Source organism: Cornus florida, unplaced genomic scaffold, assembly GCF_030987335.1.
Source record: "Cornus florida cultivar Cherokee Brave unplaced genomic scaffold, ASM3098733v1 CherokeeBrave_3.0.0_Hap2_Chr02, whole genome shotgun sequence".
Lineage (NCBI taxonomy): Eukaryota > Viridiplantae > Streptophyta > Magnoliopsida > Cornales > Cornaceae > Cornus > Cornus florida.
Genome location: NW_026775572.1, coordinates 43,187,753 through 43,259,841, shown reverse-complemented (window position 1 = coordinate 43,259,841; position 72,089 = coordinate 43,187,753). Strand labels below are relative to the sequence as shown.

At 36.0% G+C, this 72,089-nt stretch overlaps 1 protein-coding gene across 2 annotated transcripts; it reads left to right on the top strand.

Annotated features, from left to right (window-relative positions):
- The first annotated feature begins 39,345 nt into the window (after positions 1–39,345).
- Positions 39,346–68,168, top strand: LOC132294807 (alpha-1,4 glucan phosphorylase L-2 isozyme, chloroplastic/amyloplastic-like). Of its 2 annotated transcripts, XM_059792807.1 has the most exons (15): positions 39,346–39,777; positions 41,891–42,129; positions 42,237–42,338; positions 42,875–43,051; positions 43,300–43,575; positions 43,881–44,152; positions 44,457–44,574; positions 45,078–45,470; positions 45,611–45,763; positions 47,367–47,495; positions 48,194–48,430; positions 49,185–49,261; positions 49,376–49,562; positions 49,823–50,023; positions 67,849–68,168. In XM_059792807.1, exons 1-15 carry the CDS (start codon positions 39,582–39,584, stop codon positions 67,963–67,965), a joined length of 2,874 nt encoding a protein of 957 aa, XP_059648790.1. In that variant the 5' UTR covers positions 39,346–39,581; the 3' UTR covers positions 67,966–68,168. The 2 variants fall into 2 exon arrangements, with proteins under 2 accessions (XP_059648790.1, XP_059648791.1); XM_059792808.1 differs by lacking the exon at positions 49,823–50,023.
- The last annotated feature ends 3,921 nt before the right edge of the window (positions 68,169–72,089 follow it).

Below are 72,089 nucleotides of genomic sequence, written 5' to 3'. Positions count from 1 at the left end.
AAGAACATGGCATAATATCTATGCTATTAGACAAAGTTGGAACCATTCACATAACACGAAAAGAGTTACACATGACATTAAGGATAATGCATAATATCTACGCAATTAAACAGAGATGGGATATTCCATAAAACACGAAAAGGAAGATACATGGGGTCAGGAGCAAGGCATAATATCTATGTATTTAAACATGGGTAGAATCTACCACATAACACGAAAAGAGTCTTAAATCTTTAATGAATATAACACTTAAAATTTAAGGAATTAAATCATGAATGAAGCATAAAATCTATGCAATGAGACAAGATTGGTACATTTCACATACACGACAAGTTTAAATCTTCAAGGAATAGCAACATGAAATTTAAAGAGTGAAATCAACCAATATGGAAACTTGGATATCGCCCGAATTAAAACCGTACTCTTGAGATCACTTTAGTGCTACAAACCCATCGGTATCTTTCCCCTAGTGCGCACTATAGTGTAGAGGGACATTCCCCCGTACTAGAACCGAGTCCTAACCATGTCAATTCTTGATTGATATCCCAAATTCCAAAATCAACAAGTTGTGCAAGTCAAGATTGTATCAAAATTCAAGAAATGTATTAACCACATATCATGCATAACCAAGATTTTGGAACACACAAGTCATGCCCTAAGTTCTCAACTATGATGGCATGTGAAATGTCAAGAAATCAATGTGTGCATTTATATAGACCACAACCAAGATAAATAACACATGAAATCCATCGAAGCAAATATACCATAAGTATAAGATATATGATTCAATTGTATACTAAACAACACATGTGTGAATAAACCATTTCGTAACAAATAAGCATGTTCATTAAGCACATTAATTAAACCAAGATACAAGAAGTCTAAATACATGATATCAATGCATGATTAACTCGAGGGAGACATAAACAGAAATTTAATCTACTTAAGGGATTAAATTATCAAGGTTACATGGCAAGTCCAAATATTCTACGAATAAATTATGTCAATGATCATATCAAGGCCAAGTTTGGAATCAAGTTACAAGTTCATTTCATACAAGACACAACCATGTGGATTTGGTTCCATACAAAGGAAATAATTAAGTATAAGTTTCAAAACTTATCCGATTATTCTCAAATTGATACACGTGAAGGAACTTGTCAAGAAAATCATGAATACAAGGTTAAAAACTTAATTGAGCTCATGGAAACATTGAATGGATTTTAATTAAATCCAGATTTTGATATTCATCCAAATGATCTTAAATTAATATATTTTATGCAACATGTCAAAACTTGATTTACTAGCACGATACAAGTGATATCCATGCAATGTACGGCCATGAGTATTAAACTTTAATACTAGAAAAATAATAATTGAAAGGTTTCAAAACCTAATCAAATATTCTAGATTTAATATATGTGACACTATATGCCATACACATTAAGAATTTCAAGTCAGAATTTCAATAGAGTGAATAGTACACTCGGAGCAATTTAATTAATCTAATTAATTAAATATTACTAGATTTCAAAACTTCTCCGATTACTCTCAAATTAATCTATGTTGAAGAGCATGCTAAACCCTATTATAATGTGCTATCACATGTTGATTTAAAGCTAGATAAGGCCACATGATTTAATATTTTGTTCAAAATAAATATTAAATAAAATCTTCATAACTTGTCCAAATAATCTAGATTTAACATATGTAAATCTACATATCAAGGGGTAATATTCTATCATGCCACATGATTAAACAAAGGTATGGACAACCAGAAAAATTAAATCCTTCATAAGAAAAATAAATAATAAAATCTCTAGATTTTACATCCAAGCATGTAATCAAGTTGTATAAGCATCACAAGTATATAATATAGCAAGAATTTAAATTATAACACCCCCTACCTCAATTTGAGATGAAAACCTCAAATCCCCACTGAAAAAAAAATGTTCCGAATTGGCCGAAACCGAAGGGTTTTGTCGGGGACAACACGATCTACATGAATCCGAAGGAAGCCCCATGAAAATCACAACTTGACCTCAAACTGAAACTCAAGAAATGGTCAGAAATGAATTCTAATAAGGGGGAATGATAGAACACGTCGAGGGGAACAATAAATGTAAAGGCAGAAGGAATTCTACCAAGGAAATCAAGTGGAGGAGAAGGAGAAAGGGTGGCAGCCAAGAGAGTGGAGAAGATGAGTGAAAATCTGATTTTTCACTTTAGGGCATCCTATTTATAGTAAGTCCCAAAAACTACACCAAAAGGGCCCCGCCAAGTTTGGAAAAGTGAATTTTGAGCAAACGTGCTCAAACGGCAAAACTCCGTGAACGAAAAAGATTCAAAATGAGAAAATATGAATAACGGAAGAAATGGCGTCAAAAATTGAGTTCCGAGCAGAGAGTTATGCCCCGAACAAGTTTGGCTACAACCGGGTCCAGAAATTCTGAAACTGGAGAAAAATGACCAGAACGGAATTCCAAGAGTTCATGACTTGACGAAATGTGAAAATGAATCCCATACGAGGATCCAGGCTCCAGACGAGGTATTTTGCAATAACTTTCGTTAATTGCACAATGACCCCTATATAAAGGGTTAACTGCGAAACTGCCTCAGAATGAAAATATCTTCCAAAAGATATTTTCTTAGATACCCCTGAAATAAAATATCTTCAAAAGATATTTATGAAAAACACCCCAAGAAATGAAAAAGATTCTGAAGAATTGTGCATCCATACCCCTATGGACACAGGGAGTAACTAGAGTATTTTCTTGCAAAAGTAAATATACGTATTTCGAGGAAACCACTGAAGAGGAAGACATGTGAAGTCAAAAACTAACTCCGAGCATGAAAAGTAAGGTTTTGCCAAACAAGTGACAAATGGGGAAAAGACAGAATAGGGAAAAAGACGAAACAGGGAAAAGGACGAAAGGCGCATAGTGTTCGAAAAGTGAAAATGCAGAAATGACTCGGTCCTCAAAGAAAGTTGTCAATCCATGGAAAAGAGTCTTGGAAACCATTTCTGAGCACTCGAGATGACACAAAGCGACAAGAAACAGAGTTCAGAAAAGAAAATTAAACGAAAAAAAATTATCCGTAAAATTTCAGGAAAAAAGGAAAGGAAGGCAAATAACCGGGTCGTTACACCTACTCTCAGAATTCCAATCATAACACAATCACATAACCATAATAAACACAACAATGCGGCACCAATGTCCCAATCACCAACCAACATCAACGTTATCTAATTTTCTCATAATACCTATACCAGGTAAACAACTCCATAACATCATCCAATCCAATTCTGACCTCGTCAAAATATACAATGCAACTATCTCATACCTAAGGTCTAAAACCCAAGATTAATCATTCCTATTATCCCCAATGGAATTCCATAATCATTCTCTAACTACATAACATTCAACAATTCCAACACCTGTCCTTAAGACACTACTAGAATCAATCACTTCTAAAAACATTCGAATACATGAGTCACATCACATCATCCAATTATCCTCAAACTACAATTCACGACACATGTCCTAGCCATCACCTCTAGTACCAATAATGGAAACACAATCCCTAATCGGTAACCCGTGCCTCATATCCTACCAGTCAAAACCATTCTCAAAACAAACACTACAAAGTTAATGGCTATACCTCCCTTCGTAGAAGTAAGTCGACCCCCTTCAATCAGAACCTCAATCATTAAATTCTAACAGCGCAACACCTACTCACAAATTCGTCCGTCCACGGACGTGCACAACTCCTAAGTATAGACAAGATCCGCAACAACGACGTCCTTGCCAAGACTAGAACAAACGGAAGGGTAATAAACCCCGCTCTCACAAGAGACCAACAACTCGTACCTTAATGAACCAAACATCCTATCACACACTACTCACCAGTCGTCCAACCATGAACACCAAATCTCACATGAAATGAACTGAACTCCTTATACCCAAGGAGAAAAACCAACTTGGAACGCATACGGAACCACGAGCACTAATCTAAGCGGCCTCGCCTATTACTGGACCGTCCTACACAATTAACACAAAAACCTCGTACACACTTCTCTGTAACACTATGCTAACCAAAACTAATTAGATAAAAGCACCAACGCCCTTAACATACTAACACTAGGAACCATCACTGTACATTAGACATCGCGTCCGCTCCCATTGGAAAACTGTTACTCCAAATGACAACCTTTAAGTCGAAAAAAATAACACTTTACCACCCATTCCACCTTCGTTCTCCTAGACGTCACTACCTCGAATACCGTACACTCAAGACTCGTAACCTCAATCACAATTGTCCACTGACTCCTCAAAAGAAAAAGATGCATATCCGGCAACACCGCTCTCGTTGGCTCTAAGGACTAAGCCGTCCACAATCACTTCAATTGGCACATACTTCCCATCACTTACCTAACAACATACAACAACACTCACGATCTCTAATCCATCCTCGGATCATACCAGAAACCATCGTTCTCATCAGCACTAAACATCACACCATGACATCATAACACTTCCATTGTCACTCATTCCAATAACTGTTCAAACCTATTATCCCATCAGACCATCAAGTCACTTCTAAATGATCTTTCCTCGAACATCCTTAAGATAATATCATAGTAAACAAAAAACAAGCATAGCTCTCACTGCTCCCCATAACAACCACTATTTACCACTAGAAAAGAACATTCACACGGTAATGCCTTGCCAACAAATCCTCAAACAAAAATGAACATAAGAATCCAAAATGCTCAACACCTAACTGTCTTCTCAAAATTATCAATAATGCGATCAATCACTGCTGTCTTCCTGAATACTGGGATCACCCCTAAACTGACTTATTCTCCAATATAGGAACCTCAAGTATTAACACCCCCATGATCATCCTTCCCAAAACAACTACACCACTCTAATCCCTTGGCATCAACAAGCCTCTACTAACCAACCGCTCACTCAAGAATGATACCAACCCAACATGAAACATACACTACTCGTGATACCCAACAATATAGGCAACAACTCATCACAAGAAAAGAATCATACATGGCACACTACAGAAACAGTCCCTAAGAGGAAAACAAACACTACACTATATGGTCAATCATATAAACTGTAGCAGACAACGACTACAAAACAATGGTCTCTCATTAGTATCTAATTGGACCTTCAAGTCACACCTACAACTAACTTATCCTACCAAACAAAAGGGTATACTACTCTTACACCCCCAACATTATCATTACCCAACCAATCGGTACAATTATTATCCAACACGATGGAATGTCCATATCGATTTTATCTGAGTTGTGTGCCCGTAGCTCACTCAGTGTGGTAGCCCTCTGGTGCCACCTGCACACGCTCACACACACCCGCCCACAAGGCCACAAAACAAATAAATCAAATAGAACAAGCCACCAAGCCCAAGAGGTCACTCATCATCCTGGCTCAACAGAATCTGTGACCAATACTCTATGATCACCAAACAACATCACACTTAGTTTCTGCCTTTGTCACTGGAAATCATAACAAAAGGTGCAACCTACTCATCCCGTTGCCAACTCAAGATCAACCTCAACTTTTATTCCCAAACAGTAATCTAAGGGATAACTCTCAACCTTAACATCAGTGAACTTCTAAATAAAAATCCAAATACAAACCTTACTCAACCCATACAGCATTAGAACCTCACAAGTCATACACTGTATGCCACCTCACGTCCATTGACATCTAATCAACTTTACTTACACGAAATGATTTCATGACTCACACACCATACCCTACTAATCCATCACCCCAAAAGTCCACTCACCACACCGAGGAAACACAACATAAATTCTCGCCCGTGCAAGAAAATAAGGACTTCTGTCCCGGATAACACCTAAGATCAAACCTCTACACCATTACCAGTCTCTAGAAAAAAAAAAAAACTCCTAGTGGAACAACGCATTCAGATCAAACTAGACCCAGAAGATTGTGCTATTCACATCAACCTTGCTCACAATACTGATACCTACCCCAGTCATAAGTGATAACTCACAGAATTAATACAACACAGAAGTGCGCATGCTTAACGATTACATGTTGAACCCATAACACTTACTCATGGATTATTTAAGTCAGTACTTCACACATATAACATACAAACATGTAATCATGTAAGCAAATAAGCAAGTACGCAGGTAAGCATGCTTTTCAAAATCGTATACACGTAAGTAACTAAGCAAGTAAGTGTACTTCTCAAAACAATAAACACTTTAACATGCAACAAATCCAAATCAACTCAAGTCCTACTTAGGTCAACCCTAACCGTCGTCCTTAGGTTTTCGAACCATCGCTCTGATACCATTCTGTAACGACCCTAAACTGATACCATTTAAAAAAAAAAAAAAATTTGGTATGACCTCCCCTAAAAAGGGGACTACAACCACCTGCTCAAATAAATAAAAAAGCGCAATGACCCTTCCTGGCTTTTCAAAACACCTCCAACCTGACCCAACACATAATACAATTAATATACTCCAACATCCCATCCATCCGTTCATTATACCTCAACATGGCTCATCTTATGGTGGAACATCTACATACTGTTTAATCCAAATTATCATAATTACAGTCCCAAAATATAGTTACAATAATAAAAGTTCACAAATCTCTATACCAAATATAACAAACTAAGATTTTACAAAAATATGGGACTTAACACAAAAATAGCAAAAAGAAGTCTTCTAATCCAAATTAGGTCTGTGGTGGAAAGTTATTCGCCACTTCTTTCCCCTTTCCTGAAAAATATTATTAAATAATAAGGTGAGCATAAAGCTCAGTAGGTAGCACTTAAGACACGCTTCTTGTGTCCAAGTGAATCCAAACATAGAATAGAGCAATGAGAATGGGGATCAGGCCATGTAAGGAAACCACAATATAATAATCAATCTCTAAATAAGTAACATAATGCAATGGGAATGCAATGCATGCCAATGTCGCTCCCTATGTTTAAAATCAAAACCATCACTTGTAAACTGTTAATATAACCCGCCCTTTGGTGACCCCGCAGCGACACGAGAGAAGGATTGGCTAGTATCCCTGACCCTTGGTACCCCCGCGGCGTCATTATGGGTCCAGCTAGCTCAACCACGCTAGGACAATCTCCCTAATTCCCTTTAGGCTATATTAACCTTTCGGCCCTTTGGTACCCCCGCGGCGACCGAGTTTTCACAAAACCGATTCATTAAAATACATTCCCAAAATTCTCTTTTTCTTTTCAAAACGATTTCTTCCCTTTCATGCCCAATGCCATTGCATGAATGCATCAATGCTATGTCCATGCTCATAATCCCACGACTAGTTCAAATTTAACTAACAAGGCATGGTTCACAAAAATTCCCAAAGGATTACCACATAACGGCATATAACAAGATTCTAGCATTTTTGGCATATAAAAATCAACACATAAACATGCTCTTTACATAAATCATTTAATCCACATAGTTCCATGGTTATCATATAAGCAAGTTTTTCATACAACATATTTAACACACATTCTCACATGTTCATATATCTCAATCAAGTCAATTTAAACTATAATTAACATAATTAAGCATTCTAAGACACAAATCAAGTAGATCAACTCACTAAAGCACAAGATTTCATGGATTAAGGGCCCCTACCTCAAGATTGGACAAAACCCTTGAAATGGGTTCCAAATTTCGAAATCCAATGAGGGCCCCAAAGCTGAAATTTTTGGTACTAGTGCGTAGAGCTCATCGTGCTCTTCGTTTTACCTCAAACGGCACTTAAATCCGGTAAGAATTGAGAGAGAAATCTTGTCTCAAAGATTGAAACTCAAAAGAAAGAAAAAAGAAAACTCTAGAAGGGGAGAGAGAGGTTCCAGTGGGAGTGAAGAGAGAAGGAAGAAAATGAGCCTTAAAACATGCATGTGGGTCCCACCATTTTTTAAAATTTCTTTTCCCTTTTTCTTTCACTCCAATTTCTACACCACACATATATAATGCAACAAATAAAATACCACTTAATCCACGTAAATTAAAATGCACAAAATGCAATGGACCTAACTAAAAACCCGTACACATGACGTGAAAAGACCAAAATACCCTTGCATTAACGAATTACCGAAAAAATAAAAAATATAGAAAATTGGAAATGTCATAGAAATTGAATACGAAATCAAATAGTGAAAAGATTGGGATATGTTATCGCTAGACCAAGCAAGTATTTTCGGGTAAATACGACCCACAAGGTACCACCTAGTGCGCACTTATGTCTTAGAAGACTCTTATCTCCGTACTAGAGCCAAACCCTAGCCATCACATAAATTATGTCCTCACAAACTTTTCAAAATCAATAAGTTCAAAACTTATACAAAATCAAATGCAAGTTGCCACATTCCATGCACACCTAAGGTTGAATCCACACAAACCATGTCCTAGAATTCAAGTCTAAATAGTATATGACATTTCATGTCCTCAATATGCAATTTATACATAAAACAAGAATATCTTTTAATAACTAAATCAAATTACCCAATATAAGCCACAAGCATTAAATATGCCACAATTGAGTAGCTAGCTCCCATGGTAAACATTAGTGATATTCTAAACAAGCTATATACCTACACAAGATATATTTAAACAAGCTATTAAAGACAATGATATCACATATCATGCTAAGTCAAATTACCATTTTTTAGAGACCACAAGTACTAATTTTACAAGAAGTTAGTAGCATGCTCACAAGGTAATTAAACATACTACATTTTAAGAGATTATCAACCTAACATGAAAAGTCTCTAAATTTCAAATCGATTCCAAATAGTCTCGAATTAATATATGTTAAAGGACATAGCACGGTCTTCACATATATTACACCCAATATCAATTTAAGTGATTACAACACTTAAAATAAAATTAATTAAGCTAATTAATTAATTTTCTCTAGATTTTTAAACAACTCCAAATGTTCTCAAATTAACATAGGTTAAAGAACTCACCCAGGCCTATTTTAATATCACATTACAAGTAGATTTCATGCTTGTTTCAACTATGGGAATTAAATTTTCATAAAGGAAAATTATTAAATAAAATTTATAATTCTTATTCAAATAATCGCCATTTAATATATGTTAATAAACATATCAAGGCCTAATTTAATAGCATTCCACAATTTGATTCTAAGCAACATACATCTATATGAATTAAATCTTATATAAAGAAATAATTAAATTAAATTTCTAGAACTTGAACAAAGGCATACTTACAAGTTGTACATGCTTAGAAAACCATCAATACAACACATATATAATCCTAATATATCCCTTACCTTACTTTGAGATGAAATCTTAAATCCCCACCAAAATGAAACCGCTCCGAATTCGACGATACTTCGAGATTTTATCGGGGACTACAAGGTGAACATTAAACCCCAAGGAGGTCACACCAAAATCCAAACTTGGCTTCAAATCCGAACTCAAAAAATGGCCAAAAAGGGATTTTAATAAGGGGGAAAGAACCGCATCGCTAAGGCCTACGATAAACACTAAGGCATCACCACTTTTTACTAAATGGATGAGGTTCAAAATAGGAGAAGGAAGGTGGCAGCCCCTTGGGCTTCCATGGCTTTCGGCCAAGAGGGGAAAGAGATAAGGAAAATCTGATTTTTCATTTTAGAGACCCCTATTTATAGAAAAACCCTAAAAGTGACCTGAACGGGTCCCACCGAGTCCGGAAAAGTGGAATTTGAGCAGATGCACTCAAACAGAAAAACTCTATGAACAAAAAAGAACCAAAATGAGAAAAAATGAACAACGGAAGAAACGGTGTCAAAAACTGAGTCCCAAGTAGAGAGATATGCTCCAAACAAGTTTGGCGCTAATCGGGACCGAAAACCCGAAAACTGTAGGTTCGACCGCAAGACAGTTCTTAGAGTACACGACTCGACGAAATATGAAAATGAATCCCGTACGAAGATTCAAGCCCCAAGGAGATACTTAGCAATTAACTTTCATTAATTGCACAAAGGCCCCTACACAAAAGGATTACTGCACAAGTGATCCCAAATGAAAATATCTTCCAAACAATATTTTCTTAGAAACCCCTAAACCAAAATATCTTCAAAATATATTTATAAAAAACACCCCAAGAGACAAAAATGTTTCTGAAGAATCCTTTTATCAACGCCCCTGTGGGAAAAGAAAACAACTAGCGAGCTTTTCTCCAAAAGTAAAGCTACGCTTTTCAAGGAAACCAACAAGAATGAAAGTATGTGAAGTCAAAAACTAACTCCGAGCACGAAGAATGAGGTTATTATCACTATTGGAGTTTATTATCACTATTGGCGAATAATCCCTTTTAATTAATGCGGGTACCTCAATTTCGTAGCATAATAAATCACACAATCAATACGTTAATAATTTATCCTGATTGAGGAGTTCATTATTACTATTGTTAAGTTTCATCTGCTATTAGGTGAGCACTTTCATTAAAATAATAATATGTGGGTCCCTTAACCACTTTGCATGAATAATCGGATAACCAATACGCCAATAACTTATTCGGTTGGCGAAGTTCATTATTGTTATTGACGGGCAAATCCCATCATTTTCATATCTCTTAAGACAATGCCTTGTCTATATATATGAAATGATTTCCAATTATATTTAGCCTTTCTAAAATCACCTAGTGTAGACCACTCTGTTGGGAAGCTAACACTATTGATTTTAGATTGAGTGTATAACGTTATTAATGCTCTAATGAAAAATAAAACATTGAATATCTTGTCATTATAATCTAGACTCTTTAAATCATGCGTAGGGCTTTAATTTTAAAGATTTAATTACAATAAACATTTAATATTTTTATTTTCAAGAGACAATCATTCTTATAATATTTAGACCATTCAAATCATGCGTGGGGCCTTATTTTTGAAGATCTAATTACAATGGTTATAATAACAAAGGTCATGAGGTAATGTATAAAAATTCCTGCTCCCACTCAATTTTTAATCATTCATAGTTAAGGTTTTCAATTTATTTATTTACATGATATGATACATGCAAAACGCCTTAATTTTAATCCAATTAAATTTATAAAATATTTGGACTTTAAATGATTCACTAATATTTAATTTGGGCACACTTTTTTTAAAAAAAATAATAATAATTTTTCAAAAATAATTTTTCATTTCCCCTTAAGTGCCCTCTAATTAATTAGTAATCAAATCCAAATAATTTTCATAATTTAATTAATATAAATCAAGTCATTTAAATAAATATCATGAATTCAATGCATGAATAATAATAATTAATAATTATCTATTCCATGCATTTTATACATCACATAAATAAATAAATGACAGGCAAAAACAAATAAATAAAATGGTCAATGAATTTAGCTTTTAACATGTTAAAAATTAAATAATTATTGCACGACGACCTATTATAGACTTGTGCACACCTGCAGGAGGCTGGAACCCGGATCCACGTGCCACCGCACACTTTTATGCACTTGGAGAGGTAAAACAGCGCATGGGACGCGCCCAAAGAGTGAGCAACACGTCTCCACATGTTGGCACGCGCTAAGGAGTGTGCAGGGAAGCCCCACCCGCTGCTACGCATTGGGGAGGTCAGCAGCTAAGCCCCACGTGCTGGGGTTGTCAGCAGGCACATGGCACACATAGGACAAGTCAATTAACGTCACATGTGCCAGTTAGTTGGCTAAGCTTGGAGCGCCCAGTAGGTGCGCCCACACTGAATCTTCTCTTCGTGTGATGAAGATCTGATGGCTTCTGGTGCGGGCGCATGTGGACCACACCGCATTGGATTGACAACCCTTATTCCTGCTCAGCCCTTGCCGCCGGCCACTCTCCGGCGCCGGAAAATTGCAGAAAAATCCAGAATTTTTTTTAAAAAATTCCATAAATTATAATTTGGCCCAAAAAATTGCAGAATTCTAAAAAAATTCAGAAAATTCCTGAAGCCAAATTAAACCCTTTTGGACATTCTTGAAGTTTCATAGCATACTTTGATGAAGATTACATGGCTATAAAAAATATTTACACTTGAAATATAATAGAAAAAAAAATTAAATTACATCATTGAACTTTCAAATGGCTAAATCAAAGCCTTAATTACATTCATTCAAAGATAAAATTACATTCAATTAACCTATAAGTTTCATCCATGGCCTAAACATACATCAACATCGTCCAATCTGTCACGACCCGAAAATTTTAATAAAATTCTCAATTTATTCAAATCCAAATACATCAAAATACGCCAGGATCATAAAAAATAAATAAATAAATAAATGTCCTCTTTTATACAAAGGCAATTTTCTCAAATATACAGAAAAATTCTCCAATAAATAAAATTAATCCTGCAACGCTAACTCTTCAGCTTAAATCCGAATCTAACAATCCCCGTTCATCTTCGATACATGAAACTGGCGGGTGGTGAGACAAAAAGTCCAAGTAGGAAAAATCATAACAAGAATTTCATGGAGGTTTAATAAAACAGCTTCACAAAATATACATATTAATGTGAGTATATAAACAAAATAAATATGCATTTAATAAAAGAAGTTAATCAAAATATTTAATCAAAACCATTGAAGCAAAACCACTCCAAGCCATTCAAGGTATAGAGAACCCTACACTGAAAAAGAATTTTCCTCACTGGATCATCAACTCCTCAAGCTCCTGGACTCCTCTGCGACTCTCGGTTCCTTCTCTGTACTCAACTCTCAACTCTGTATTCACTCTAAATTTTTTTTCCCCAAAATTCTCTTATTTTTCTTTCTGTTTGTTTACAAAACTCATAAGACAATATACCATTATATAGACACTTACACCGACAAAAAAAAATCACATTCAACCAATAAAATCAAAAATGGACCCCGCCACCTACTCTTACTTTCTTTATCATATCCTTATCTCCAGAGATTTTTATCAAATGTATACAAACAATACTCTTTCCAAACCCACACTCTTCCCAAACCCATGTGTGTGACGGCCCAAGTTTTTCAACCCAGTGCGTCAATGATGAACCGAAAGATGATCCGATAACGGATCTGAAATGCGGAAGCAAAAGACAAACAACGGTCTCTATAGATACAATAAGACTCTAAGACACCATTGTGACCCTCAACGACGTCACGGGACCCAAAGGAATCAAATGCGGAAACAACATTTTAAAAACGGACAAGAATGCACCTAGGCATAAAATCGTCATTTTTAGCCTAAAAGTGGGTGCCACCGAGCACACCATTGGAAAGACAACAAAAAATTAATGAACTTAGACTCAAAAATTGCTTGATTCAGAGTCCGAATGAAGAAGATATGGCTTACGGAAGAAGAAGGGGCAAAACGGTCCAAAAGTGCAAACCCTAGATCATCTAATGTAATACCCTTAATTTTTAAAGGATATTCCAGGAATTTATTTTATTATTGGTTGCATTTTATTTAATTATTTGTTTAATTGTGTTAATTAGAATTTGAATTATTTGTTAATTGTTTTGTTTTGTTTATTTTATTTAATGATTTTAATTGTTGTATTTTGATTGGTTGTTTAATTATTTATTATTTGTTTTGTGTCAATTTGGTTGGTTGTTTTAGTTAATTATTTTTGTTTAATTATTTCATTTTCGTGGGTTATTTTAATTGGATTAAGTTTAAGGTTTTATTTATTGCATTAGGTTATAGTGTTAATTGTATAATGGAGTTCGTATGTAGCCGACACTGTTTTACGACGTAGGTTTTGTTATGGGCCAACGAGGATTATAATTAGGGCTCTGTCTCTACACGTACAGGCAATAGGGTTATTTTACATCTCTATATATAAAAAGAACAGTGTATGGATTTAGGGTTCTAGAATACAAAAGCATTGTCACGTACCCAAGACACAGAGGGAGAAATAGTGAGCAGTTGTGAGAGAAACAGAGCAAGGCTTGAGGGGATTTTACAAAGAAGATCAAGGAGGTTGAGTAAGGTTTAGAGACGGAGTTATAGGAGGCTAGACAGTGTTGCAGTAATTGCCAGAAAACTTAAAGACGACGCCGAGATTTTATAACTGAAATCACAGGCAAGTTCTTCTCTTTCTCCTTTTCTTTGGCTCGTGTTCTGTGTACCTAGATAATCTCTAGGGTTTAACCAATCAATAACTGGAAGATATACGTTTAATATAAGTCATGGGAATGATCTGTTATGTTGAAAAATCAATCTGTTACAGTTCATGTATGTCTCGTTTCAGTTTTCTGTTCTATAAGCATGTTGCTCTGTTGTAACTTTAGTCTTTGGAATTGCTTTTAATCTCTGTAAATGAACCATGGGGATGTTATTGGGATTGATATAAGATCTTTAGGTTCAGTGGTAAAGGGGAACAGAGGGTTTGGAGGAGAACTGAAATTTTCTTAAATTAATTTTCAGTGTTGTTCTTCAAGCATACCAATTTAATGGCTTCGGTTAATCTCTGTAATTGGTTTCAAATTATTGTAATAAAATCTTGGGGATGCTATTAGGCTTAAATATGACTCTTAAATTAGTTTTAAAACCCAACAGAAAGATTATAACTGGCCGGAGTTAGAACAGAGGTCAGAACGAAACTAAAACGGTGGGGAAGCTCGCAGGGGGAGAGAGAGCCGGCTCTGGAATACCAAGAGCCGGCTCCCACCTGTTTAGAGCCGGCTCCAAGGTGGTGGTAGAGCCGGCTCTATGCTGATTTAGAGCCTGCTCTATTTTTCTAGAGCAGGCTCTTTTATTTTTTGATGCGTACAGTGTTTTTTGGCTACTGTTTGGGCACTTGTGGTTCTTGAACAGTTTTAAAAATTTAATGGGCTTTTAATAAATAATTTATGATGTAATTAAGGTCTTGAATTGCATCAGATACCCTCTTGGTATTAATGGAATTAACAGTACGCTATTTGACAACTTTGCGTACAGTTAACGGCTGAAAGGAGATTTGTTGATTAATTTTAATCTGATGGTTTAGGGTGCTATAAAATGAGTTTAAATTTATTTTAGATGCACGATGAAGTCTTTTAAAGTAATATATTGGACTTGTGGCATAGTGGGGGCTCTGTGCTAAAGGATATAACAAAATGTAAGTATATGACTTAGTACTCTGTTACCGGATGGAAGGAACTAGATCGCCTAGATTAATTTAGCGATTTATTGGACTATAATGTTATTATAGAACTAATTTTAAAAACATGATAGGGTCATTGTTTTATTAAATTTGAACTATGCATGTGTTGGATGTTAATTGTTAGAATAGTTCATTCTTCGATGCAATTACATGGATTACTACTGGATTTTAATTGCTAGATTGTTAAGATTCCTTCTGCAATTATTTGGATGGTGGTTTTGTTGGGATTTATATGCCCTGGCATAGCAAATTCCTATCTGGATTATAGTGACATATGTTCCTGACATATCTGAAATATTTATGATTTATATAATTGGTGAATTCAATGTATTATGTTTTGATTCACTATGAAATTGATAGTGTCCCTGTGATTACGAGAAATATTTATATATATGTATGTGATGGCAATCAATGCATGATATATAAATAGTAATTATAAATTGTTCATAGTTGGTAATTATGGATGGACTCATAATTAATTAAGACTTGAACTGGATCCGCGTTAGGTTGAGATATAGTGCGAGAGCCGTCGTATGCAATTGCTCCCTATCACCGTCATAGCATTTGACTCTTAAGCATGAGAAAATTATAGACTCTTTTATTAATTAATAATTACTTTGATTTGTTCGGCGGATTCTTCGGGATCCTTAGACCGACACTTTGGGTAGTTATATAATTAATAGTTAGAGTGTTATATTTTCAATATTTGCATCATTGCTACTTGTACTTATTTTGTATTGATTATGGTTGATCACAAAGTAAATTCGAAGGCCTTCGTATGTTTTTAGACAAAATGATTTATTATATTTTTATTTATTTAAATTATTATTTTTTGTCAAACAAATGTTTTATTGTGATCAAGTCAGAAATAATCAAAGGTACCAAAATAAATATATTAATTAAGTAGTCGGATTGATGGCATTATTTATCCGATAACTAATTATGCATAGAGGGGTCAAAGTGCAACATTGACTTAGAGGTTATTTATTATTTAATTGGAGTTCAATTAATTTCTTTTAGTGGAGTAGAAATTAATTTATGAATTAATTTAATTGGGTCCATGGATCGGGCCAATTATTAATTCATTGTAGCCAATAAAAATAATAAGCCCAAAGGATTTTCACTCATAGCCTAACTTGATATTGGAATCATATTAGATTTGAGATATATGAATTAGAGATTGAGAAGGATTTATAGTTTCCTTTTCCTTATCTTTATGTTGCCTATATATATACATGGTCTATGTATATTTTGGGGTGTGATTTTTGGAAGAAGGAAAAAGGAATAAATTTTCTCTCTCTAAAAATTAGGGTCAGCGTTCTCATCTAATGGAGGCTCCCACAAGCCTAGTTTTCCAAGGTCATTCATGGAGGCTTATGAGTGATTCCTAAAGGCAAGACCATTACCAAGAAGATGGAGATTCATGGAAAAGGTGTCTAGCAAAAGGGATCTACAATAAGTGAGAATATTCACTTTAGAGGAGAGATCTAAGGTTTACTCAAACCTTAATGTAAGTATTCAATCTTTTAATTGAATGATACATCATGTTTTATTTTTGCATAAAACTTGTCTCTATGTAATGAATCAAGATCTATGAATTAAAATCCCTCGAAAAGTTTTTAAAACTAGCACGTTTCCCAACAGTGGTATCAGAACATGCTTTGATTCATTACTAGAGATCACGTTTTTATCAAAATTCATCATTCATAGATCCAATTTTGATATGCATATATATATATTTATTAATGTATGTTGATGTATGAATTAATATATTGATATATAATGATGTATGTATAATTGTGAATGGATGATGATATGTGTTTGGGCCATGGATGAAGCTTATAGGATAATTGAATGTAATTTTATCTTTAGATGAATGTAATTAAGGTTTTGATTTAGCCGTTTGAAAGTTCAATGATGTAATTTATTTTTTCCATTGTATTTCAAGTTGTAAATATTTTTAAAGCCATGTAATATTCATCAAAGGATGCTATGAAGCTTCAAGAAGGTCCAAAAAGGGTTAAATTATGCTTCAGTAATTTTCTAGAATTTTTCTGAATTTTTTGGAATTTTTCTGGAATTTTTTGAGGCTTAATTTAATTTTCTGGGAATTTTTCTGATTTTTCTGGGATTTTTCGGCATTTTTCCGGTGGCCGGAGCATCGCCGGTGGCGAGAAGAGGCGTCGAAGGAGGCTGGAATCAGATGTGGTGCATAGAGGGTGAGCCTGGCGTGTGAGGAACACGCGCCAGGAGGTGGCATTTGCATCACATGCTGGCGCGTGCATTGCACGCGCCAGCCAAAGTTGTAATACCTCCACGCGCGTGGAGGCGCGTCCAACGCGCCCCTGGCGCGTGCCTGCGCGTGGGGGCGCATCCCACGTGCCCCTGGCGCGTGCCAGCGCATGGGGGCGCGTGCCTTCACCTGCTGCATGTCCCAGGCGCGTGTAGGCCCTTCCGGGCGAGTTCCAAACGCTGTTTTGCTTCTCCAGACGCGTTCAAGCTCCCTACAGGTGTATACAAGCCGTTGGTAGTTGCCAGAACAACTAGAATAGTATTTAAATATTAAAAGCTGATTCCATTGGCCATTTAAATTGCTTCTGTCTGTTATTTATTTATTTAACTGATGCATGAAATAATTAATTGTTTATTATTACTATTCATGCATTGGATCCATGATATTTAATTAAATGACTTGATTTATATTAATTAAATTATGAAAATTAATTGGATTTGATTACTAATTAATTTGAGAGCACTTATTGGGAAACGAAAAATTATTTTTGTAAATTATTTTTAAAGTGTGCCTCAAATTAAATATTAGTGAATCGTTTAAAGTCCAAATATTTTCAAAATTTAATTGGATTAAAATCAAGACATTTTGCATGCATTATATCATGTAAATAGATAAATTCAAAACCCTAATTATGAATGACTAAAAATTGAGTGGGAGCGGGGATTGTTATACATTACCCCATGGCCTTCATTATTAAAACCATTGTAATTAGATCTTCAAAAATAAGGCCCCACGCATGATTTGAAGAGTCTTAATATTACAAGAATGGTTGTCTCATGAAAATAATAATATTAAATGTTCATTATAATTAGATTTTTAAAAATAAGGCCATACGCATGATTTAAAGAGTCTAGATTATAATGACAAGATATTTAATATTTTATTTTTCATTAGAGTATTAATAACGTTATACACTCAATCTAAAATCAATAGTGTTAGCTCCCCAACGGAGTGGTCTACACTAGGTGATTTTAGAAAGGTTAAACATAATCGGGAATCATTTCATATAGATAGACAAGGCATTGTCTTAAGAGATATGGAGATGATGGGATTTGCCCGCCAATAGCAATAATGAACTTCGCCAACCGAATAAGTTATTGGCATATTGGTTATCCGATTTTTCATGCAGTGGTTAAGGGACCCACATACTATTTTAATGGAAGTGCTCACCTAATAGTAAATGAATCTCAACAATAGTAATAATGAACTCCTCCAATAGGATAAGTTATTGACATATTGATTGGTTGATTTATTATGCTACAGAGTTGAGGGACCCGCATTAATTAAAAGGGATTGTTCACCAATAATGATAATGATCTCTTGTTCGATTGAAATTTATTATATTATGTGGTTAATAAACTCATTTTAATTTTAAATATGCATAACAGTATTAATAATTCACTTTGCATGTTGTATGAATGCATTTATATTCAGATTAATTATGTCTAATTCAGTTTATTTGCTTGCTTACATATTCAATGTAACTGGACCTCATTAATATTGACTGGGAAAGGAACTTGGATATTTTATTCACAACGTAAGGGTACAAATGTATTTACTACTCCTAAACCTAATCCTTTTACTTTAAGATACCCAAGAGAACATTAATGCTTTGAATAAGTGAAATAAGGCAAATGAGATGACTTGGTGCAATATTCTAGAGTTTACCTCGAATACGCTCCAAAGCTAACATTTACATTATTTTATTTTCTTCAAGCATCATGTTAAATGTCAATAAGATATTTTGGTGAGATTAGATAGAGAGTATGCCAAAGTACTATGTCAGACTTGAATAGCATCAAGATAGCTTAAGGAACTCCAGTATGAAATCGAATTTTGGAAAATGATTGTTTATTATTTAAAATTAGCTGGAGATCAATAGGGCTGACTTGGGTGGTAATTTTCAAGTTGATATGATTATTGCCTTGTTACCAAACTCGTTCGACTCTGTTAGAGTGAACTAAATAAGGAATCAGTTTGAGTTCACACTTGCTGATATTCTTATAGAATTGGTAACAGATGAAGAGATAATCAAGAGTATGGACGTTCCTATCAATCTAACCTAGTCTATACCATCTTCTTCTAGGCCTAAGTGGACGGGCAAAGCAAAGAAGAAGGATGATAATAGGACTAGGCTAGCACAAAACATGGGTATTCAAAAAGGTTAAAGGGAATAAGGCAGTGTATGTTGAGGGAGAAGAAAACTGTTTCTTTTGTCGCTAAATAAAACACTAAAGGACGAACTGTTTAAGCAATGACGTGGCATAGGAAAATATATATTTAATCATTGAGCCATGTTATGTGGTTGTGTCTATTAATTCCTGATGGATAGATTCTGGAGCCACTAAACATGTTTGCAATTTATTGTAAGGATTTCAGGAATCCAGAAGCCTTGATGATATGGATATATATTTATCTTTTGACCTGATGCCAAGGTTGTAGTTAAGTCAGTGGGAGTATTACATCTGAAATTAGAGAGTATGAGGATATTAGTATTAGAGAACTATCTTTATGCACAGAAGTGAGACGCAATCTCATTCTTATTTCACTTTTGGTTTATAACAACTGTGTTGTTATTTTGTAAAACTGGTTTTATAAAATTGAATAGATATGCGATTGCTTCTGGTGCATTGAAAGATGGTTAATATACTATAATCACAAACTCTTAAGATTTGCAAGATGTAGAAACTAATGTTGCATCTTCTAGATTGAATGTTAAGAGAAAATTTGTTATTCCTGACTCATTGTATTTTTAATATCTATTTTTGGGTTGTTATCAATCAAAATAAGATTCAAAGATTGGTCAAAGAAGGTTTATTACCTAGTGAGGCAAAGGAGCCTAAATCAAACTTGTGAATCCTGTTTTGAATGATAGATAACTCTAAGGGCTTAATCAGCCAAATGAAATAGACATAAAGAACAATTGGAGTCGGTACACATGGACACGTGTGGTCTTGTGAACATCCAAGCAAGATTACTCACGTTTTGGATAAATTTACCTGTTGCGACACAAGTCTTATACTTTTGGTATATTCCGAGAAGATCAAGACTGATGTGGAGCACAGATTAGGTAAACTTATCAAGATACTTCGATCTGATCGAGGAAATGAGGATTTCTTGGGATAGTGCAAAGACTATATGGTCAATGAGGGTGTTGTGTACCAGTTTTCCGCAATTGACGCTAAATGCATTTAGGTGTCAAATAGGAATAACAGAATTCCACTTAACATGGTTAGATCTATGATCAGTTATGCCACATTATCTCTTTCATTTAAGAGTTTAGCGTTAATGACATCGATGCACATTATGAACTGCATTCCATCTTAGTCTATCTCAAGGATACTGTTGAGCTGTGTTTTTGACTAAATCTTAGTTTGAATCACATGCGCATATGGGGTAGTCTTACACAGGTGCGCTTGATATGGACAAGTAAGTTGGAAACAGATCATACGCATGATAGATTTGATAGCTACTCTAAAAGTCACTAGGACGGATTATTTTATGATCTCAATGATAAAAGTTGATTGTTTACACTCACTGTTTATCCATAGGAGAATCATATTATGAATCACATACCTAGTAACATAGTGTTAGAGAATATGGTATGAGTACCAGATGTACCACATATGAACACACTTAGTATAGAGATTTAGAATTATAGATGAATTCCCTATTGATGCGTCAGCATCATCTAGTACACAGATTCCTGCATCGGTACATTAATGTAGTGGGAGGATTATCATCCAATCCGACAGAATCATGTTTTTAGGTGAGACCATTATGGACATCCCTGTTAAACATGAGTTGGACCCAGTAAGCTATACGGAAGCGTGAACCGATATGGATACAAATCGTTTTGGCGAGTTACTATGAAATCAGAGTTAGAATCTATGTATTCTAATAAATTCTGGGATCTTGTAGAACTTTCTAGTAGGGTGATTCCTATGGAAGGCAAGTTAATTTACAAAAAGATATCAGAAGATTTCTTAGTGAATAAATCATGAGTGTTCAAGGGAATGTCATTATATTTCTGATTCTATATATATTGATGACATCCTACTCATTTAGAATGATGTGGAAGTTTTGTCATCGATAAAGAGGTAGTTGTTCAATTATTTTTAAATGAAGGATTTTCAAGATGTAAACTATGTTCCTAGGATCAAGCTTTTGCAAGATCAGGCTAAAAGGAAAATAGGCTTATCTTAATAATCATACATTAATAAAGTTTTGACCAGGTTTGGTATGCATAACTCAAAGAATGAGTTCTTGCTTTATTAATATGGATTGCTCTCTCTAGTAAGTAATTTTTCAAGACTATCAAAGGAGATTGAGCAAATGAGACTGGAACAATATGCTTCGGCATATGAGAGTCTCATATATGCCATGGTCTATACTAAACAGGACATCCGCTACATAGTAGGGATAGTCAGTAAAGATCAGTCCAATACTGGACTTGACAACTGGTATGTTGTGAAAAATATCATTAAGTACCTAAGAAGAATTAATGATATCATACTCATTTATGGATGTGATGATATGGTCCTAGTCAGGTATGCTAGTTCTGATTTTCAATCAGAAGTAGATACTATGAAGTTCATGACTTAGTGTATGTTCACTTAATGGAAGGGAAATTAGTTAGTAGATTGTTAAGCAAATTTCAACTGCTGACTCAAACCTGCAGGTGGAATATATTGCAGCCTTAAAGGTGGCAAAATAAGCCTATTGGTTTGATCTCACTGATTTAGAGGTTGTGGAGCATACTAGCCTGCCTATCGAGCTATATTGCGACAATAGTGTAGAAGTAGGCCAAACCAATGACCCAAGGTTCCATAGATGAACAAAATACACTGATAGGAAGTATCATGTTCTACATGATATTGTCCGGCAGGAAAATGTACTTGTGGCTAGAACATTGCATTGGAACACAACTTTGTTGATCCATTAACAAAGGTGTCGTCGATCAATAGTTTTGATCATCATCTGGATAACATTAGTGTTAGGTGCAATTTGAATTGGCTATGAGGGCAAGTGGGAGCTGTTGGGATTTATATGCCCTGGCATAGCAAATTCCTATCTGGATTATAGTGACATATGTTCCTGACATATCTGAAATATTTATGATTTATATAATTGGTGAATTCAATGTATTATGTTTCGATTCACTATGAAATTGATAGTGTCCCTGTGATTACGAGAAATATTTATATATATGTATGTGATGGCAATCAATGCATGATATATAAATAGTAATTATAAATTGTTCATAGTCGGTAATTATGGATGGACTCATAATTAATTAAGACTTGAACTGGATCCGCGTTAGGTTGAGATATATTGCGAGAGCCGTCGTATGCAATTGCTCCCTATCACCGTCATAGCATTTGACTCTTAAGCATGAGAAAATTATAGACTCTTTTATTAATTAATAATTACTTTGATTTGTTCGGCGGATTCTTCGGGATCCTTAGACCGACACTTTGGGTAGTTATGTAATTAATAGTTAGAGGGTTATATTTTCAATATTTGCATCATTGCTACTTGTATTTATTTTGTATTGATTATGGTTGATCACAAAGTAAATTCGAAGGCCTTCGTATGTTTTTAGACAAAATGATTTATTATATATTTATTTATTTAAATTATTATTTTTTGTCAAACAAATGTTTTATTGTGATCAAGTCAAAAATAATTAAAGGTACCAAAATAAATATATTAATTAAGTAGTCGGATTGATGGCATTATTTATCCGATAACTAATTATGCATAGAGGGGTCAAAGTGCAACATTGACTTAGAGGTTACTTATTATTTAATTAGAGTTCAATTAATTTCTTTTAGTGGAGTAGAAATTAATTTATAAATTAATTTAATTGGGTCCATGGATCGGGCCAATTATTGATTCATTGTAGCCAATAAAAATAATAAGCCCAAAGGATTCTCACTCATAGCCCAACTTGATATTGGAATCATATTAGATTTGAGATATGTGAATTAGAGATTGAGAAGGATTTATAGTTTCCTTTTCCTTATCTTTATATTGCCTATATATATACATGGTCTATGTATATTTTGGGGTGTAATTTTTGGAAGAAGGAAAAAGGAATAAATTTTCTCTCTCTAAAAATTAGGGTTAGTGTTCTCATCTAATGGAGGCTCCCACAAGCCTAGTTTTCCAAGGTCATTCATGGAGGTTTATGAGTGATTCCTAAAGGCAAGACCATTACCAAGAAGATGGAGATTCATGGAAAAGGTGTCTAGGAAAAGGGATCTACAATAAGTGAGAACATTCACTTTAGATGAGAGATCTAAGGTTTACTCAAACCTTAATGTAAGTATTCAATCTTTTAATTGAATGATACATCATGTTTTATTTTTACATAAAACTTGTCTCTATGTAATGAATCAAGATCTATGAATTAAAATCCCTTGAAAAGTTTTTAAAACTAGCACGTTTCCCAACAGGTTTTTGGTCTGTAAATTATTAAACTGTTATATATGTTGTAATTTACATGGATATGGAGGATTGTATGTACCGGTATGGGATGGTGACATACTAGGGACGGTTTAGCTCAAAATGCATAAACCTAACCTAATGGATTAATGGAATGGATTGAAAGATATCGAATCCTAATTGTGGCTAAGTCAGATCAGCTGTAACCAAGTTGGATGACTTCTTGGATTAACGGATGGTAGTTAAGTCATATCAACTGAATAAGTTAAGTGACTAACTAGTTGGTTTATTGTATGTCAGTTTAATAAATAGTTGAATTGCATACCCCGGATTTGGACGGACTTTATATATATGTTTATGGTACCACAAGTTGAGCTTGACTCTCAGACTCGTTGGTTAGGGTGCGTATATGCAGTGGATGCGTAGCTGGTTATAATAGGTTGAGGTGTACCCTGTTAGGTCTAGGTACTCATGCCCACCTTTGGGTGCGTATTCGCATGTTGCCTTCTATTCAGGTTAAGACCCCTATTATAGACTAGTGAATGTCCCTTAGTGTGGATATATTTATACGTATGAACTAGATAGATATTGTGAGGTGTCTATGGTGTATCTGCATATCGGGTCACTGTATGGATTGCAGTTAGATTAGAACTTGCTCGTGGGTCTGACCCACTCCTTCATTATTCTTTTCAGGTACAGGACGGTTCCAGCCTTAGAGCTTGATCGTGCTTGTCGAGGACAGTCTCACATTCATCTGATTACGTAGGACTTCTCTCGATGTTTCTAGCATTATCTATTTTCAGTTTTCAGTTTCAGTTGAACTTTTGGTTAGGGGTCCACCAGTGGATTCCTAAGTTGTAACCTTGAAGTTTTGGAGGATTGGAGTCTTATTTTTCAGTTATACATGGAGGGTTTTATTATTATTATTTCTTTCAGCTTTATTCTATCTTTATTGTTTCTTTTTGTCATCTGTGTTCGTTTTAAAATACTTTAATTATTTGATATTCTCTCGGATTTGGGCCTGGGCCTGATCAATCCGTGTCTCGGATCCGAAGGGTATCACATCTAACCAGTTAGGAGACCTTCCTAACCGGTTAGGAAGCCAAAAATCTCGCCAAAAACACTGCCCATGCACATGTAACCGGTTACGAAACCCCTTGTAACCGTTTACATGTGAAGGAGGTAGAATGGGCAGCCCAAAAACATGGCCACAGGGGTTTTTCCGGGAAAAATGGAATTTTATAGCCAAGATGACATTTTCTGGAAAAACTCAAAGAAGAAAACCCCCTCAAAATCGAGTTTTCTACTTGACTCAAGAGGAAAATCGAAAAATACGCAATGTGAAATGCCAAAAATGCCCTCCCAAGAAAACTGGTCCAGATGGTCCAAAAAGCTGCTAAATTTAAAAACTGAGAGCTGAACTTCGGATACGATTTTCGATGCCAAGATGGCATTTTCTGAAAAAACACAAAAAATAAACCGCCACTAAAATCATATTCTCTAATCAACTATGTGAAGAACAGAATTTATTTCCCAAAGAAAATTCCCAAAATACCCTTAGGTCAGAAAATGCAACAAAAGTGTAAAATGAGTCCGTAAGAGACTCATTTCACCAAAGAAGAAGCTTTGCCCGAAAACGACCATGCACGCAAACGTAACTTACCTAGTAAGATGTGCTACAATGGTCCATGGCCCAAATATATGGCCGATGCAAAATATAACCCCCCAACGGCCAAAATGCCAAAAACGAAGTTTGAAACGAAAACTTGGAATTTAAAATCATGAGATGGTTTCAAAATGCCGTTTGACCCTTGGCCACACTTCATACATGGTGAATGAATGCTAATGGAAGAATCAAAATGGAATTCCCACACCCAATGTAAACATGGTGAAGCAAAAACTCAATATTTTTCAATACATTCATAATATTCCATGAAGTCAAAAATTACATAGGATACAAATTACACGTCATTGGCCTCCGGCCTCATCTCATACATGTCAAATATATCGTAAAGAGTGTACTCATGTACACATTACATATATGGAATCAAATGTACACATGTTGACATATAAGACTACAATTGGCATTCCAAGCCAACCTTCACAAAAATGGAAGTCTCCAAGTCCACAAACCATCCAAGCATAATGAAGACCTCAACTTTGATTCTTGTGCCTAAAATATGCCCCAGTATCGTAGGGGTGAGTAACATAAAGCTACTCGTAGGAAATAAGCATGCATCGACCTACGTTTTACAAGTTTGCATGATTTAATCATTGTGATTCATTCCACCTAACGTCTATGTCAAATGTGAGACTCAAGGAGCATCCTAACTACCTAAGATCATTTCTAGCATCAATCATCTTATTCATGCAATTTTTAGCAACATAGGTTCATGCTTACACAAAGCAACAACATGGGAGCATGCTTACACAAAGCAACAATATAGGAGCATGCTTACACAAAGCAACAACATATAGATTCCCAAGGTTATCAATTTGAAGTCTGAAATGCAACATCAACTAAATATAATAATTTAGCATAATTAGAATATCTAATACCACACATCAAGACATAGATTCTCTAGGTTATCAATTAGAAATCTAAAAGTGTGAAATCAACTAAATATATCAATTTAGTATGGATGTACTTAACAACATCAAAATCGCCAATAGCCAAAACCACAAGTTAACAAGGTAAACATGTTGTCAACTTGGAATTGAATGCGAAAACAAATAGTGGGAGACTTGGATATCACAGCTCGGATTTCCGCCGAGACAAGGCAAATTTGGAGCTACTAACCCCCAAACAGCCTACCCAACGCGCGAACTTTATAGGGCTAATTTGGAGCTACTAACCCCCAGGCAGCCTACCCAATGCGCGTACTTTTGACTTAGAGGACTCTTATCCCCGTACTAGAGCCAAACCCTAGCCATCACAACTTAACAATGTCCCAAACAACTCCAAAATAAATAAGTTAACAACTTATACACATTACTATTACATAGTAACAAGTTAGCAATATAACTCTCAATTGTGCATAATAAGCATTTCATATCCATAATGCTACGGAATCACAAGCCAACAATATATTCATATAGAAACATACTCTAGTGAATATAAATTTAACAACAATGCTCTTAAATGCATTTAACACAATCTAGTGAATACATCACAAGTCTAAATCCATATTCTTAAAATAGAAACAACTTCCAAAACATGATTAGATCCATGGATACACAAGATAGAATTTAATTACATCAAAATAATTAAACTCTCTAGATTTCAAATCATTTCCAATTGGCCCCAATTTAATATATGTTAATAGACATATCACGGTCATTACATATATTCACACACAAGCTTAATTAGGCCCATGAAACCACCAAAATAGATTTTAATTAATTCCCTTAATTAAAGTCTCTAGTTTTCCAAACTCAACCAAATGCTCTCAAATTAAAGTATGTTAATGAACATGCCAAAACTCAATTTAGAAGCATAATACAACTCAATTCCATGCAAGGTATGGTCATGAACTTAAATCTTTCACAAAAGATAAATATTAATTAAAAGGAGCAATTCTTATTTAATTAATTCCAATTTAATATATGTTAACCAACATATTAAAACAAGAGTTTCTACCATGCCACAATTCAAAACCAAGTTTCTCATCATCATGAAAATTAAATCTTATACAAAGAATTAAATATTTCAAATTTCCTAGATTTGATACAAGGCATGCATATAGGTTGTAAAAACATGGAAGACACACAATACAACACATATAAAATCCTAAAACATTCCCTACTTCCATTTGAGATGAAATCTCAAATCCCCACCAAAATAAATCGGCTCCGAATCCGACGAAACTCCTAGGTTTTGTCGGGGACAGCACCACAAACATGAATCCCAAGGAAGCCCCATTAAAAACACAACTTGACTTCAAACCTGAACTCAAGAAATGGCCAAAACGAGATTCCAATCGGTTGGAATCGAAGGTCTCGCCGAGGGGAACAATAAACACAAAGGCATCACCACTTTTTAATGAAGGGAAGAAGTCCAAAAGAGGAGAGAGAAGATGGCAGCCATGGATGGAGCTTGAACCGGCCATGAGAGAGGAGAGAGAGAGAGAGAGAAAAATCTGATTTTTCTTTTTAAGACCTCCTATTTATAGAAAAACTCAAAAAGTGCCCCGACGGGCCTCGCCGGATCTGGAAAAGTGGAATTCACGCAAACGCGCTCAAATGGCAAAACTCTATGAACGAAAAAGATTTCAAATGAGAAAATATGAACAACGAAAGAAACAGCATCGAAAACTGAGTCCCGAGCAAAAAGTTATGCCCAAAACAAGTTTGGCACAAATAGGGGCCAGAAACCTTGAAACTGGAAAACATCGTTTAGGAGGAAATTCTAAGAGTTCACGACTTGACGAAATGTGAAAATGAATCCCATACGAGGATCCAGGCTAAAAACAAGGTATTGAGCAATAATTTTCATTAATTGCACAATGGCCCCACAAGAAAGTGAAAACTACGAAACTGCCCCAGAATGAAAATATCTTCCAAAAGATATTTTCTTAGATACCCCTGAAATAAAATATCTTCAAAAGTTATTTATGAAAAATACCCTAAGAAAAGAAAAAGTTTCCAAAGAACTTTACACTTATGCCCCTATGGGCACCGGGAGCAACCAGAGTACTTTCTCACGAAAGTAAAGATACGTATCTCATATAAATCATTGGGAATGAAGATACGTGAAGTCAGAAACCAACTCCGAACACAAGAAGTGTGGTTATGCAAACAAAGTGACAAACGGGGAAAAGACGAAATAGGGAAGAAGACGAAATAGCGCATAGTGTCGAAAAACGAAAAATGTGGAAACGACTCGGTTCTCAAAGGAAGTTGTCAATCCACAGAAAAGAGTCTTGGAAATCACTCCAGAGCACTCGAGACGACACTAAGCGACGTGAAACTGAACTCAGAAAGGAAAAGATCCACGGAAAAAATTTATCCGAAAAATCCGGGTCATTACAATGTGAACAACCAAACCAATGAATTTTTTACCACAAACCTCGTGGGCCACGCACAAAATCTTTTCCATTTCCTTTTCTTTTCCCCCACCTGCTGTCGACCTGCTCCTCCATCAGACAACACAATATCTATGTATATATTATATATGTTATATATAAAGGCAAATCAATTCAAGCCAATGGGACCCGCCACTAATACATCATCATATTTCCAATTTTCCTTCTCTTATTTCGGTTGGCTGCACTTGCTCTCCTTTGATGCAATATATATTTATATTTATATATATAATATATATAAACAATGCAACACAACCAATTCAACCCATTAATCATTTCTAATGGGACCAGCAAACCATATCACGTTACCAATCTTTTTCTTCTCTGCAATCCCACGGCTGCTCCCATTATCCACTTCACAGATGCAACAAATATATATTTATATATAATATGCAACATAAATACCAATTCAAATAAAATGAAACACTAATCTTCAATTCCAGTCTCCAATTAAAATAAAAAAAAAATCAATCTTGACAACTATAAATCATAAAATAAATTAAATTAAAATCCTAAAAATTTGAGTCATCACAATCTCCACCACTTAAAAAGAATTTCGTCCCTGAAATTCAAATTCAACAGCCTTCGTAAACCCAAAAACACCAATAACCACAAAACCAAATCCATAAATCCTTACCCCAGGTGATGTGAGATACAGTGATATATAGGACATTGTGGTAGCTGCCAGTGCTAGTCGCCCACCCACGCACTCTGTAACCGTTGTGGTAGCAAGTCGATGCGTCACCCGCCCACTAAAAAAAACAAACAATAACAAATCTGTGCTACCTGGCCAACCACACTAACCAACCATCCCAGTAGCTGTCGGTGAACGCCATCCGCCCACACACACTCGGCTACGAGTGGTAGCTAACCAGTACTACACACTCTCCCACTCACACCTGTTTACATCATCACTACACTCACACTTCCGGCTGGGTACATGCTCTGATACCATTTTGTCACGACCCGAAAATTCTAATAAAATCCTCAATTTATTCAAATCTAAATACATCAAAATACACCAATATCATATAAAAAAAATGCTCTCTTTTATACAAAATCAATTTCCTCAAATATACAGAAAAATTCTCCAAATAAATAAAATTAATCCTGCAACGCCAACTCTTCAGCCTAAGCCCGAATCTAGCAATCCCCGTTCATCTTCAATACCTGAAACTGGAGGGTGGTGAGACAAAAAGTCCCAGTAGGAAAAACCATAACAAGAATTTCATGGAGGTTTAACAAAACAGCTTCACAAAATATAAATATTCGTGTGAGTATATAAACAAAATAAATATGCATTTAATAAAAACAGTTAATCAAAATCATTGAAGCAAAACCACTTCAAGCCATTTAAGGTATAGAGAACCCTACACTAAAAAAGAATTTTCCTCACTGGATCATCAACTCCTCAAGCTCCTGGACTCCTCTGCAACTCTCGGCTCCTTCTCTGTACTCAACTTTCAACTCTCTGTATTCACTCTAATTTTTTTTCTCAAAACTCTCTTATTTTTCTTTCTGTTTGCTTACAAAACTCACAAGACAATATACCATTATATAGACACTTACACCGATAAAAAAAATCACACTCAACCAACAAAATCAAAAGTGGACCCCGCCACCTACTCTTACTTACTTTATCATATCCTTATCTCCAGAGATTTCTATCAGATGTATACAAACAATACTCTTTCCAAACCCACACTTTTTCCAAACCTATGTGAACAGCCAACCCAATGAATTTTTGACCACAAACCTCGTTGGCCCCGCACAAAATCTTTTCTATTTCCTTTTTTTTTCCCCCACTTGCTGCCGACTTGCTCCTCCATCAGACAACACAATATCTATGTATATATCATATATGTTATATATAAAGGCAAATCAATTCAAGCCAATGGGACCCGCCACTAATACATCATCACCATTTCCAATTTTCCTTCTCTTATTTCGGCTGGCTGCACTTGCTCTCCTTTGATGCAATATATATTTATATTTATATATATATAAACAATGCAACACAACCAATTCAACCCATTAATCATTTCCAATGGGACCCGCAAACCATATCAACATTACCAATCTTTTTCTTCTCTGTAATCCCACAGCTGCTCCCATTATCCACTTCACAGATGCCACAAATATATATTTATATATAATATGGAACATAAATACCAATTCAAATAAAATGAAACATTAATCTTCAATTCCAGTCTCCAATTAAAATTAAAAAAATCAATCTTGACAACTATAAATCATAAAATAAATTAAAGTAAAATCCTAAAAATTCGGGTCATCACACAATCACAAATATACATACATTATGATCATATAATAATATATACATATGCATATATGTTAGACCAAGAGGGGGGTGAATTGGTCTAATTAAACTTTTTCAACTTAATCAACAAAACCAATTAAACACAATTCAACCATATGACACAAGATATGTAAGAAAACCCTTTCAATAGGGAAAAACCTTGGTTCTTGGCCTCAGCCAATAAATCATCCACTAGTTGTATGTACCTTGTTACACACTCAACTGTCTCACTCTTTGCACACACCCTGTACAAGAATATACACTAATTTTCACAACCAGTCCTAAGCAACCATGTTAGGACACCAAAACTCTTAATAGCTTAATCAACAATGGGGTGAGGTATCAAAGCCTCACTGCCATTTACCATAGGTGTCAATACACCAAATACAATATACTCTAGCTGCTACACAAGATAAGAATAAACTCACAGCCTTAAGCGACACAACACAAGAAACCCTAGCTTCACACTTCACTACAACAATAGAAATAGATCTGTCAAATCACAATGCGGCTTCACTAGATAAACAAACTAGGTTCCCAAAGTCTTGAAACAGCCAAATACACTTGCTTGTATGTAGAACACAATTAGAAAAGCAAGGTATAACAATGATAGCTTCCAAAAGGCTAAAAGCCTAAATTCAAGGGTAATCTTGTAACTTCACAATGTGGCTTCAGTTCAGGGTTGTAAATGTCTTCCACAATCTTGTATCATTAAAACATACTTTTTTAAACAATAAACACAATTCAGATAACAAGATTCAACAATAAATACTCACAACCAGCCTTTAGTTCATCAAACCCTAGCTTTCAAGCTCATAGGGGCAAAACTGTAAACCAGCTCCAGAACAAGCTCAAACATTACTCCCCCAGTCTTCATTAGGCTAAATACTCTTGCTCACAACTCAATCATATTAAACAAAACAAGGTATAACAATGTGTATGTTCACAACAGCCACTTCAGAGATAAAACCTAATTTTCAGTTTAGGCCATCCACCTCATTGAGTCAAATAGAAAACACTTCAATCAAAACTCACATAGCTTGAAATTGATGTAATACACTTAGTCTTCAACTGGGACAAGATGTTCACACAGGAGCAAAACACTACAGCTCAAATATCAGTGAAATCACAGCTTGCAGCAGACTTGTTTTATGCACTGTGATTTTCTGGTCTTATGGGCAATTCTGTCAATCCGTGAGTGAACCACCTTGTTTTCAGTATTCATAACTTTCATTCAACATTTAAGATATGTTTCAATTAACACTTCACAGTTTAAAGCAAGTAAATACCAAATCACAGTTCAAACTAAGCTTCACAAGAAGGTTTCTGCTGCAGCACTGTTATGAGGGCAAACCAGGTATTTTACCATTACAAAATTCTAGATTTTGAATCTCTCAAACATATATTGACTGTATAAACATACTCAGATATATAACTCCTCAGTCACAGCAATATATAGCAATTTCAATACCCAAAGCAAACTTGAAAACAGGTTTAAACACAAGCTGATGAGGTTCATAATATCAAATACTGACAACACCCTTTCTCTGGCTAAATCTCAACTTGGACAGTTTCAAATCAACAATCTAAACATGCTCAGTTGGTATATAGCATGATTTCAATAAGGTAAGTTCAGTCTTAAAGCTTAAACCAGAAAATAAAACTTAATAAGGGTTTTGAGGTATGAAAGATTATACCAGCTGTAGAATGAAGTCCAAGGCACCTTTAGCAGTTGTAGTTCACCAAAAAAATGTTTGCTCAAGCCTTGTCCCAGCTCCTGAAGCAACCACATTAACTTTGACCCTTTTTAACCTCCCTTTAAACTAAAAAAACAGCAGCAGACAGCTCTCCTTGTCATTTTCAGCTTGTATACATTGATTAGTACTGTTTTCAGGTTGATTTCAGCACACCAAACTAAGTAACACTTTCTGTAAATGATCTTCAAAGTTTCTCTCGAGAGTTCATTCCTTTTCAGCTCACTTTGCAGCCCCTTTAGATATTATATAGATGAGGCACACTTATAATGAGGCTATAACAGCCTCTTTATAGCTTTCAATTAAAACCCTAGTGTGGATAAGAATGATTCAATATTGGCCAACGAATTCAGTACATATTCTTCTCTCTACAGGACCATAATGCCATGTGGCAGTGGTGAATTCTCAGCACATTCACAGCACACTTTGTACACAAACCTTTCAGAAATACCCTAGTGTGGATAAGAATGATTCAATATTGGCCAACGAATTCAGTACATATTCTTCTCTCTACAGGATCACAATGCCATGTGGCAGTGGTGAATTCTCAGCACATTCACAGCACACTTTGTACACAAACCTTTCAGAAATACCCTTTGTTGAATGTAATAAATTGATAACTTTTCGTATGAATACAAGAGCTATTTTTGTAATGCACCTTCACCACATACTTCCAAGTTGTCTCAATAATAAAGAGTGACCAAGATACCCTCGAGACAGTGAACAATTACTGAATTGCCCTTCAGCCAATATAAGTCACACACACTAAATTGTAGCCACAGTTTTGTCCTTAGAATTGTATATAATAGCTCTAATACACAATGCACTATCTTTGGCAAATATAGACTGACCATATACAAGTGTAGAATGACATAAATGCCCCTTGTATCCTTGTGGTTACCAAACAGCCCTTAGTGGAACAACTTGTTCTTTTGACATTGAAAAAGCAAAACCAATAGAACAACATATATAAATTTGGATCCATGAATTATGATTTTTTTCAATAAAAAATATAAACTCTATACATGAATCAAATCTAGCTTTGGTACCACTGTTGGGGAAACAAAAGTTTTTAAAACCTTATGAGGGATTTTCAAATAAAGATCTTGATTAATGTGTAGAGGTAAGTTTTATGCATGAAGAATACGACGATCCATTCAATTTAAGGATAGAAAACTTACATCAAGGTTTGAGTAAACCTTAAATCTCTCCTCTAAAGTGAATGTTCTCACTTATTGTAAATCCCTTTGCTAAATGCCTTTGCCTTGGATCTCCAGCTTCTTGGTAATGGTCTTACCTTTAAGAATCACCCATAAGCCTCCATGAATGACCTTGGAAAGTTAGGCTTGTGGGAGCCTCCATTAGATGAGAATACTAACCTTAAAATTCTAGAGAGAGAAAATATTTTCTTGTCTACTAAAATTATTTTACAAAGCGTAACCTAAAATATACATAGACTCCATGTATATATGGGCAATATAAAAAATAATAATTAAAGACATTATATTTTTCTCAATCTCTAAAACTAACGTGATATCTCAAATTTAATAGGTCTCCAATATCAAGTTGGGCTATGAGTGAGAATCCTTTGGACTTATTATTTTCTTGGCTACAATGAATTAATAATTGGCCCGATCCATGGACCCAATTAAATTAATTCATTAATTAATTTCTACTCCACTATAAGAAATTAATTAAACTCCAATTAAATAATAAATAACCTCTAAGTCAATGTTGCACTTTGACCCCTCTATGCATAATTAGTTATCAGATAAATAAATCCATCAATCTGACTACTTAATTAATATATTTGTTTTGGTACCTTTGATTATTTTCGGCTTGATCACAATAAAACATTTGTTCGACAAAAATAATAATTTAAATAAATAAATATATAATAAATCATTTTGTCTAAAAACACACGAAGGCCTTCGAATTTACTGTGTGATCAATCATAATCAATACAAAATAAATACAAGTAGCAATGACACAAATATTGAAAATATAACCATCTAACTATTAATTACATAATTACCCAAAGTGCCAGTCTATGGATTTCGAAGATTCCGCCGAACAAATCAAAGTAATTACTAATTAATAAAATAGTCTATACTTCTCTTATGCTTAAGAGTTAAATGCCATGATAGTGATAAGGAGCAACTGCATACGACGACTCTCGCAATATATCTCAACCTAACGCGGATCCAGTTCAAGTCTTAGTTAATAAGTTTATCCATAATTACCGACTATGAACAATTTATGATTACCATTTATATTCATGTATTGATCACCATCACATACATATATAAATATCTCTTGTAATCAATTAAGTAGACACTATCAATTCCATAATGAATGGCAACATAATATATTGAATTCACCAATTATATAAATCATAAATATTTCAGATATGTCAGTAACGTATGTCATTATAATCCAAATAGGAATTTGCTATACCAAGACATATAAATCCAAACATCCTTAAGACTAGATTAACTTACTCAATGACTTTTATAGGCAAAATGAATGCTTGAGACCAATATGTTTGAATGGATTGGAGTATGGATTTGATCAGGACAGCCCTACTTGCACATGAGAGGAATCTTGATGTCCAAGAGGAAATTTTGGATGTGATCTTTTGGACAAGGGATTGCCAGTCAGTGGCACTGATTGCAGACGAGGTCAAAGGTAGGTGATTAGAAGAACACCAGCATAAAAAAAATAAAAATAAAAAAATAAAAAGAAAAAAGAAAAAAAGAAAGAAAAGAAATTTAGTAGGGCTGGATTGATAAGTTTTTTTTACCACAAACCCATTGAAAATTGATAGCATTAGATTTTTATATGATCTTATATACATTAATAATAATAAAAAATATATTTCTCACCTGTAAGCAAGAAAAACTTCGTGATCAAGAGAGAGTTGCAGAACTTCGTGATCAACAATATAAATGATGGAATTATAGAGCAATGTCTATGGAGAGAGTTTTAGAATTTCGATCATATGATAAAAATAAAAATAAAAAATTGAGAATTATTTGCTCGATCGATGAAAATATTTGGTTCTTCTTCATGGTATTTCAATAAATAGTATTTTGACAACAGTTTTCCTAAATAAAATAAAAATAAAAAAATAAAAAAAAAAACATTTTCTTTCCTTTCAATTTGAATTGGTGATTATTAATATATTTTTAAAAGGAAAATTTTTATTTGGTAACAAATACCAATTTTTTCATTTCTTCTATTGATATTGACACCGATAGACTAGAACATTAAGAATACACAAAAAGAGAAACCCAAACCCTTGAACATGAATGACCCAAGACATCAATCTCCCTTCTTCTTATTCCTCTCGTTTAATTATTATTATTATTTTTACTATACATATATCTGTAATTAGAATAATTTTAAGTGACTCACCCTCTACGTCTATCAAATATATGTTAAGAAAGGTAAATTAGGAAACGGGATCTTCCAACTTGTAGATAAAAGTCATCCATCTTTCAAACTTAAATATAACAAATGACATGATTATCCTTAAAAAATAGGGTTAATGACTTTTTTATGTAATTTTCTTAATACCCTTTGCTTTATGAGCAAGTAATTGTAAAAAATATTAAACCCCTGCCACTTGAGCACCATTTCTTTTTTTAATTTATTAATTACTTCTTTAATTTGAATAATTTTATAAGTAAAAGAATAATTGTAAGTGGCTTACTCTCTAAGTCGGTCAACCTAATTGCGTATTTTATAAGCTAAAACGACCTGCCAAGTAGGTCAAGAAATAGTTTTTGAAATATTAATGACTTTTTAAAAACCAAGATTTGATTTTTATTGCCATAAATAAATAAAGAAAGTGATTTAGTAAGGGTTAATTAATTTCTAAGTATCTTCCAGATAAACATTTTAGAATTTGATATGTAGTATTTACCAAGGAAAATATATATACAGCGTATTTTCTAAGCAACAAAAAGTATAAAACCACTTCGATCATCATCATTAATTTGTTGCTTCTAGGGTGTCTTTTCTTCTCGATCACGTTCTCTTACGATTTTCTCATTCTCTTGATCGACGATGGAAGTGACGCTCAAATCATACCATATGGATCCATCGGCGACGAAAAACAATCCCGAGAAGATGAGCTGATAGCCTTTTGTACAGGGATGAATATTCACACTTCATATATTCTAGGGTTGGGTTTTTTTAATTATTTTTTTTAATCCATTCTCTGGTTGTGTTGTTTCTTCAATATTTTTTTGGTATGAACAGCCGTGAATATGTGGACGTACCCACTGTCCCTGTACGAAAGCCTATCAGCTCATCCACTCTGGGCTAGTTTAACCCTAGCCCCTAGCCGAGTTTCGAGCCTTGTGTGTCAGATTATTGCATTCTATCATATGGGGTTTTTAATTATTACCAGTATTTATTTATTTATTTATTTTTCAGATTTTGTTGTTCTTGTTCTGTTCATGTGTGCCAGATTATTGCATTCTATCATATGGTTTTTTTTTTTTTTTTTTTTTCAGATTTTGTTGTTGTTGTTCTGTTCTTGTGTGTCAGATTCAGATTTTTGAATTCTATTGTTGTATATTCTATGAAGTTTTATGAATTAAATGGGGAGGTTTTAATATTTTCTGTTTGACTTTTTAATATGTAATTGAAAATGTGGGAAATTTAGTATGGCTGCATTGCTAAGTTTTTGGTCATAAACCATTGAAAATTGTTAACATTAATTAGAATAATTCTTTTGTTTAATGTCAGATTATTGCATTCGTGTTTGTGTTACTTACCGTCCATTATATTGTTCTAGTATGGAGTAAAAGTAAAGTATATAGATGATAAGGTGATTGATTTACATAGCAGGCGGCTGAGGTGGAGGCGGATGCGGATGCGGATGCGGATGCGGTAAGTGGAAGGCGGCGGTACTGGGTGGTTAGTTGTTCATGGTTAGTCACATGAAAGAGAATTGACTTTATGCTTTTAAGGAAATATATTCATTACAGCCATTTCACAATTAAAAAAAGAATGGTAGATATTGAAATATAACATATAGGTATAATAGTAGAATGCTCAAACCCGTATTCTTTGATATGGAAGGTTTTAAAATTTCGATTAGGAAAAATTTTATTTGGCAATATTTCGTTAAATGTGGTGATACATCAAAACTCAAAAAATTAATAATATATTAAATTTTATACAAAAATAATTTGTTTAGTTTACTATAACATTATGAATATAAATATAATCACCTATATCTTCAAAAATAAAAAGGCAATGAGATGAAACACAAAAAGAAAAACCCTAAACCTAGAACATGAATAATTTTAAACTTAAATATAACGAATGACATAATTATCCTTAATAAAAAATTTGGGGTTAATGCAGGCTGGCCCTGAAAGTCCCAACATTGTAGACATTTTGGAAGGCCCTACTAAGTTTGAGAGGAGATTCCCTAGGACTAGTACCTTTTTTTTTTTTTTTTTCTTGGGCTGGTTAGTCTTTTTCTAAGACTGGACTGGGCTAGTGGCTCATATAAAAAAGGATTTTATATTTTTCAAATTACACTTAACTTTTGGGGGAAAAAAATCAATGACAACAGAATTTTTAAACTTCAAAGGAGTATTTACTGAATTTCCAACACAAACAAGTATTTTTTTAGAGTTAGAATTCCCATGGTAGTATAGTTAGGTTAGGGTCGATTCGAGATCATGATGAACTCAAAATTGGCCAAGGTTGGCTGAATTTAGGCTCGTTTTCAAACTTGTTAGCATTGTTTAGTAAGTCATTGCATTTTAACTTTATTTTATATATTTTCAAAGATTAAAGAATTTTAATAAATAAATATAAACAAAGCCCACGATTTAAAAATAGCCTATAGCCTCCATGAGACGAGACAAGTTTGAACTTGAGTTGTTTACTTAAGGAACAATTTTAGCAAATGAATTTACTAAATAAGCAAACCTAAACTATTCACGAAGAGGGTGGAGTGAGATTGAATTGGACCGGACACTTATTAAGAAAATTGTGTGACTTAGGGAGCAACCCTTCACTTTATGGTGGATTTTTGGTTTCAATGTAAGAACTTATTTGTGAATTTTTGGTTTCAATGTAAGAACTTATTTGTGGATTTTTGGTTTCAATGTAGGAAAAAGGCAGATATTCTAATATATAACTTTTTGTCGCATTATACAAATATCTAAGGGGCAATTTAGTAATGCAACACTTGAACATAGAATATGCAAAACAACCAATTATATAGTACCAAAAAAAATTTCTTTTCAGAAAAGGTTACAACTAATCAAATTTTCGCTCGTTTACAACATGAACTGATAATAGAGTAGTATCTGCAAAAAAGAAGATAAGAAGACACAACTCTCTCTCTCATTATCTCTCTCACACACGCATTCATTCACATTCTCTGCTTATTCGTTGCCCTAACTAGCCTGTATCTGTATCAGTAGTGTAAAAATCAGTATGTATATGTAGAGAGGATTTTAGAGAGAGAAACAATGGCGGCTTCACCATTTCCAGCAACAAACTCACTCTCGCATTCAAATTCCGTCCCAAGCTTCGTCGATTTCAATTTCAGAAGCAGACACTCGAATCTGTTCCTGATCAGAACGCTTCATCCGAGAAGAAGCGTATCTGTTAAGAACGTCGCTAGCAATCAGAAGCAGAAGCTGAAAGATCCAACCACTGAAGAAGGTACTGTTAACAATAATCCGTTTCTTCTTCGCCTTTTGTTTTGAATTTTGACTTTGAATACATAGATTAAGCAATTAATTTTCTCAATTTCTGGTTAGCATTTTTAAATTATTCTAATGCTGTGTTTGGTTGCTTAGAATCGTGTCTTGAAATTGAAATTGGTGGAAATTTTGTTTAAATGTTAAACTAGAATGTCAATTCCGAATTGCACCAGTTTTGTCTCACTAACACACTTGCGGTGACTAACAACAACAATAGCATTTGTGGATCATACCATATTTTGTCACCTGGGGTCAGTTTGGTTGGAGGGAAATGGAAGGAGAAGAAAAGAAGGGAAATTAAGGGAAAACGTTTAGTGTTTGGTAAAAAAAAATTGTGGAGGGAAATGGAAGGATTTGGAGGGAGTAGGAGGGTTTACTAAATGCTTGTAAATGAGTTTATTGTCATTTCAAAAGTGAACTGAGGACATGAGGAATTCATAAGTGAGTTAATAAATTACATTCCAGTTTTTATATCACGTGAATTTCAATTTTACCTTGTCACAAAATAAAACAATCATTTTATTTTTTTTCTTTCCACCATCTTGACACATTTTTTAAGGTCAATACTATTTCTTCTTTTTTTTTTTTGTCTAATTGGTACTCACACACACTTGCCTCCACCGAGGCTCGAACACCTAACCTCCTTTAGGAGGTTAGGAGCCTGGTACCGCTAGGCCACTGGTATGTTGGTATTTCTTTTTGGTTTTCCTTTATTAATTTGAGGAGTTTAACACTAATCTCTCTTTTTCTCATAACTAATGAATGTTACATCATTTCTTTTCTTTCTTATTATACCAAACAATCAAATATAGCTCTAAAGAATGCTTGATCCGATTCCTCATGCTTATTTTTCATCAAACAACTCTACATTATTTTGAGAAAACCAGGACAAGTATAATTTCATGGAGAAAAGGTAGTCTAACGTGCAGAAGAGAGTGCATTCTACAAAAGAAATTGTGTAGATTTAAAACAATGATTTGAACCCATAAATTTGTAGTGCTTGACACTTCAAACAGACTATTGAATTTTGAAAGTAATCATAACCAAAAAAGCTACCTGATCCCATAAATTGTGTAGATTTAAAACAATATCTCTCTTTATTCACAATTGACATTGTGTGTAGATAAGCATTCCCGTGACCAGCTCTTCTTTTCTTTCTTTTTTTTCCTGTTTTTTTTTGGACAAGTAAAATGAAATTGCAAGTTTCCTTCCACCAACTAGGCAACTAGTTATTTTCTTTTTCAATATTTTTTATATGGTCTGGGATCATTCACATTGGACAGGACTAACCCTACAGGTTTTAGGTTATGGAGGGCACAAAATGTGCTTCCAAAAACTTTAATTAAACAGCACAAAGGTACTTAATATTTTTAGATTTCAGCATTGAGTTTGGTTTCTGAGTGAACATTTAAAAACAAAATCAGCTCAATTATGCAGTCCCAAAGATAAAAACAGAAAATGGAAAAAAAGGGTTGCAAATATTAATGTTAAGTTTATTTGAGTGTAGGTTAGCTTATAGAGTCTCAAATGACAAAAAAGTGCAAATATTAATCTATGTTCTTTACATACATCTTGTCAGCATTTAGACGAGCATGGGTTTCATTTTGTTTCATATAAATATTAAGAATGGGTTGGTAGCCCCAATTCTGATTTTACTTTCAATATACTTTTCGTTCATGGTCATTGTTTGCTGCAATGGCAGAAGGTCAGACTATTAAGCATGAAAATAAAAGTTGAGTGCGAGGATACATTGTTCTAGTTATACTTGAGGTTTAATCTATACCCGGTCCACCCTTCCCAACATCCCAGATTGATGGGACTATTTACAACAAGCTATTTGAGGTTGAACTTAAATACCAGACCTCAAATCCAAAGACAAAAAAATCATAGTAAAGGAGTTCCTTTTTTTTTTAGGCCTGGTGATGCCCATTGCATCTTCTATATAAAGTTTCTTAATTATTAAAAAAAAAAAAAATGTATTTTGTTTACCATCAAGTTGTAATCGAACCAAAATTTAATCAGTCCAATCATACACCAGGCTTAGAGTTTTCAAATTTTGGTTTGTGATTCAGGAGTTGCAAGCACTCTGGGTTCCTTTGTTCCAGATTCGGCTTCAGTTGCATCGAGTATAAAGTTCCATGCAGAGTTCACACCATCATTCTCTCCAGAGCCATTTGAGCTTCCCAAGGCATTCTATGCAACTGCAGAAAGTGTTCGTGATATGCTTATTATAAATTGGAATGCGACATATGATTACTATGAAAAGATGAATGTTAAGCAGGCATACTATTTGTCTATGGAATTTCTTCAGGTTTGTTTTTATGTTTCACTTTCCAGTGGGTTACTGCAATTTGAATTTATCTTTAGAATGCTCTTACTTTCTGAGGAGTGGTGATTTATATATCTTAATTGTTACAGGGTAGAGCCTTGTTAAATGCAATTGGTAATCTAGAACTCTCAGGGGCTTATGCAGAAGCTTTAAGGAAGCTTGGTCACAATCTAGAGGATGTAGCTAGGCAGGTGAGATGAATTTCTCTTGAGGTAAATCTTACCTAATGGCTAATGAGTTTGATTGATAAAACCCGTATTTTGTTCCATTTAGTCAATGCAGTCATTGGCTATTGCCGATTAGTGATCCTGAACTGCATACTGAAATACACAGGTTGAACCATATGAAGTAGCATAAAACAGTATGCATGAAATGTTGACAGTTTCAGATAATGTATGTAAAAGAAGTCCATATATGGTTAGAACTGTTTCATCATTGTTATATTGATACTGGAGTATTCAGCATTGCCTCATCAATCAAAGTCTCCATTTGTGACACTTTTTTCAATCAGATGGCTAATCTAGGACTACAACATATGGTTCATCCTATTTCCTGTTCAGTGTTATTCACTTTGAAATTCTCACCAAGCTTTAAAAATTAATATGTTTCAAGATTTGGCAAGTGTTGGATAAAACTAAATTCTGGAAAAAAGAGAGTATTTGATTACACTTTACTAGTGTGCAGAGTTAATTGGATTCTCTCAACCTTTTCAGTTGATTATTGACAGGAACCAGATGCTGCACTTGGAAATGGGGGATTAGGGCGGCTTGCCTCTTGCTTTTTGGATTCTTTGGCAACATTGAATTACCCTGCATGGGGTTATGGCCTTAGATACAAATATGGCCTGTTCAAACAGCACATTACAAAAGATGGTCAGGAGGAAGTTGCAGAAAATTGGCTTGAGGTATGATTTGTTCATTTTCTTTATTCCAGTGGTATATTTTGCATGTGCAAACATATTTCAAAGGGAAAATATATACTCCGTAATTTATTTCTAGTTATGGTAGATTTACTCTATTCCTTGATGCGAAGGAGAATTGTGTTTATATATTTATATACACATGCGCGTGCGCACACACACATATATGTTCTTAGTTCTATAGGTTTCTCTTATTGGCTGATAAGTTGATTGATTAAAGTGTCTCCTTACAGATGGGCAATCCCTGGGAAATTGTGAGAAATGATGTCTCCTATCCTGTAAAATTCTATGGCGAAATCGTTCAAGGCCCAGACGGAAAGAAAGAATGGATTGGAGGAGAAGACATAATGGCCGTTGCATATGATGTCCCCATACCAGGATATAAAACTAAAACGACTATTAACCTTCGACTATGGTCCACAAAAGTTGCACCAGAAGGATTTGATTTACACGCTTTTAATGCTGGGGAGCATGCTGAAGCATACGAGTCACTGAAAAAGGCTGAAAAGGTATGCATAACTTAATCATTTGGAATTCAGTTATCATAATTCAATTTTATATCTATTAAATTGCTTCTTTTTTTCATTTCTAATTGTTACTGGGCATTCATGAAAGCCCGAGTACTTGTGTTCTGCAGTGCACATATTACCCTACTTACCCTTCCACAGTTTTGTGGGCACCTAACCACCCTATTCTGCTAATTTGTAGAATTTTTTTATATATATATTTTTTCATTTATTTATTCAGTAACTGCCATGTTCTGCCTTTTAACAATGTATCAATGATGGTCACTGCAACATTGTTTTTTTATCAGATTTGCTATATTTTATACCCTGGCGATGAATCAATTGAGGGAAAGACTCTTAGATTGAAACAGCAATATACCTTATGCTCTGCATCTCTCCAAGATATTATTGCACGGTTTGAGAGGAGATCAGGGGAATTGGTGAACTGGGATAAATTTCCGGAAAAGGTGGCGGTACAGATGAATGATACTCATCCAACACTCTGCATACCAGAGCTGATAAGAATATTGATGGATGTGAAAGGTTTGAGCTGGACGGAAGCATGGAAGATTACTCAAAGGTATCTTCTTTCATTGCTTTAACGTATTGATGTGGTTACTGGTCATGTAACAGTACACATGTGATTATTATTTCTTAGCTTTTCTTGTTCAATTATAAATGCTTAAGAGAGTTTTCTTAAATTTGAAGCCCTGCTTTAGGGTCTTTTTGCTTGTCTGTGCACATATGCATGCGCAGAGAGGGTGGTTAATCAGTTCAGATAATTCTCAACTCCACCAAAACAAAATATTTATATTTGTGCAATTATCCATCTGGTTATATGAGGTTTTCTTACAAAATGGGCACCTATACTAACCTTCTGTCAGAACTGTGGCCTATACTAACCACACTGTTCTACCTGAGGCATTGGAGAAATGGAGTTTGAAGCTTCTACAGGAGTTGCTTCCTCGGCATGTTGAGATCATAAAAATGATTGACGAGGAGGTAATATTAGAAACAATATTTTGACTTTTGGATTACATCCATAGTTCTTGTGAATTATCCTGCCTACTTCCACGCTACACACAGCTTCTTTCTGAGTGTTTGAATATATATATATATATAGAGAGAGGCTCAGAAAATCCCTTTCTATTGATGGAGAATTTTCTTCCTTACACCAAAAAGATCCCCCTTTCTTTTCTTCCTTTTTTCTTTCTTACACCAAAAAGATCCCCCTTTCTTTTCTTCCTTTCCCTATTTATCATACACTGCTTAATACCCTAATTCCCCTTTGGATTCCAAATCCAGCGTAAACGGGCCCGGTCTTCGCCTCGGGTCCGTTTATTTTAAAGGTCGGGCCCGATGTATACGTGGATGGACTCAGGGGTTGGACTGGGCCAATCCCAAACGGGTGGGCTGGGTCGCCCTCGGCCCAGTGAGATTTTCTGCCCCTTCAATATATATATATATATATTTTTTCAATCCTCATTTGTTTGCTATTTATCCAGCTAATTCATACCATAATCTCTGAGTATGGTACCGACGACCTTGACTTGTTGCAACAAAAACTGAAACAAATGAGAATTCTGGATAATGTTGAGTTACCTGCCTCTGCCGCAGAATTGCTTGTTAAGTCAGAGGAAAACCCTGTTGTTGATTCTGTTGAAGAAGATGAAAGTTCTGATGAAGCACTGGAACCTACTGATGAAGAAGATCAATCTGAAGGGCAGGAATCCAAGGGCGGTGAGAATAAAATGAAGGTGACTTTTGAATCAGATCCAAAACTGCCAAAGATGGTCCGAATGGCTAATCTTTGTGTTGTTGGTGGGCATGCAATAAATGGTGTTGCTGAAATTCACAGTGAAATAGTTCAAAGGGAAGTTTTTAATGAATTTTATAAGGTAACAAGCTAGGTGGGACATTTTTTCCTCCTCTTATCTTAAAATCATAGAACTGAACTACATCACTTGAAGTTCTCAAGATGGTGAAATGCACTTCCCACTGCCTCAATGATGATATGCACACATAATGCTCTTTGCAGTTGTGGCCTGAGAAATTTCAAAATAAAACGAATGGGGTGACACCAAGAAGATGGATTCGCTTTTGCAATCCAAATCTAAGTACAATTATATCCAAGTGGATTGGACCAGAAGACTGGGTGATAAACACTGAGAAATTGGTAGAACTTCGAAAGGTAGATTGTCTATCCAAAATTATTATTTGTCCAATTGTTTCAATTTGCTAAACATTCATTTCAAGAAGTTGATTGAATACTCAATAGAAAAAGAATATCCCTATTCTATAAGTGAAATCTTTTGGTCATTGTCTAATATTTGATATACATGATCCATCTCAAAGAGGGTCACCCCTGCAGGATCAGATAATGGCAAGGCATATTATATACGATCGTGCTACATAGTTTTTCATAGAGTGCAAGCTACCTTTATTAGTCAATATGTGCTGGGTTATTTATATGTGTCTCTACATACATACATTAGATAATTTGAAATAAGTTGAAGTGCATAAGAAGTCATGCATACCCTTTATTTCTAGTTCTCAACTTCTGATAATGTAACAAAAAAACATATGCTTTTAGTCATAAATATATTGGGAAATGATTAATAAAATGGATACTACTTGTATATTCAGGAGAGTGGATGCTTATTATTTATTCAGGAGTACTGTTTTTCCCTCTTCTCTCTATCTCTCTCTTTATTTTTATTTTTATTTTTATTTTTTTGAGTTAGGGGTGTGGTGCTAGCACTATGGTTTTTCAAATATAGTTGATATGCATAGAAATGAAAGAACGGTTTCTTAACAAGATTTTCCCCGATCTGTTCAAGTATTGCAAGCAATTGTAAGGTGCACATATTGAAAATTTAATTTAAAAAATTTACTGCAATAGAATATATATTTTAGTCTATAGATATTATAGTTATATAAATTATTTGTGAAAAAATTGATTATTTGTTGAACTTGAAAGATATTGATAAGTCAATTTTACTTTCCTTTTCTTTTTTTTCTTTTTTTCCTTTCCAATAATTGTTAGTAATTTCTCCAGAGGTTGAAAGGCCTTTGTTTTTATAGGCTAATGTTGCTTATTGATGGATATGTATTCGGATGGACAATGTTGTGTTCTCAGATTTAATATTTTCAAAATTGTAAATTACATGGGGGGGATTAGATAAAAAGTTGAAATTTTTTAATTGATCACCATGCATTCAACAGTTAAGTAAAGCCTAATCACATTTACATCGGCCTTAGCTTTTCGATTTGGCTAAAGATGTGAATTTCTGAAACTTAAAATCGTGATATTTGGAGTTCCAATTGTAGATTTCTGTGGCTACTTCATGCTGCTTCCATTTAGTGTGTCATGTTTAAATTATACTTTTAAAAAAAGTCATAGATCTTGTACTGAAAATCATAAGTTTTTCTTTCATTTAAGAGACAAAAATAGATTAAATTTGTATCTTAACCGTTGTGATACAAGTATTTTGCTGGACACCTCCCGTTCAAAGTTAGTGCAAGATAGATCTATGTGGCAACACACTTCTTCTGTTTCAGGGACAGTGAGTAGGGAGTTCTGCTCCAGGATATTCCAACATAAGCCTTTTTTTTTTTTTTTTTTTTTTATAAGTATATTCCAACATAAACCATCGTGGCACATTCTGTGCAATGTGCATATACTTGGTCTTTTTGGTTCTACATCTACTCTTTATATACACTAATACACATTTACATTGAAGAAATGAAGTAGAATATCATATTATAACATGACAAGTCAGAGTTGTTTACAGTTTGCTGATAATGAGGAACTCCAATCTGAATGGAGGGAAGCAAAAAAGAGAAACAAGATCAAGGTGGCGTCCTTCCTTAAAGAAAAAACTGGGTATATCGTCAGCCCCGAAGCAATGTTTGATGTACAGGTCATTCCCTAATGATTAAATCTTTTTTTATTTGTTCTTATAGGTTCATTTTCTCTCTTGGATAATTTGACGACATGAGTGTTGTTGATAAAGGAATGAAGCACTGTGACTATTATGTCATCATGCTGCTTTTGTTCCTCTTCCATCAGACTCCTGGAGAGGAGGTGGTAATTCCTCCTTAGGAGCTGGATGGAGTGAACTGTATGTGTTGTTGGCAGTGACAGAGATAAAACTTAATTAAACAGCCTCTAAGATGTTGAAAGAATTACTTTCCAAAATGCAATGAGCTAGACATTTAATACCAATGTTACTCCTAGAACTGATAGGTTCCTTTCAATAGAACAGGTAGGTGCTCTTTCTCATTCTCTAGAATAATGAATGTGCATCCAGAAAAAAAAACAAAAAAAAAGGTGATAAGTAATTGTGCATCCAGAAATTACTGGCTTTCATGTGCTGCAAATGGATGGTAGTGAGGCAGAGAAAAAAAAATAGTTTCCTTTATTATATTTTTTGTGGCTGACATCAAAGTTCAATTGTTGGTGAAATTGATGCACAACGTCACTGTGCATTAGAATCGATTTAGCATTGCCTTTGTTCACACAAATCATATTTATGACCGCAATTATCTAAATTGCATCTTCAGCCTCTTCTCCTCCTTTGTCCTCCTCTTAAAAGGTAAAAATGGTATGCATTTTCAGGTGAAGCGAATCCATGAATACAAGCGACAATTATTAAATATCATGGGTATTGTTTATCGCTATAAAAAGATGAAAGAAATGATTCCCGAGGAGAGAGAAGCAAACTTTGTTCCTCGAGTTTGTGTATTTGGCGGAAAAGCATTTGCTACATATGTCCAAGCCAAGAGGATTGTGAAATTCATCACTGATGTGGGGACTACTGTAAACCATGATCCTGAGATAGGTGATCTTTTGAAGGTACTCTTCGGCCAATAAGTATAGATAATGACGACTTAAATATCCCATGCTCTTTACTGTTCTGTTATCTATAATTTTATTTATACTTCATGGAGTTTTGACTTGAGAATTTAAATGATATTGTGCAACACTAAAACTGGAGAGCCTGCCTATTGAATTATTTTGCTGGTAGCTACACAGTGGTTACAATATTTACTCCCCACTTTCCCCATGAAAAGATGAAAGATAGCTTATAAATCCTCCTGGTCAACTTCTGTCCATATCATATTTCTAGCACATTATAAATGAATACAACTTTGACTATCATAAAAACCGATTTATTGTGCAATACACATCTTAGAACTAGAGATGCTATTTGTGCTATTTATATAGCAAACAGATGGCATATCATCATCCTTGATTATTCACTCTGTCTCATTTCTTTGATGGGGCTGAAATTGCACAGTTATGCCATCATGGTTATCAAAATCAACTTAAAATTTTCTGTCGATTGGTGGCATTATTTTGGAAAATAGACCGTCTTGGGCGTTAGTCGCATTACTATTGTATCTGTCGCAAGTCATTCTGGTACTGAGCAGAGGTTTCTAGGAGTTGGATTGTTTTCTTAGCAAAATGAAGACCATCATACAGTACCCAAAAGAGAGAGAGAGAGAAAAAAAAAAAGGATTGAATGCTGAAGATAAGACTAAAAATGTAATGTGCATTTATAGCATGCGCTAGATGTTGATACTCACTTATAATTATTTTATTTTAGGTTGTCTTTGTCCCAGATTACAATGTCAGTGTTGCAGAAATACTTATTCCAGGCAGTGAGCTCTCCCAACATATCAGGTACTTCAACTTTTTATTATTTCCTTGGCTTTTCCTTTTTCTGGTCATTGAGTTTCACATAGTATACCTTAACAACACATTCACAAAAATATCTGTGTTTCCAAAATTATTCAGCACTGCTGGAATGGAAGCCAGTGGCACCAGCAATATGAAGTTTGCAATGAACGGCTGCATCCTAATTGGAACCTTAGATGGGGCCAATGTTGAAATAAGGCAAGAGGTTGGAGAAAACAACTTCTTTCTTTTTGGTGCTCATGCTCATGAAATTGCCGGTTTACGGAAAGAAAGAGCCAAGGGAAAGGTGAGCTTAGTAAGGCAGAGTTCAATTTTTCTTTCTGACCTTCTCTTTGATAACCTTTGAATGAATACAAAAGCAACCACTACTTCATTGTGGTGCTGTGAAATTTCAATAAAATGGATTCCAGGATTGTGACAGAACAATGCAAATTTTGTTAAAAGAGAACCCAAGACAGGATTATAATTTTCATGCAAAGGGGAGGAAAAGAAAGGAACTATAATCATAATTTCTGTATATTTGATCTATGATGATCTCAAATGTAGTTTGTACCCGACCCTCGATTTGAAGAAGTCAAGGAATATGTCAGAAGTGGTATTTTTGGTCCCTACAACTACGACGAGCTGATGGGATCCTTGGAAGGGAATGAAGGTTATGGCCGTGCTGATTATTTTCTCGTTGGCAAGGACTTCCCCAGTTACATAGAGTGCCAACAAAAGGTTGATGAGGCATATAGAGACCAGAAAGTAAGTATTCTTTGCTTAAAATAAATAAATAAATAATAATAATAATAAGGAAATATGTTTACTCCATTATTTTTGCCCAATGGAAAGATGACAAATGTTTTAACAAGCTTGCCACATTGGATTAATACTCTAATATCCAAAAGAGGAAGGTGTGACATGGAATTATTGATATGGTCTACCAATAGAGAAGAGGTACATGGCGAGTTCCAATGGAACTTGTCACGCCGGATCAGATGTCCGACAAAATTTCCTTTGGAATATTAAAACTATGTGGTTTCATTGGAAGCAAAGAATGATTGGTCAAGATAATTTCCACCACATGGAATTATTAATTAAAAGAAAGTGGCGAGTCCTGTTAGGATTTACCAACTTTGAATATAATGTCCTAAAAATACATAAAGGTGGCATAGAGTCACTATCATGAGTGCAACCTCATATAAATATTCAAGTCAAGGCCAACCAGCCAATGGTTTATTAACACGTGCAAGTTCTACTGAACTTGCCACGGTAGATCAATTCTTTTAAGAAATTGATTTTATTAAAGATTCATTGAAAATCCTATTTAATTGCGAAATCAAGGTTGACTAAGCAAGACGTGGGGCTGGATTTTCTCCTAAAATCTAGGAGGTTTTCAATAATTACTTTTGACTAAATCAAGCAACGAGGAAGTGGGGTGATTGTTTCCAGAAATATAAGATATATTTCTAAATATATATATATATATTTATACAGCCCGCGATGGATAAAGGAGTTATTGAAATTCTGAAGGAAGCCACGACGCCTTAAACTCTGAACTTGGAAGGAAAGTCTCAAGAAGGGAAGTTACAGGAATTGAGGACGCCAATCCACGATGAGAAGGACGCTGAAATTTAGGAGTTCATGGCGTCATGGAGGCTAAGAATCAAGAAGGGAAGTTACCAAAGTCAAGGAAGTGTGGGGCGCAAAGGAAAAGGAACATGGGCAATGACTTATATCGTGGATGTATATACATCCATGATGAGAAGAAGCTGCTATAATTTTGGAGGACATGACGCCATGAAAGGAATAAAATCCAACTGGAAGAGGTTACCTAAAGCCAAGGGAACGTGGATGTATGTATAATTTCTATATGCATCATACATGTATGTAGAAATTATACAAAAGAAAGGACTCTGCAGAAGGAAAGACCACAAAGGAACATGGGATACTTGACTCATTACGAATGCATCAGTTGAAAGTGGCGGTGTTTCATGCAACTACTACCACTAACTGAGAACGGTTGTCGTAGATTATGGATGATGGGGTTAAGATGATTAAATCGTGTCTAAATTGGAGAAGGAATTCGCGGGAGACGGAAGAGGAACATAAACACGTAGGACGTGTGCCAATTTGTGAAGAAGACAAGTGGAAAAATTCATTCCAAAAACCACCCACGATACAAGTTCATGGAAGACTGTGGAGAACATGGCTGGAGATTGTGCATCAGAGGAAATAAAGATCAAGAAGAAGATAGAAGAGAAGAAGTTACAACTGCCAAGAGAACATGGGGCACTTGGCAGTCCGAAATTTGGCCACGTGGAAGTCACTGGAGTTGCCACATCAAGCTGCTGCATGCATGAAAAGGCCTATAAATAGAGCATTTAAGGCTAGTTTGCAAACCCTGCCTGCTCAGCCCAAACAACACATCAACACAAGCATCTTTGCTTTCATGTATCTCTCATTTTAACAATGAGTTTGCACTATGTCTAAACCTAGCACTTTGCCAGTGCATGTATTTCCATTCCTGCAATGAATGTACATCATTTTAAGTTGAGTCCAGCACTTTGCTATCTTGTATAGCATTCATTCCATGCGATGAATTCTCGTAACGCTATTAAGTCCAGCACTTCTTTTGCTATTTCCAGCCGAGCACTGCATTTCCATGTTTCTACATGTCCAGTCATGCACTTTAAATTACTTTAATTTCCAGCCTTGCACCTTCAATATAGTGTTTATTTCCATTAGCCATAGAATAGTTTGAAGTCCTTGTTCAAAGGCAAAAAAGACCCTTCGAAGGTGGTCATTCCCATCGCCTGATCCCTACAAATTTCCAACTGGATTACTGTTCGGATTTCTACTTTGGAACTGCTGCAGTTCCTGACACACTCGCACACCCACACTATTTTATTCCACCATCCACCATTCCACGTAACTCGGAGAGCGGAACCGGCGTTTTCTTGCGAGCCGGACATATTAGCATGCCCGGCAGGACATCTAGACAAATTGTTCAATGGCCAGTGGAAAAAGGCAAGGCAAGTCTGTCCAAGACCCTGTCGAGATTGAAGAGTTGCAAGTCAGTGAACTTCCAGTTGAAGGTTCACGATTTGCACTTGATGAAAGTGACATGGTGGAAAAGTTTGCCCAAACAATGGCAAATGGACCCATTATGGATAATATCTGCATGATGGCCATGCAACAAGATAGGTTTGCGCAAGACCAAGCAAGAGTCGTCCAAGACTTAGCCAGAGTTGCGCAAGACCAATCTAAGGCTAGTTAGGATCATGCAAAAGCCGCTCTTACTAACGACCGGAAGTTAGAAGAAATGGTATACCGAATCTCTCAAAGGTTCGAGTCTATGTTGGAACGGACTCTTGGAAGCTCGTACCAAGGTATGGCCCCTCGACTAAACAATTTTAAAGGGTCTCAACAGTCGGCCTTCCAAGCTAGCAGGCCAACCACATTTGTTGAAGGTAGTTCCTCTCAACAACATGCAGGTTAATTCCTTCCAACTCGACAACAGATGCAGTCCCTTCCAATTTCACAGACGTACATTCCAGCTGCACCTGTGACCTCTCCTGTGGCACAGATGACCGTTCCACAATCAGTGCCCATGCCAGCCACTTAGCAAGTTTAAAACTTCCCATTTATGGCATTCCCACAGTAGACATGGCATGATCAGTCTAGCCAACCATGGCCATACAATATTCCTCAAGGACAGCAGAATATTCCACCTATGAACATTCAGCCCGCAGTTACCACACTTTCAAAGCCACACATGGCCATTCCTATGGCGGTTGGGGGGCAACATTTTCCAAGGGAGCCATTTCCGGACCAAGGACGAAGAAACCATTGGAGGTTTAACCCTTCTAACGCCAACCCACTGCCAATGGCAGGTGGGGGGCATCAAGGATTCAATCAACCTCAAGGGAGGCAAGATAACAACCTTCCATAGCCCATGGCACTTGATAGAGGCTAATTTGCAGAATTCGTCCTACAGGAATTTGGCTTAACTCGAAGGGGTGGGAAACTAGCATACAGAAAGCCTTATCCGGAGTTCATTGACGAAATTGATTATCCAAGGAATTTCAGAATTCTAGAATTCACAACATTCAATGGAGAGGGCGAACAATCCACATTGGAACATATGAGCCGTTTCACTGTCCAATGTGGAGAAGCAGCAGCCAATCTATGGCTGAAGGTATGCTTGTTTCCAAATACATTGACTGGATATGCTTTTAGGTGGTATTCCAACTTGCCAGCCAACTCCATCAAAAGTTGGCAGCAATTTGAAGACTTGTTCCATACTCAGTTCTATAGTATCGAGCCTGAGGTGTCCATGGCAAACCTTTCCAGACTTCATCAGTTACCTGGAGAATCAGTGATCAGCTTCCTTTCCAGATTCAGAAGGGCCAAATACAAACGCAATTTGTCCTTGCCACCAGAAGAGTGTGAAAATGGCTGTCAATGGCTTGGAATTTGAACTTCGTAAGAAGTTTGAAGGAGTGCAATTTCATGATTTGTTTGACTTGGCCAGCAGAGTGGCCAAGTATGAAGACCTCATTCATGAAGAGCAAGACCGTAAGTCTTCTTCCAAAGGCACTTACTATCGCGATCCTAACTATGAGGTGTTTGCCACTGAAATAGAGGGAGATTTGGAAGTTAATATAGCCGTGCTCAACATAAAGAAGGCCTATACTTGTGAGGCTTTGGCAAAACCAAAATCAGCAACGGTAACTTGCAGGCTGCTTCTGGTTCCAAGTGGAAAGGCATTGATTCCTCCAGGAACTATTCCTTTGATATTTCCAAAGCCGAGCAAATTTTTGATTTGCTTGTGGCTGACAAACAGTTAATTTTCACAACTGGCAACAAGCTACCATCAACTTCTGAAATAGCTGAGAAAGAGTATTGCAAGTTTCATAATTCGTGGAGCCATTTCACTAACAATTGTGTAGTCTTTTGCAATTAGGGGTGTTCAAAAAATCCGATAAACCGAAAAACCGGACCGGACCGTATTAAATTGGGTTTGGGCTAGTTGTATAGCGGTTTGGTCTGGTCCTGGGCCCAAAATTATGGAACCATAATTTTTCGGTCCGGTCTTGGTTTAGGGTCGTGCTAGACCGGACTAACCTGGACCGAACCGTTACTATGTTATATGATATATATATATATATATATATAATATCCTAAACCTAAATCAAGTAAAGTTCTCACGTGTCCCCTTTCTTTCTTTTGTTCTTTAAATTTCTTAAATTTCTTTTAAAAAAAGTCAAATTTCCCTTTTCAAATATATCTCAATTTTCTTTCGTTTCCTTTCAAATATATCTCAATTTTCTTTCCTTTTTTTCGTCTTAAAATTCTTTTTTTTTTTTTTTTGAACTTTGCCCCCTCTAAATTAAAATAAAATAAAAAGGAAATTAACTGAAATCGACAAACCGAACCGAACCAAACTGGTTTTTCGAGGTTTGGTTTGGTTTGGTTCCATGGACATTATGGTTCGATCTGGTTTCAAAAATAGTGAAACCGTTACAAATGGTTTGGTCCCAAAATACTCCCAATCCGGTCCAAACCGGACCGTGTGCAGCCCTATTCGCAATATTGTGCAGAAAGCAATTGAAGATGACAGGCTGAAGTTTCCAGAAAAGTCAGAAGTAATGGGTGTGGATGGAAATCCTTTCCCCAAGGTCATAGCAACAAACGTCGTTTCTCTGGTCCCAGAGCATCCCAAAAAGAAGGTGGACTCGGCAGATCCAGCAGCCAGTGGAAAGCTGGAAATTCTTAAGGCGGCAGCATCTATGGAGAAGACAGTGGCTGAGTTGGAAAGGCAACTCCGAGAGGCTTAGATTGCCTTAATCCAACAAGGTTGTTGCCCCAAGTGTAAAATTCAAAATGAAGATTGCCATAAAGACTTTCCAAAAGAGAAGCAGGATGAGAAGCTCTCCAATAGTGACCGAGGTCAGAAAAGGAAGGTCCATGACCAGCTGACTTTCCAAAAGGTGGAAAACACAGTTACTGTAACCATTCCAGAGAAGGAAAGCCGAGTCCATACAGAAAGAAGGTCATCAGCAAGGAAACCAGAATTCTTTCCAAGGAGTTTGGAAAATAGTAGGGTTCCTTATGAGGCAAGACCTCTTCCTAGCAGAAGGTATGAAAGCAACAAGTGGCATGGCAGAACCTCTGAAGGTGACGGGTATTCTAGGCTAAAATTGGCTTCGGAAGTATAGATCAGAAAGGGAAATGAGCATCTTCGTCCAAGAATGGTTAAGCCTCCTACCTCGCAAAATGAAAGGTGGAAAAGGGCCAAGAGGCTTGATTATCCCAAATTTCCTGTTCATGATGATTCCTATTTGACTCGCACACAAAAGCGAATGTAGCAAAGGAAGAGGGTTGACAAAAGAAAATTATGGGAGAATGACCATGGTTGGTCCAACTGGCTAAAGAAGGTTACCAAGCCATCAGATTTATTAGAACTTCCAGCTAAAGGAAAGGAAAGAGATCCTGATGATTTGCTAGATCTTGATTCAGAAGTGGGAAATTCCTTGATGACAGACAACCCTCCTATAAAAGAGAAAACAGATATGGAAATCACAAACAGTTCCAGCAAAAAGATTTGTTTTGGCAGCCTTCTGGGTGAGTTTACTTGTAATATGGTAGTGGTTCTTCCTTTATTTTTTGAGCCACAGCCAAATCAGCCAACTTCAATGGAAAAAGATGTAGTAGATACAAGTCCTCCCATGGAAAGCCTTGGACAGTCTAGTTTTGAGCCATTTATAATGGAACCGAATAATGGTATCCATATAGAAGAGGTTTTTGAAGAAGAAGTTGAGCATCTCCAGAAATTAAAAGGGGTTGTAATTGAAGAAAATAGCCCCACAAAACCAAAGAAAATTGTGTTGGAAAAGCCACCATATGGCATGCCTCAGCAGCTCAAACCTTTATATATCAAGGTACTGGTGGAAGGGAGGCCTTTAGCAAGAGTTCTGGTAGATAATGGTTCAGTACTGAACGATGTTCTAGTCAATGTCATGCGTATGCTTGGAAATTCACCTGAAGACATCATTCCAACTGATGTATCCATTAGTGGATTCATGGGAGGAATAGTGAAGACACAAGGTATTCTATCGTTGGAATTAACGGTGAGAGATAAAACTTCAATCACAGCCTTCTTTGTCATTGAGTCTACAGCGGTCTATAACTTGCTTTTAGGCCGTGAATGGATTCACCCGAACTTTTGCATTCCATCTTCACTCCATCAAATGTTGATATTTTGGGATGGAGATGAGGTAAAAGTAGTGGAGACTGATAACCGGCCATTTGTGGCAAGGGTCTACCATGCAGATGCCGATCTATACAGTGAAGAATTCGTTCCAATCAGATTTATTGGAAATGATAGCAAGGGCCGTCCAAGGAAGGCCACCACGAGGAGAACTCTCACAGAAGAGGATGTAAGGGAGCTTTTTCAAAGAACACCAAGGCCAACAATTCTACCCAAGGCCGGTGTTCGGTACTATATTTCAAACAAAAGTTTTTATAGAAGAGAAGCCTAAAGAAGATAGAATACTTGGCCAGGCGGTTAATTGTTGCCTTGCCAAGTTGAAAGCATATCTAGCCGAACGACGGTTGGAAAGGACTGCAGCTGCCAATACTTCATTTTCAACCAATTTGTTGGAGATTATGGAAGATACTGAAGACAAGTTGGATGCTATCCAACTGACAGACTTGAAGGCAGTGCCAATGAAGTTAGATGATCTCAAGGCCGAAGTGCAAGATCCCTTGTTGGAAGTCAATCTTGGAACGGAGCAAAATCCTCGGCCTACCTACATCAGTAAGCTTCTGGAACCAACTTTTAGCGAAAAGTTGATTTCTTTACTTCAAGAATACAAAGATTGTTTTGCATGGACGTATGAGGAAATGCTAGGACTTTCCAGAGAACTGGTAGAACATAAGCTGCCAATCAAGGAAGGTTTCACGCCTTTCAAGCAGCCTCCAAGAAGGATGTCCCAAGAAGTTGTTCTAAAGGTCAAAGAAGAGACAGAAAGGTTGCACAAGGCTGGTTTTATAAGAATCGCCAGGTATGTTGACTGGATTTCCAACATAGTTCCAGTTATTAAGAAGAATGGCAAATTAAGGGTATGTGTGGATTTCCGGAATATAAATCTTGCAACTCCAAAAGATAGTACCCCATGCTTGTTGCTGATCAGTTGGTGGATTCTGCTACCAAGAATGAAATCCTTTCATTCATGGATGGACATTCCGGGTATAACTTGATTTATATTGCAAAGGAAGATATTGCTAATACAGCCTTCAGATGTCCAGGATCCATTGGAACCTTTGAATGGGTTGTCATGCCATTTTGGTTGAAGAATGCCGGAGCAACATATCAAAGGGCCATGAATGCCGTTTTCTATGACATGATTGACCATTTCTTGGAAGTCTACATTGATGATGTAGTCATCAAATCCTCGGCCAAGGTTCAACATCTCCATAATCTGAAGATAGCTTTTGAAAGAATGAGGCAGCATAAATTGAAGATGAACCCCTTGAAGTGCGCTTTTGGGGTTTCAGCTGGAAACTTCCTGGGTTTCTTGGTCCATCAAAGAGGTATTGAGATAGATCAAAATAAAGCAAAGACAATTATTGAAGCAAAGCCACCGGCCACAAAGAAGGAACTACAAAGATTTCTTGGCCAGGTTGGATATTTAAGGAGGTTCATTGCCAACCATGCTGGAAAGACTCATGCTTTCTCCCCATTGCTGAAATTGAAAGGTGCTGAGGAATTAAAGTGGACAGAACAACACCAGCAAGCTTTTGAAGGTTCGAAAAGTTACCTGGCCAACCCTCCAGTGATGATGCCTCCAATCAAGAAGCGGCCTTTAAGATTATACTTATCTGTTGCCGATGAATCAATTGGAACCCTTCTAGCCCAGAACAATGAATGGGGAAAGGAGCAAGCCATTTATTATCTAAGTAGGGTGCTCACTCCAGTTGAATGTAGGTACACTTCCATTGAAAAGTTGTGTTTTTCCTTATATTATGCGGCTATGAAGTTGAGAATCTACATGTTGCCAGTGGCCGTGTATATAATTTCTCAAACAGATTTGATTAAGTATATGCTTTCGAGGCCTTTGATCACTGGACGTATTGGAAAGTGGTCATTGGCCTTAATGAAGTTTTCTTTCAAATATATTCCACAAAAGGCGGTCAAAGGAAGGGCGGTGGCAGAATTTTTAGCAAATCATCCTTCTACCAAGATAGATTCAGAAGTATGTGACGAGGTGGATAATCTCTACTTTGACTATACACCTTGGACTCTCATGTTTGATGGATCAAGCACTCATGATGGAGGAGGAGCTGGAATAGTCATCGTTTCACCAAAGGGAAGAAAAACCACATTTTTCTTCTTCTTGGATTTCAAGTGTACAAACAACGAAGCTGAGTATGAGGCACTAATTATTGGACTGAAAATCCTGCTAGAGCTAAAGGTGGATAAAGTCGAGATTATTGGAGATTCCAACTTGATACTTAGCCAACTTTCTGAAGAATATAGATGTCTCAATTGGCATTTGAGGCCTTTCCACTCTTTGGCCTTGGAATTACTTTGTTAGTTTGATGATTTCCAATTCAAATATTGGCCATGACATTTGAACACGAAGGCTGATGATCTAGCACAATTAGCTTCTCGAGTAAAAGTCCCACGGGGTGTAGAAGAGACCTTGGTTACAATCAAAAGAAGGACTCTCCCTTTTGTAGAGTCACGGTATGAGATGGCAGGTCATTTCCAGTCTGACGAGCCAGAAAGAATCAAACCTGCCAAGAGGACATAGTAGATTTTCAATTTTGATATAGATAGATTAGACTTGAATGATTCGAGAACACCAATTATTCATTTCTTGCAAGATCCTAGTGCCAATGTGGACAAGAAAGTTCAGCTTTTGGCACCATATTATATTTTAATTGATGGAGATCTCTACAAAAAGAATAAAGAAGATGGACTCTTTCTAAGATGTCTTGGCAGGAACGAGTCCATGAGAGTGATGGCAGAATCACACCTTGGAATATGCGGAGCTTATCAAGCTGGAATGAAGATGAGGTGGCTTCTTAGAAAGTACGGTTATTATTGGAAAGGCATATTGAAAGATTGCATAGAGTTTGCAAAAACTTGTATTGTATGTCAAGAACATGGCCCGGTCCAAAGAGTTCCAGCTATAAACATGCAGTCAATAGTGAAAATATGGCCATTCGGAGGGTGGGCTTTGGACTTCATTGGAAAGTTAAGACCACCATCTGCAGATGGTCATACTTACATGGTAGTTGCAACGAATTATTTCACAAAGTGGGTGGAAGCCATTCCATTAAAGACCTGTGAACAGTCAACAGTGATTAATTTTATCAAGAAGCACATTATACACAGGTTTGGAATTCCAAAGACTCTCACAACAGATAGAAGCCTTTCCTTTGTTGGAAGCGAAGTTATTAACTATTGTGCTGAATGTGGCGTTCAAGTAATCAGTTCTACTCCATATTTTGCCTAAGCAAATGAACAGGTAGAAGCTTCCAACAAAGTAATTCTCAACATCCTTAAGATGATTAAGAATCATCCAAAGGAGTGGCATCACCTACTTTCTGAGGCCCTTTGGGCTTACAGGAATTCAAAAAGATCAAGTACGGGCGTCACACCATATATGCTTACATATAGACATGATGCCGTTCTCCCAATGGAAATGACCATTAGGTCTGCAAGGGTGGCTTTCCAAAATAAGCTTACTCCAGCAGACTACAACCATGCCATGTTAGTAGAATTAGAAGACCTTGATGAACTCTGTCTCAATGCTTTAGAGCATATTATTGCTTAAAAGAAGAAAGTTATGTGGGCATACAACAAGAAGGTTAAGGCAAAGACATTTGTTGAAGGAGATTTGGTATGGCATGTTAAATTTCCACCTGGAGTTAAAACCTTGGAATATGGGAAATGGACACCTAATTGGGATGGTCCTTACTTGGTGGAAAGAGTCCTTGGAAAAGGGGCTACAGATTGATGAACATGGATGGAGGGTCCCACAAGCATCCTGTAAATGGTATATATCTGAAAGAGTACCACCTTTCCATCTATGAAGATTGGCAAGCTACAGTATTACAACCGGCCACATAATGTGGCTGGTACCGTCCTTTCCAAGTAAACTAGAAAGTTGGAAAGGAAGCACTTTGGCCATTATGATAGCTAAATCAGAATGGAGGAAGAATTCATTTTAAGAAGAAAAGGCTAAGTACTTGAAAAAGTACATTGGCTAAGGACATGAAGCAGATTTAGTTGGATTTCCAAGATCAGCTAATTTCCTAAGTAGTGGAACATTTCATGGAACAGAGGCTACTCCACATGGTCCAGGTTTTATTCGTCTTGGAAATTACTCATCTTGCTTGTATATACATGCATTTCCATGTTAAGCATTTTTTTTTTTTTTCTTCTTTTTTTTTTTTTTTTTTTTTTTTTTCTGAGTTCCTTTGTTATGGAAAGTCATTTGATGACTAGGCCTTATTGTTAATATATGAAGGAATTTTCCAGTTTCAATGACTTAGAAATTTTTTCGTATAATTATACAAAAGACACATGCAAAAGAATTGAGAAACGGACATCACTTCCATTAGATACTTGATTTCATTACATATTCCAAAACTGGCCGCTAATCCTAAAAGCTGGCTATACAAAAGATTTCAAAAGCAATCTACTTATTTCCTAGTAGCAACCATAAGTTTTCCTAGGAACAACCACAGAAATAACATAAAAGAACCACATCAAATGGAAGCAAGAACACCTCCATGTTCCATCCAAATTTTCCTTGCTTCTTCAAGAGTAGCCAATGCTCTAACCTTAGCATCCTTAAATTGGGGAAACTCATCAACCCGCTTTTCCCATTCCTTCCTTAAAGGCTTAGATGCATTGACAAGGGTACTAGCTGTTTGATCTAATTCGAATTCTTCATGTCCAACTTGTTCCAATTCTTTTTGAATCCTCGCAAGTTCTTCATTCAACTCTTCCTTCTTGGCCATGAGTTTTTCAGCTTGCTATTTGATTTCTGGTTAACGCGCTAATGAAAGTTGGAAATCTTCAAGAGCTTTCTCTTTGAGCTTAGCCTCTTTCTCATACTTAGCAATTGTGGAAGAACTGGAGCTCACATAAGCAACAATGAATTGGAGTTGATGTTGCAGTTTGGTTAAGGAAGGTTGGACAAATTCAGGAAATCCAGAATGTTTTTTAAGGGTGATTATGGTGCTAGCTAGACTTTGATGGAAAGATACAACATCCTCTACATCATGAGCAAGATAAGACAATAGTTTTTCTTTGGCTACCATGATAGCATCATCTGAAGGTCCTGGAAGCGTGAGGACACTGGTACTTGAGGTAGAAGTACTGGAAGACTTGGTGGCCTTGATCACTTTGTAAAGATCGTCCAATGCTGGAAAGGCTCTTCTCTGCACCAGGAAAGATGTTGATGTTGACAAAGAAGGGGTAGCCTGAAGTAAAGACAAGTTTTTATTAGATAGAAAGAAAGAAAGGAGGCAAAGTTTAAAAGTATAAAGACTTGCCTCTGGAATGGAAGGGGCAAGGCTTGTAGAAGTTCCACCAGTACCGAAAGGAATGGATGTTCCAATAGTAGGATTTGGAATGGGCAGACTTTTCTCACTTTTAGTGGTTAAACTCTCCATAATTGAAGCTTGAAGGTCTAAATCCTTTCCTCGTGCAATTTGTTGGTCTAGGTGGATATTCATAAAGTTGTGTCCCATGGAAGAGCCCTGTTAGTTAAGTCTGAAGGGAGTTATAAACATTTCTAAGTGATGAAACCGGAAGGAACCAAGACAGAGACTTACCAAAACAATTTCCTTGGATGTTTTAATTTTTTTTAGTTTTGGAGAGTCTCTAGGCTGTTTGAATTCTTCTGCTTTTTCCAGATCATATATGATTTTCCTTTTTACTTTTCCCACAATTTTTCTAGAAGGGCTACGCATTTTGAGAGCCTTGCTAGAATGCTGAGTAATGGGTTTCCCTTTGGAAATACCAACTTCACCATCAGAGGAATTTTCATCAGAAGAGGAGAATTGGGGGTGAAATTCCTTTTTGACAATAGCCAGTCCCTGCAAAAGGAAAGACTTTCAATACTTACATCACCACTTTCGGCTACACCCTCAATTTTGCTAGTTACTACAGTGGTTTTCTCTCCACCTTCATCTTCCTCACTCTCCTCGAGTATTTCTTCTTCTCCATCTAAAATTTACCAAATCTCAGTATATAGAAGATTGACAGATTTCAAAAAGGAAATATGGAAAAGGGAACTTACAATAAATACATTTATACTTGGAGACAAGGGCTTGAAAGACGCCAATATAGAATCACAAACAGCCTTATGATTTTTTGTTCGGGTGGAAGAAATATAAGTTGACCACCATACATCGAATTCATTGGTTGATCGAGGCTTGCTAGTATGGCCTTGAAAATTAAAAGTTGCCCTTTCCGCTGCATAAGCTTTATCAATTGCTGCAAATTGCTCAGCATCTGTGAGCCGTACAAGTTGGTCGAAGAATCTGTTATAAGATTTGTAAGGTGGCAAAGGAATTAGTTGAGTGAATCCCATTTGTCTAGCCAGTTGAGCTGGATTGTAGAACTCAATGCCGCAGAAGCTATTTTTCAGAGTGGGCCGGGCAGTGCTATAATGGAGGTCACAGGCAAGAAGAAAGCTAGCCCAAATATTTTTCCACTCCTCAGAATGTTTTTTGGTAGACACTCCAGGAGATGGAACCAACCATGATGGCATGCAACCAATGGCGGTAAATGGATCAAAGAACCCATCGTCACCAGTCTCACATTGATTGTAGAAATATTCGAAGTTTTCAGCAAAGCTGAAAGGAGAAGTATCTGTTGTTGCCAAAGAATGGCACAGAAGGGATTTTCCAGTTTGAGTGGCTAGGGGTGAAGTTCTATTTTGGAAATACACCTTAAGCCACATCTAGAATAACTAGAAGTGGCCTTGGAACCTTGAAAACTTTGAAGCAAATAGGTCATTTAGACCTCTGTACAAATGAGAGTGCACAAGGGGAGCCAGTGCCAAATCTCCATTTCTGGCTAAGGAAATTGCCACTTAAATGAAGTCCTTTGTGACTTGACTAGATGGAACACACAATAAATGGCCAGAAAGCCAACAGATCAGGAAAGCAATGTGTACATCTTCTTGAACTGGGCCGGTTTTCTTACAGTGTTTGATGAAAGGAAGGTGGGAGGAGATAAATTTCTTACTTCTAGTGGTTTGGTAGGAAAAAGGAATTGCTCAATGAAGAGGGTGGCACTTACATCATCTCCATGGGATTTAAGACCTGTAATGCAACAAATATCTCTCAAAGTGGGGGACATCATTCCACATTTAAGGTGGAGGGAATTGGTGGTTGAAGACAAAAAGAAGAGAGCTGGAAAGAGGAGGTTTGGATCAAGCGTAATGGAGGACTTTCTAATTTGAATGATATCAAAGATGCCCTGTTTTTTCCATTGTGAAGAAATCTTTTCATCTTTGGAAAGACGACTCACCCAAGAAGACCAAGATGAACAGTATGTTGGCCAATTTTTTATGCTGAAAGAGGGTTTCACTTTCTTTCCTTTCCTTGAGATAAAGGGAAATTTTGAATCAAAGGGGAGAAGAGACTTACCAGAAAGGTAGAATTCGGCCAATTCAGAAAGAGCTACTTCAGTAAAAGCTGGACCCAGTCCAACTGAAGAATCTTTAAAGTGAACCAGAGGCTCAAGATGAAGCCTAGCAGTGTTTAAGGACTTCAAGAGTATTTGAACTTGGTGGCTATGGCTTTGAGTCTTGACTTTAGTTTGAACGGAAGGGGCTGGCAGAGATGAGCTAATGGTTTGTTTAAAGGGTTTCTTAGGAGCCGTCGTTCGTGATTTTCGCGGATTGAGATTTCCTTTCCTTTAGGGTTTTTTTTGGTTGGAGAGGAAGAAAGAAGAAGAGAGAGGAAAAGGTTTTGTGGGAAAATGATAAGGATGAAAGGTGTATATATATAGGAGCAATGAGAGAGGCGTTAAAGTTTAGATACGCCTTTTGAGGGTTGTTAGTTGAAGAATTTCAAAATTCAAAAGGGGAAATAACGAGGATTGGGAAGTCTGACAGTTCAAAGCCATAAATGGATAGGACTCCTATTGGAATACGGAATCAATGGTAGAAGAGTTTGTTACAGAGGAAGCCGAAGGAGCAGCCACGTTTTATATAGAAACTTTCCCTTAATGATTATCTTGAGTTTTCAAGAATCCAAGGATGTATTTAGAGGAGCCTAGTTGGAATTTTGAAATTCAAAAATAGGAAGTAATGGGATTTTTTGGTTAGGAGCCATAAATAGATAAGATCTTTTGAGGATGCACGGCATTTTTAAAGATTTGGCGGCAGAAGAAGATTAATATGGTAGGAACCGAGGAGTTAGCTGTATTAAGTATTGGAAGTTAAATGACCATGATGATTATATTGAAAAATTAATGGGTCATGATGGCGAATATTCAAATCCCATGCCTTGTCATCAAATTGTTCCACACGGCATGGAATTTGGGGGGCATATGTTTACTCCATTATTTTTGCCCAACAGATGAGAAATGGCGAGTTTTAACAAGCTTGCCACATTGGATTAATACTTTAATTATCCAAAAGAGGAAGGTGTGACATGGAATTATTGATATGGTCTACCAATAGAGAAGAGGTACATGGCGAGTTCCAATGGAACTTGTCACGCCGGATCAGAACTCTGACAAAATTTCCTTTGGAATATTAAAACTAGGTGGTTTCATTGGAAGCAAAGCATGATTGATCAAGATAAATTCCACCACATGGAATTATTAATTAAAAGAAAGTGGCGAGTCCTGTTAGTACTTACCAACTTTGAATATAATGTCCTAAAAATACATAAAGGTGGCATAGAGTCACTATCATGAGTGCAACCTCATATAAATATTCAAGTCAAGGCCAACCAACCAATGGTTTATTAACACGTGGCGAGTTCTACTGAACTTGCCACGGTAGATCAATTCTTTTAAGAAGTTGATTTTATTAAAGATTCATGGAAAATCCTATTCTTATAGGATACCAATTAAATTTTCCATTTAATTACGAAATCAAGGTTAACTAAGCAAGACGTGGGGCTGGATTTTCTCCTAAAATCTAGGAGGTTTTCAATAACTACTTTTGACTAAATCAAGCAATGAGGAAGTGGGGTGATTGTTTCCAGAAATATAAGATATATTTCTATATATATATATATCTATACATATATATATATATATTTATTTATTTATTTATACAGCCCACGATGGATAAAGGAGTTATTGAAATTCTGAAGGAAGCCACGACGCCATAAACTCTGCACTTGGAAGGAAAGTCTCAAGAAGGGAAGTTACAAGAATTGAGGACGCCAATCCACTATGAGAAGGACGCTGAAATTTAGGAGTTCATGGCGTCATGGAGTCTAAGAATCAAGAAGGGAAGTTTGGTTAAGGGAAGTTACCAAAGTCAAGGAAGTGTGGGTCGCAAAGGAAAGGAACATGGGCAATGACTTATATCGTGGATGTATATATATATTCATACATATATATATGTTATATCAGATACACATCCATGATGAGAAGAAGCCATTACAATTTTGGAGGACACGATGCCATGAAAGGAAGAAAATCTAACTAGAAGAGGTTACCTAAAGCCAAGGGAACGTGGATGTATGTATAATTTCTATATACATGTATGATATATATAGAAATTATACAGAAGAAAGGACTCTGCAGAAAGAAAGACCACAAAGGAACATGGGATACTTGACTCATTACGAATGCATCAGTTGAAAGTGGTGGTGTTTCATGCAACTACTACCACTAACTGAGAACGGTTGTCGTAGATTATGGATGATGGGGTTAAGATGATTAAATTGTGTCTAAATTGGAGAAGGAATTCGCGGGAGACGGAAGAGGAACATAAAGACGTGGGATGTGTGTCAATTTGTGAAGAAGACAAGTGGAAAAATTCATTCCAGAAACCACCCATGATACAAGTTCATGGAAGACTGTGGAGAACATGGCCTGAGATTGTGCATCAGAGGAAATAAAGAGCAAGAAGAAGATAGAAGAGAACAAGTTACAACTGCCAAGAGAGCATGGGGCACTTGGCAGTCCGAAATTTGGCCACGTGGCAGTCACTGGAGTTGCCACATCAAGCTGCTGCATGCATGAAAAGCTTTATAAATAGAGCATTTAAGGCTAGTTTGCAAACCCAACCTGCTCAGCCTAAACAACACATCAACACAAGCATCTTTGCTTTCATGTATCTCTCATTTCAACAATGAGTTTGCACTATGTCTAAACCTAGCATTTTGCCAGTACATCTATTTCCATTCCAGCAATGAATGTACGTCATTTTAAGTTGAGTCCAGCACTTTGCTATCTTGTATAGCATTCATTCCATGCGATGAATTCTCATAACGCTTGAGTTAAGTCCAGCACTACTTTTGCTATTTCCAGCCGAGCACTGCATTTCCATGTCTCTAAATTTCCAGTTGTGCACTTTAAATTACTTTAATTTCCAGCCTTGCACCTTCAATACAGTCTTCATTTCCATTAGCCATAGAATAGTTTGAAATTCTTGTTCAAAGGCAAAAAAGACCCTTTGAAGGTGGTCATTCCAGACCTTCGTACAATCGTCTGATCCCTACAAATTTCCAACTGGATTACTGTTTGGATTTCTACTTTGGAACTATTGTAGTTCCTTGCACGCCCGCACACCCACACTATTCTATTCAACCATCCACCATTCCACGCAACCCGGAGAGCGGAACCGGCGCTTTCCCGCGAGCCGAACAAAATAAAGGAATGCACACTATATTCGCCATCATGACCCATTAATTTAAGCTAAATAGCAAGTTGAGAGCCTTGTATGCATAGATCATAAATAGCAAGTTGGAAGTTTTTATTTGAAATCAACGCCATTAAGGATTCTAGCACAATGATAGTACAATATAGCTCCCATACCTCTATTGAACATCTACTTTTGCCTCCAATTTAATTCTAGTAGTAAATCATTTACTCAAACTTCTAATCCCTTCGTTTCTAATGCATTCATTTATCAAATGTACCTTTAAGGTACTTTTGGATGAGTGGATTCAAAATGAAGGGGTTTCGGATTCAAATACAAAGTTGGTTGGTGGAATTGGATTTGAGACCATGTTAGGGTAGAGTTAGGGAAGACATTTTACTAGGATCCTTGTGCAAGCAGAAACTTTATTGGCATGAATCTCAAAGGATTCCTTTCACTTTATTATTTCCAATCGTTAATTCTGGGTTTCCCAAATAATTTATGCATCTTATTGAAACATAAATCTGAACTATTGAATGTACATTTAAGCAATAATCAAAGAATTCAATTTAAATCCATTCATTTTAGATCCCTCAATTCAAAAGGAACTTCAAATCTATGTTCCACTTGTACAAAGACATGCATATCTAGGGTCATCAGTTTATTGCTATCTGCACCTAACTTCTTTGTTTTTTTTTTTTTTTTTACCTCATTGGACAGAAATGGACAAAAATGTCAATCTTGAACACAGCTGGTTCATACAAGTTCAGCAGTGATCGAACAATTCATCAGTATTCGAGAGACATATGGATGATTGAACCTGTTGTATTATCATAGGACATACTAAGGGAAACCCAAGTTTTACCCAGGTACCCCTTTTGTATCATGCTCCATTTTTAGTCTTCTAGTACAATAGATGATAAAAGCTAGATGTGTATGGGGGTGTACCTAAAGATAGGAGATGAATTAGAGATCTCTGAAATAATGTCACTTTTTTATAAATTTTTTCAATAAATATCTGTTAGATATTTTACACATAATCTTGATGTTTTGATATTTGATATGAAATTACCTGTTCCTTGATAATTGTTGCCATAAAGTCTGAAATGCATCTCTCACAACCATAAAATGCATTGGAGCTTGAAGTAGGAGACAACTGCTTCATCTTAATATACATTAGTTCTTTCTCGAATTAGCTATTTGCCTTGGCTTGGGTGGCATCTCCTCCACCTTCCGAAAGGGGAGGTTGAGGGTTCAAGCCCCTCCAGAGCAAAAAAGTGTGACTTGTTTACCCAACACACACACAAAATCTTTGCTATTTCTTGACTACGTAGGAAAGCAATTAATTTATACGTGTTCTTGATACATTTGTGTTATTTCACATGGACGTTTCAGCACACTATGTTTGGTCAACTGTATGCAAGTGTGATGTGAACTTTTATGAAGCTAAGCAATACTGTCATATAATTAAATAAAACCTTAAGTGACAAATTATGATTGATTTTTGAGTCTCTAAACCTCTGCCCATAAGCCTCCGGTTTCACGTGGGATACAGATTTAAACACCAGTCGTGACACTGATTTATCCCTCCTTTTGGTTATGCCAGAAGAATGAAAAGAAAGACTAAATTTAATCAATGTAAAGTGTTGATGGGCTTTGTTACTGATTCTAATTGTGGAGGTCACTGTTCCAAGTATACTCACTGATGGGGGAGTTGTTCTTCCCCAGAGTTAAGCCAGCAACCGATCACCTAAGAGATGAAACCGGTTGAGGTCTCACCAATTTCACTGTCGAGGAAGTACTAATATTTTCCGAATCTTGCCATTTCAGTATAAGTGATAATGGTACAATCTCATTTGGTGATAAAATTATGTTGATACTCAGGATTGATAGAGTGAAACCACCTAATTGTACCTTAGTACTTCTTTGTTAATAGTATCCAGTGTTCTTAGTCTCTTCTGTTGTGTTGTGTTGTGTTTGATAGATAACTAACCGTTTCTGAACTTGTTTGATTAACAGTTTCTGAATACTATTTTCTAAAAACTCACTTAAAATAGGTTGTTTTTCTCTCTATATATATATATTTTCTCCCGAGAACTGTTTTTCAAAAACTGAACCAAATAGCACTTCTTGAAACCAGTCCAACTAATTCTGAGCACCATTTCTAGATTTTGCATGGTCCTCTTCCATCGAACCAAATATGTTAGATGAACAATTGAATTTTCCTTTGGTTTGATAGTGGTCTGGAGTCTGGACAATGGACATTGTCAAAATTACTTATCAAGAAGTTTTAACAGTAAAAAAGTTACTAGTATTCATTAAAAAAGCCCATTCTTAGTGAAGGCTTTTTTATTATTTTTATTTCTGGGTGGTGTTTGTGTTTTTGACTCTTGAGGGGTGGGACTTGCTAGTAAAGTTGCCTACGAACCCTAGTGAGATGCTTTTCAACTTGGAACAAAGATCATTCAATATAGGGTTTTCACTTCATGAATAGCATTCAAACCTAAAGTGGAAGCGAAACAGGTTTGAAAGTTCAAAGAAAAAAGAGCTATGCTACTTAGCCTATCATTGCAGTGGAGTCGAAGTCGAGTTGAGATGCTAACGGTAATCCATCTTAATCCGAGGATTACAACAGAGGGGGACCAACTCATACGTCCCTCCCTATTGTTATAATCCCGATGTTAGAATCACTTCGAAATGCTCGCTAATAGATTATTTTTCAAGAAAAATAAAAATGTGAAGTAAATTTAAAATAAAATTACGCTATTCAGTCTTAGTTTTTCATCGTTTCGGTCCAACTCACTGCAAGACTTGGGCCTAAAAATAATTACCCTTTAAAATTGCTCTACATTCTGAAATGTCAAATATTTTTATTTATTTTGTTGAGCCCTTTTTAAGGGTTTTCCATGTGTGTATATAGGATATATGTATATATAGTAAAATGGTTTGGAATAGTATATAATCTCTTTCCAAAAGTAGTTTGAAAGCTTATCTTTTCAAATGTCACATGACACGAATAACAACACTACCTAAGACCTGTCTTGAGCCCCCAAAGTCCCCACTCCAGTGAGACATGCACCACTTTTTTTTCACAGATAAGAGCAAAGAGTAGGATTGCCACTTTTAAAGGAAAGGCATAATAATAATACTCAATAAATAAATAAATTATATCTGATCTAAAATCTTCCACATCTTTGCTTCCATTCTCACTCATTGGGTTAGGCATCACTCAAAAGTTCTTTCCACACTCTGCTTTTGGCTCATTTCAGTTCCCATCAACCACACAGAAAAGTCAGTTCACACACACACACACACACACACACACACAGTCACACACAGGTAGCAGTGGGTTGGGCCATGTTTGGGTCAGTTGCAAAAACCCATTAATTGAGAAATGGCCAGCTTGACAACAAGTTGCCATACCGAACATGAGAATTATTGGATAAAGTTGTGTTAATTTTCAGGAACTTAGATCCTCAGTTGTTACAGCATGTGAACGGGGAGATTATTTACACGTATAGTCTTAACCGTTCATTGCAATACAACACCGTGTTGTAATATAGAGGATTCAGACTTAATTTTCACATAATATTTAACCACTTGATGTATGGTTGAATCTTAATAATAATATTGAAATGCTACCATGTAAACTAATTAATAAAGACATTATACTTTTCTTATGTTTGGGAGCACCCGATATTAAAGAAAGTTTAGTTTAATTTTGTACTATATTTTTTATAATTTCAAATTCAAGGTGCCGATTCAGCGCTGCCAAACAAAATATTTATGTAATTTATAAGTGAAACTTGAATAGATCCAAATATAGGTTTTGTGTGTGTGTGTGTGTTTTTTTTTCCCCAATGTATGGGTTAGATTATTATTATTATTATTATTATCATTATTTTTCCCAAAAGTGATCTGAGTCAGATTTTGTAATATCTACCTTGTCCAAAGGTAAAAGGGGAGGAAACCCTTTTGAACAAGTGGAACAAGGAAATGCCAATGGGAACCTATCCCTTGAGAAAAAGCCACACAACTTTTGACAGGTGATCCATCTTTAATAATATATATATATACATGTTTGTGTACATATATATACACAAACATATAGTATATATAAAGTGATCCCTGTCACCAAAGCTGAACTTCAGGAAAAGAGAGAGCACAATTGCACAAGTTATGGCAAAGAATTAGGTTCATGCATGGGATGTTCATTCTCATGTCCCATGAGTGTGAGCTGTTAGAGATCCTATCATTAATATTCTTTACTATTTATTTTTGAGTCCTATACATCTTTCACTGTTCAGCTAATTAATTGTGAATGTGTCATTTTCAAACAAGGAAGTTATAAGTAATGCAACTATGAATCTCATGGAGAGTTCGATCCTGGCTTAGGATGAACGCTGGCGGCATGCTTAACACATGCACGTTGGACGGGAAGTGGTGTTTTCAATGGTGGACGGGTGAATAACGCGTAAGAACCTGCCCTTGGGAGGGAAACAATAGCTGGAAACGGCTGCTAATACCCCGTAAACTGAGGAGTAAAAGAAGGAATCCGCCAGAAGAGGGACTCGCGTTTGATTAGCTAGTTGGTGAGACAATAGCACAACTCTGCTTGTGAGCTTTTAGAGATCCTATAATTAATATTCTTTACTATTTATTTTTGAGTACTATATCATCTTTCACTGTCCAGCTAATTAATTGTGAATGTGTCATTTTCAGTGCAAACATAAGATGGTTGTTCAAGAATCATGACCTTAACCCCACTAGCCATAATTAATGATGGATATTACTAATAAGAGAAAATCCATATATGGTGCTTCTCCTGATTTTGAATGGTATCATCAAGGTTCAATGCACGTTTTATGCTCATGGCCCACTCATGGGTCATGGGAGGACTATTCAATTTTTTTATTTTTTTATTTTTTATTTTTTAAAATATTATTGGGTGTCGGCCGGAG

Excerpts from the sequence above, each read along its gene's own strand:
- LOC132294807 (XM_059792807.1), top strand. The coding sequence starts at position 39,582 with ATGGCGGCTTCACCATTTCCAGCAACAAACTCACTCTCGCATTCAAAT. Across the intron at positions 43,052-43,299 it reads TTGCAGAAAATTGGCTTGAG|ATGGGCAATCCCTGGGAAAT; the intron begins GTATGATTTGTT and ends GTCTCCTTACAG. Across the intron at positions 49,262-49,375 it reads GAGCTCTCCCAACATATCAG|CACTGCTGGAATGGAAGCCA; the intron begins GTACTTCAACTT and ends AAAATTATTCAG.